Source organism: Pangasianodon hypophthalmus, chromosome 21 (assembly GCF_027358585.1).
Source record: "Pangasianodon hypophthalmus isolate fPanHyp1 chromosome 21, fPanHyp1.pri, whole genome shotgun sequence".
NCBI lineage: Eukaryota > Metazoa > Chordata > Actinopteri > Siluriformes > Pangasiidae > Pangasianodon > Pangasianodon hypophthalmus.
This window is the reverse complement of record NC_069730.1, coordinates 14957763-15028865: the sequence shown is the minus strand read 5'-3', so window position 1 is coordinate 15028865 and position 71103 is coordinate 14957763. Positions and strand designations below refer to the sequence as shown.

General features: G+C 38.0%; 5 protein-coding genes across 11 annotated transcripts in view; 4 read left to right on the top strand and 1 right to left on the bottom strand.

The window, feature by feature from the left end:
- Positions 1-7948, top strand: part of LOC113533545 (activin receptor type-2B) — a 10830-nt gene extending 2882 nt beyond the window's left edge. Inside the window, exons 5-12 of the mRNA XM_053227683.1 lie at positions 783-934; positions 1159-1302; positions 1409-1552; positions 1922-2067; positions 2232-2346; positions 2453-2591; positions 3128-3258; positions 3542-7948. Coding sequence (XP_053083658.1) covers positions 783-934; positions 1159-1302; positions 1409-1552; positions 1922-2067; positions 2232-2346; positions 2453-2591; positions 3128-3258; positions 3542-3745 — 1175 coding nt within the window. The 3' untranslated portion in view covers positions 3746-7948. The remainder of the gene's footprint in view (positions 1-782; positions 935-1158; positions 1303-1408; positions 1553-1921; positions 2068-2231; positions 2347-2452; positions 2592-3127; positions 3259-3541) is intronic.
- Positions 7949-11106: 3158 nt separating this feature from the next.
- scn12aa (sodium channel, voltage gated, type XII, alpha a) lies at positions 11107-37745 on the bottom strand. Of its 2 annotated transcripts, XM_053227689.1 has the most exons (27): positions 37282-37745; positions 37061-37179; positions 35896-35985; positions 33690-33818; positions 32124-32215; positions 31010-31252; positions 30688-30751; positions 26754-26895; positions 26464-26661; positions 26063-26224; positions 25635-25970; positions 25334-25463; positions 24644-24882; positions 23698-23871; positions 23217-23573; positions 22029-22451; positions 21096-21210; positions 20508-20662; positions 19722-19895; positions 18822-18848; positions 16482-16604; positions 16002-16274; positions 15405-15458; positions 15129-15270; positions 14923-15023; positions 14547-14817; positions 11107-13901 (listed from the first exon to the last, which is right to left on the bottom strand). In XM_053227689.1, the coding sequence occupies exons 1-27, from the start codon at positions 37546-37548 to the stop codon at positions 12682-12684; spliced, it is 5820 nt and encodes a 1939-aa protein (XP_053083664.1). In that variant the 5' UTR covers positions 37549-37745; the 3' UTR covers positions 11107-12681. The 2 variants fall into 2 exon arrangements, with proteins under 2 accessions (XP_053083664.1, XP_026781183.3); XM_026925382.3 differs by lacking the exons at positions 30688-30751; positions 31010-31252; positions 32124-32215; ... (2 more) ...; positions 37061-37179; positions 37282-37745 and adding an exon at positions 27452-27809.
- On the top strand, positions 30749-49659 carry yju2 (YJU2 splicing factor homolog). Of its 2 annotated transcripts, XM_053227691.1 has the most exons (9): positions 30749-30758; positions 43907-43943; positions 44903-45003; positions 45133-45277; positions 45442-45576; positions 45922-46103; positions 46225-46381; positions 47200-47356; positions 49072-49659. In XM_053227691.1, exons 2-9 carry the CDS (start codon positions 43920-43922, stop codon positions 49191-49193), a joined length of 1023 nt encoding a protein of 340 aa, XP_053083666.1. In that variant the 5' UTR covers positions 30749-30758; positions 43907-43919; the 3' UTR covers positions 49194-49659. The 2 variants fall into 2 exon arrangements, with proteins under 2 accessions (XP_053083666.1, XP_026781332.1); XM_026925531.3 differs by lacking the exon at positions 30749-30758 and having other exon boundaries at positions 43711-43943.
- Positions 49660-51182: 1523 nt separating this feature from the next.
- On the top strand, positions 51183-67106 carry shda (Src homology 2 domain containing transforming protein D, a). 5 transcript variants are annotated; one of them, XM_026925514.3, is made up of 8 exons: positions 51183-51398; positions 52208-52267; positions 54096-54429; positions 57395-57548; positions 58581-58790; positions 60216-60396; positions 61088-61207; positions 63875-67106. In XM_026925514.3, exons 3-8 carry the CDS (start codon positions 54100-54102, stop codon positions 64059-64061), a joined length of 1182 nt encoding a protein of 393 aa, XP_026781315.2. In that variant the 5' UTR covers positions 51183-51398; positions 52208-52267; positions 54096-54099; the 3' UTR covers positions 64062-67106. The 5 variants fall into 5 exon arrangements, with proteins under 5 accessions (XP_026781315.2, XP_026781316.2, XP_026781314.2 ...); XM_026925515.3 differs by having other exon boundaries at positions 51183-51402; XM_026925513.3 differs by having other exon boundaries at positions 51184-51394.
- Positions 67107-70534: 3428 nt separating this feature from the next.
- Positions 70535-71103, top strand: part of theg (theg spermatid protein) — a 15561-nt gene continuing 14992 nt past the window's right edge. The window contains exon 1 of the mRNA XM_034314868.2: positions 70535-70705. The gene's annotated coding sequence lies outside the window, so the exon portion shown is untranslated. The remainder of the gene's footprint in view (positions 70706-71103) is intronic.

Below are 71103 nucleotides of genomic sequence, written 5' to 3'. Positions count from 1 at the left end.
GAATGTTAAATTCAGTTAAATATTAAAAAACTTAAAATGGCTGCTAAATATACACTATATGGCCAGTTTGTGGGCACCTGATCATCACACCCATATGTGCTTATTGACCATCCAGTTCCAAAACTGTTTCCCCCCCTTATGCTGTTATAATAACCTTCACTCTTCTGGGAAGGCTTTCCACTAGATTTTGGATCGTGGCTGTGGCGATTTGTGCTCATTCCTGCACAAGAGCATTAGTGAAGTCAGACACTGATGTTGCGTGAGAAGGCCTGGGGTTTACCATGTCTTCATGGAGCTCGATTTGTGCACAGGCGCATTGTGATGCTGGAACATGTTTGGGCTAGACACCTTTAATTCTAGTGAAGGGAAATTGTACTGTTACAGCACACAAATCATCCTATACAATTGTGTGCTTCCAACTTTGTGACAACAGTTGGAGGAAGACCCACCTATGGTCTTATGGTACACATATGGTAATGGTCAGGTGTCCACAAACTTTTGGCCATAATGTATATTGTTGCTGGTTTAATTTCATACTTGTGTTTTTTTTTAACACAGTGCAGTCTTAGCCTGCAAAATCTTACACTCCTCATGGTTTGTTTCATTTTTAGGATGTTTCCTGTTGAAAAATCATTATATGGCCTAAATGATGTAGCAACTGAGTCTGTCTTTAAGCTTAAAAGTTTGCAGTCTTGTTGACATGGTCTAGTAATTTTATTTAAACTTTAAGGTACTTAATGAGTGTCTAAGTGTGCACACATTCTTTGTGTTTGGTGTTTCAGTGAAGATCCAGCCTCCTCCAGTGGGACCGTCTCTGCTTGGTGTGTTAGCGTACTCTCTCCTCCCTCTGCTTGTGCTGTCTCTGGCCTTGGTACTTGCATGCTGGACTTACCATCAGCGCAAAGCTCCGTACGGCCACGTGGACATTAACCAGGTGTGACACTATAATAACTATATTTCTTTTTTATTTTAATTACTTGCCTATTATAGTCTGCTTTATGGTTACCTAATACTGAGCATGCATTAGTACACAATGCAAGAACTGTTGCCTTACACTTCTAACAGATTTTTTGTTACTGATGTTTACAAATATGAAAATGTTTTGTGTTCTGAAAAAAGTGTGGCGTTACTAACCTCACCCGCACTTTCTTATGGTAGGGTGTGGGTCCTGCTCCTCCATCTCCTCTAGTGGGTCTGAAGCCACTACAGCTGCTGGAGCTGAAGGCAAGGGGGCGCTTCGGGTGTGTGTGGAAGGCTCAGCTACTAACCGAATATGTTGCAGTCAAGATATTCCCTGTTCAGGTAAGCATCTGAAACCTTTTCTGGATTTTGGCTTGTCCATTTTTCTAGATGTGTACAACCAGATTTGTTCATAACAGGCCTTGATTATTGTTTGTGTTGTGTCCAGGATAAGCAATCATGGCAGAATGAGAGAGACATTTACCTCACTGAGGGACTAAGACATGAGAACCTGCTACGCTACATCTCTGCTGAAAAACGAGGAACCAACCTGCAAATGGAGCTCTGGCTTATCACCGAATTCCATGAAATGGTCAGACATTGATTCTTTTATTCAGTCATCCTTCTCAGCGTGTTCTTCTTTTCTTTGAATTTCTGTCATTCCTGTGCAGTCGATGTCTATAATACATCCTAAGGTGAACTCCTATTTTGAAATTAGGTTTATGCTTTTGTAGAACATAGTTTCAAAGTGATCAAATGCACATATGCACATTTATCATTTTGTCTAAACATGCATTTGAATGTGATTTCCTCAAGAGTTTTTTTTGAAGATAGGAACATTTAAATGTCAGTCATATTGTGTCATATTGTGTAATGCCTTTAGACCTTCTCAATAGGGTCAGAGAATGTTCGGTTTATATAGAGTGCAGTTAATGTCTTTGTCTCTCTGCGTGTGCTGTAGGGTTCTTTAACAGACTATCTAAAGGGGAATGTGGTGAACTGGTCTGAGTTGTGCCACATTGCAGAGAGCATGACCCGAGGCCTGGCCTACCTACATGAGGATCTGTCCTACAGACTGGAGGGGCCTAAACCAGCAATCGCACACAGGTATGCTTTACCTGTGCTGACTTGTCTGGCTGATGGCTGTAGATTTTCAGCCAAAAACAGCAAAACCTGCAATGGAAATTTAACTTGTTTGAATATAAGCACTTGCATGGTGTCCAGTAGACAGCTATAATGTGTGTGTGACCTATTTCACTCTTGCTCCTCAGGGATTTTAAGAGTAAGAATGTGCTGCTCAGGACAGATTTGACTGCTGTGATTGGAGACTTTGGTCTGGCTGTGCGCTTCGAACCAGGGAAGCCACCAGGAGATACTCATGGCCAGGTAAAAGTATATGCTGAAACTAAAAGACTTCACAAAGTATCTTTGAGATCCACCTCTATCTTGAGATCAAACTTAAGTGTCCTGGTGTATCTGTGCCCTGCTTCAGGTTGGTACTAGGCGCTACATGGCCCCAGAGGTGCTGGAGGGTGCCATAAATTTTCACAGGGATGCATTTTTAAGGATTGATATGTACGCTTTGGGCCTGGTGCTCTGGGAGCTCTTGTCCCGCTGCACTGCTGCTGACGGTGAGTCACTAGAAGTGAGAAACTGGGTTTTGGAGTCTGGGTTCTGCACATATAAATACAAGAGCTATCCCAAAAAGAGTTCAGGTTTTAGGTCTATCTCATCTTCCACAAATGTAAGCGATAACTGGACAATATGACTTCAGCTTGCATTGTCATCACTGTGATTAACCTTGTGCCTTTGTCTAAACAACTTGGCAGATAAACAGCTTATATTGGCTAAAAATGTTCAATTTCCTCAATTCTCAACAAAAATACCTTCTTAAATGTTCATTGAAAAATGATACAGTGCTGCTATCCCCACATCTATGTATTGTTACTTTTTCTTGGTGCCAGTCTTGATATACCAAAAACCATGTAACTAAAATTGGAAATTCCAGTTTTCTGTTGCCAAACGTTAGGGTATTTGTGCAGTAGAACAAATGTGATGCGTAATCACCTCTCACAAGAAGATAACCAAGCAAAACCATTGGCTTAGTTAAAAACCTTTTTGGTGTGGCTTGGGTATGGCTTTAACATCGTGTTACTGGCTGTTTCAGGGTCTCTGCATGAGTTCATGCTCCCGTTTGAGGAGGAGGTGGGTCACCACCCATCTCTGGAGGAGCTGCAGGATGTGGTGGTCCATAAGAAGATGAGGCCCATGCTGAAGGACTGCTGGCTCAAACATCCGGTAACAGCATACATTAAAAAATTTGAGTTGCACTTGAGGTTCTTAAAGAGTCTTTGTTAACTCTGTAATGACTTTTACAAGAATAATGTGGTAGACTCTAGATCCAGCTTTCTAAGCTTGTGGGTGGAAGTAAATTCTTATAATAACAGATTGACAGGCTTTTTTTTTTATTATTATTATTTTACCTAAAGTCCAACTTTTATCTCCCCTACTTTTTCATTGGATTTCTCATTAATGTGACATACATTGTTGACAAATGATGATATTTTGTTGTGTGTTTTAGGGATTGGCTCAGTTGTGTGAGACAGTGGAAGAGTGTTGGGACCACGACGCAGAGGCCCGTCTGTCCGCGGGCTGTGTGGAAGAACGCATCATCACCATCGCCAGGGCAAACAGCACCACCAATAGTTCTACCTCAGAGTGCCTGGTCTCCATGGTTATGATAGACAGCGACTCAGCTCTACCACTCAAAGAGGCGAGCATTTGAATGGTGTCAGTCAGTGAAGCAGGAACTAGACACTGCTACACCACTAACATCAAACCTCTCCAGTAATGTGAACTTTGCTGCTCTTAGGAGATTTTCTATGGAGTTAAACAAAAAGATCTGCAAGCAAAATATTAAGTATCAAAAATCAGACTCTGTTCCCAAAAAGTAAGTGTAAACAGCAAATTAGCTAGCTGTGCTCACTCAAGGAATTATGGCATTTCACCCATGAATTTCAGGAGGAAAATGTTTAGGTTTTTTTTTGTTTGTTTTTTTTCCATTTGTTTGTTTTTTTTTTTAAAGTTTGCCTTTAGTTGTTGATCATTTTGCTTGTGGATCTTTAATATCTTTCGCACAAATTTACCTCAGTAATTTTCATTTGGTTGACTTTTACTAAACCTCACACTATATCTTCTCCCTTGCATTCAGAAAGCACAAACACAACACAGAAGCTGAAGCCTCATACAGCAATCAAATGACCATTTCACAGTGCACTCGTTACCTCATGTTTTTGCTGGTTATTAGAATTCGAATGTGAATTTTTAAGTGAGTTTACTTTTCCTAATATCTGCATCCACTCCGCAAATACCTCCATTCAAAGGACTTGGCTCGTGAAATCTACATTCCTCACTTGTCTTTATGCTGGTGATCAGTGACTCGACAAAGTGGAGTGAGAAGCTACAGACTGTTACACAAAACCAACCTCCGTTTGACCGAGTACCTCTCTTACTACTCAGTGATCTTTTTTTTATAGGTGCTAGTATGTTTAGTTTCTTTGTGAAAGTGTTTGACGTGTTTTATGAAGAATGATATGCTTGTTAGAGAGCAGTTGTCTGGAACACTGGAATCAAAAGGCAGCAGGACTGTTTTGGTTTTCTTCAGTATTGGTATATTTTAGCATAGTCTCTGATTATCTGTCCTTTGACAGTTTTATCAGGCAGATTATAACCATGTGTGGTGGTCTGGGAAAACCCGTCAGATGTCGCTGCAACAAATTCTGAAAAACATCCAAAAACATTGAGCCAAACAGCCAGTAATATACAACAAGAAAACCTAAATAGATTTTACTACAACAATGTGAGGATGTTTTATTTAGGCTACTTTCTAACTTTGCTGTCTGCCTGCAAAGATCATGCTGTGTAAGGAGCCAGTTTAACAAACAAAAGAAGTAAAACCAGCCAGTCTGCCTAAAGATGTCTAAAACCCTGCTAGCTGAGTGTGATTTTCTCACAGGCTTTTTTACGATAATTACGTGCTATAGTGAAACAGACATAAGCCTCATCTATTTAGTTTGTAATCAGACACCGGCTGTCATCATCAAAAAGGGGAAGAGTGCTTACACACACTACAGATGACAGTGAAGAAGGTTTTTAAAAAGATAATAGTAAGAAGAAATTTCACTGACAGAACTCACTGAATGATTCAGTAATGATTCCCCATCAATGTTAGTGTGAACAGAGATCAGTCCAGTGAAGCGATTATGATGAGGCCTGTGTTTAAATGCTACGAGTGGCTTTTACCTCAGGTGATGATAATCAAAGTGATTAATGGTAATAAATCATAGTAATGGTTATAAATGTAGAAGTAAGAACGGTGTCTTTCAGAGGAGATGGAATTGAATTTATAAATGCCTTTTTCACTTTCGGTGGTAACCAGAATTTGAAATGCTAGAACTTTACTTCTGTTTGAGATATCTGCACACAAATGTTAGTTCAGGAAAGCCTGTAGTTTTCAGAATGATATATAGTAGAAAATGTCCATCTGACCATGTGAAGGGTTTTCCCAGGCAACCACACACATTTGTACGCATAGTCTTTGATTATTGAACCCCAGTGTAGCGTCTACAGGTTGAGCATTGTTACACGGAATTGCCTTTATGCCCTTCATGCTTTAGTATTACGCCTACATATTTGGGGCAGGGTCTCTGAAAGTGTGTAGGCGAACACATAATGTGTGCTTTACGGACAGGTGCTGCCTATGTAATGAGCAATAGCACTGACGCTTCAGGATTAATGAGGGTGATTTTGTTTGTGATATACTACTCAGGTAAATGTGTGTTTGTATGTGACTGGTAACTGTATGGTGTCTGTGTATTTGTGTGTGTTTGTGTGTGTAGTTTTTAAATCGCACAGCTTTTAGCAATAGAGCTCAGCAGTAGGAACCTCTCAGTGGAGTGATGCTCAGTAGAGTTGGTGCTTTGTGTTCCTATTTACCGCTCCTTCAAAAACCAGGCTTATTGGATCACATCTGCCAGTGTGTGTTGGCTGAGAATTTGAAGTTTAGTAGTAATATAACAATTCTGACTGCATTTAGGTGAGTATTCTATTGTTTTTGTGGTAGAAATGTAATTAAATGTATGGCTACTTTTATATGATTGAGATTTATATATATATATATATATATATATATATATATATATATATATATATATATATATATATATATATATATATATATAGAAAGTGCTGTGATATTTTTATTTTCGTGCTCACAATATACCTTATGTGAAGACAACAGGTCTGTGGCTTTCGTGCACTGGGTATCAATTACATTTTCATTTATTGCGATTTTTTTTTTTTTTTTTTTTTTTTATAAACTCCATAAAATGTGGAACCTACCTCATTTTAACCACTCTGGAATAATGGTTATGTTTCCAAACATTTTACTCCTTCAGCTATATTTGAATTGTATTTATATGTTACAGTCTGTATACAGCATCATCTGTAACCTCTACCTGAGCCAATTCAATAAGCTTGACTGACACTTGTAAACATATACTGAGATCAGGGATTTAAAGGTTAACCTATGAAGTATTACAGCTGTCTGCAGTTTGATTGTGCCAAATTTCTTTTAAATGGATTAAAGCAGCAGTGCTACTAGAGTGTTCATACATGGAAGATTAAAAAAAAAATGTTACAAATCATAAGTGTAGTCTTAACACAAGCTATTTGGCATGCACACCTCTTTGCCAGATTGTTAAGCTTGAAAGCTGCTCTGATTTCTGTAAATCTAATGCTGCATTTGACTCCACTGCTTGACTCCTTGTGTTTCCAAGTAGGTATTCAGAGTTGAGGGGGTGTCGTCTTTGGTTTTTCCTAGTTGGAGGTTGGAAATTCCAAATTATGAGCTCAGTCAAACACAGCGTAACCCTCGCCATATGCCTACACCTAGGTTTCGTACATGCAAAATCATTTTTAAAATGGTTCAAAATCAGGAAGACGGTCTTAACACAAATAATTTGGCCTGCTCACCTTGGGGCATGTTTTTCCAACATCCACAAATCATATAAATTATTAAAAAAAAAAAAAAAAATCATAAAAGGTACCAATCCACAATGCTTTGTGAGTCATTATCTGCTGGAATCGTAAGTTTGGAAGTTGTGGCTTCTCTTTTCCCCATAACCCTAACCCTAGTCCTATGCATACAGGGTTCATAAATGCAACATTTTTTTTTAATGGTAAAGTTAAAAAAAATCATATATTCGTCAATACACAAAGAATCTGCGCTACATCTCTATATGTAGTCTTATTCCAGAATTTAAAGTTTAGAAGCTGTATGCGCTACACCTAGAGTATTCATACATGAAAAAGTTTTTTGTTTTGTTTAAAATCGTAAAAGTAGGGCAAAAAAACCTGTGTGGCATGGTTTTCCAGAATCTTGAGTCTGGAATCTGTGTACACTCTGGTTTCTGTAACTCTAATACTAGTCCTATACTTATCGCTTTAATACAATCAAAATTTCAAGAAATTGTTAATCACGTAAATTGTAGACACACAAAGAATTTAGGCAGCAAATGTCTGTGTGTGGTCTTATTCCAGCAGATATAAGGGCAAATATGTTTAATTTCTTACACTCCAATCTAGAAAGAAGATCTTTTAGACCATCAGCATTTATTTGGAATGGTGCTGAATGACAGTTGTTAAAGCTGCATATACATGCTGTACACACCCCTGTGTGTGTGTGTGTGTGTGTGTGTGTGTGTGGGGCACTCATCCAAGTAGGATCATCAACGATCCTGCGTTTCACAGACAGACTGGAAGATACCAGATGTTAAAGGCTTCTTATTAAATGTAAATTTATTTTATTATTATTATTTTTTTTTTTTAGTTCTTTATTGGTGCTTGTGTGATTCTGTTGTCTCACTGTTTCTCTCACTGCCACATCCAGAATTTCACTTAATTAAAGATGGCTAAGTACAGCAAACAAGTTGTATTTCTTATTTATAAGTAACTCCTAACATTTTATTTATGTGTGTGTGTGTGTGTGTGTGTGTGTGTGTGTGTGTCTTTCCTTTCTCTCCATTAGGTTTAGTTACAGTGAATCAAGTTCAGTACAATATACAGTTTGGTAATGATTAAATGCTTGGCGTCTCTTTGGTTTAGAAATATGCTGAAGCTGTAAGGTGCTACTTTTTGTATAATATTTAGAAGAGAAAAAGCAACTTTGGGTAACTCATATAGTCATGATGCTAAATTTTGCATGTTGTAATTTTATTACATATGTATAACATTGTAATGTAGGAATGTGTAAAATATTTAGCTTTTTTCCTGCTTAAATAGGTGTTTTGGATGACACTCCCAGTGTGAAATAAATGGGAGAAGCATTTCCATAGAAGTCTTGCTCTAAAAATAGAGCTGAATAGAAGAATTGCTGGGTGGCTTTTTTAAGTAATTAAATATGAAATTGTTTTATGACTGTCTCTACTTAACCAGTATTAAAAAATAGCAAATGACAAGAAATCTCTTTCCTCTGTCTTAATCTGAGCCCCTTCTTCCTTTTCTTCCTCTGTTCACTTTCAGTGTCCACTCTGGTCAGATCGAGATGTAAGTGGTTTTGCGTGGGTGAGAAGCTGCATGTGTGTCTTTTTCTTTGGTTTTCCAGCATTACATGAGAGATTGTACAGTTTTATGTGACATCTTTATTTTATTTTACCTTGTTTGTTTTTTAGGGGACTAATTAACTTATTAATTAACTGCACTGTCATGTCTGTGTGCATTTTTATATCTACCACAATTACAAGTTAAGTTTACTACAACGTGATCCTCATGTTGGGTCATATGTGATGCACACCACCTGCTGTTTCTCTCAAGGCTGCTGATGGACCTCATTTTATTACAATTTTGGCTCAAAGCAAACCCATTAGTATAAACATATTTATTCACCCACAGCTTTAATTTAATTCTATTTTTATAGGTATTCATTCACCAAAAATGAAAAAAAAAAGGGATTCAGCAGGCAGAAATCCTGTCTCCCTTCAGTCAAGGTTCCTCAGAGAAAATAATCTGAAACAAACAACCTTATTAATTGTATTTATGTTAAATTAACAATGGATTTTTATCTTTTTAGGATTGTGCTATTCTGTGTGCATTTGTAGTTTAAACAAATAGTTACATTCCTTTGAAAAGTCTTCTTCACTATAAAGACATTTTTTTAATAGAATTTTAGTGATAACAGTAAATTTAGTCTGAAAAATTCCAGTTTAAACATGTTAAATGTTTAAAAGCTAGCATCAGTTGGATTCTCAAAAAGTCAGTAAGATGTGTCCATTTGATGTGCTTTTTTCTGAGATAATGGAAGGACTGCCTACACTCTCTCTTTTTTCCACCTGAAATGAGTCTAATGGCTCTGAAGTGAATATATGTCTTAACCTGACTTTTCTCCATCATAGCGCTCACCACTTATGACTAAATTAATGTACAGCTCATTGTGTCCCTCTGATTCTCCTGCCTCTGCCTCCCACACGTTTTCTTCTTTCTTTTGCTGTCTTTCTAATGCTTCCTCTTCACATTTCTATCCTATTTCATCTTTCTTGTCTTTCCCTCTTTTTTTCTTATCATAGATAGTATTTTTATTTATGTTCTCTCGCATATCAATATTGATTCAGGTAAGAGGTAGGGAATAAATTACTATGGGCATGCTGTTATAGGAAAATAATCAATGGTGTGGTGATGTAATGTGGCCTGAAATGAAGCATCCTGTTACTACCCCAAAGCTGATTATTTTTCTATAACACAAACCACAACAATTTTTGTTTATTAATAAATGACACAATCATCCCCTCACCAGCCCCTATTTTTCTCTCTCTTGAAGTTAATAAGAACGAAATTCAGCTTGTTGTGTTATAAAGAAAGATACAAGTCCCTGTGAATAAGTTATTATATAAACCATCATGTATTAGAACAAGTGCATTAACAGAAACCTGTGATTTGAAATACAGCTGGAATTATTGTTGGAGCTGCTATTACAGAAAATTAATCAACCTTCAATCAGAAACAAGGATTCAGTAGGAATGTGGTATAATGTGGTACTGTATCACCCCCGTGAGAGCTTCTGACCCTTTCACAAAGTCACACGCCATCTGTTAACTGTTCTGGATTATGTAAAATTAAAAATAATAATAAAAAAAAAAAAACACTAAATGTAGCATGTTGTATAGATTTTCTTTCATGCTTTCTTTCTTTCTTTCTTTCTTTCTTTCTTTCTTTCTTTGCTAAATCAGATCTCAGATGTGATGTTTGGAATGCATTCATATAGTAGTACAGGGCTGTAGCATGTGCAAGTGCATTTTTGTAATTAGTAATAGTGCATTTTTAATCCTTTATAATATTTTCTGTCTAGTTAAGCTTAATCCTGGCCACATGTTCACATGCTTTCACATCATATCAATTACCAAAGCACATTCATAAAGAATTCATTTATATTCAGTGCTGATGCTGATATAAACAGGAATGCACCTGTCTGTAGTGTGAAAAGCACACTGATTTTCATAGACATCTCTGTATAATAGAAGCATACAACACTGGTGTGTAACGTGTATTATTGAGAAAGGGAGAGCTGGACACAAACGTGTGTGTTTGCATATGTAATTAAAACAAGTGATTTTTTTTCCCTCTGCACTAGGATAATCCTCAAGGTCCAGCTGGTCACAGAGGGATTTGATCACTCTCTTCATGGCAGGAGAAGGTTAAGCTCTCAGGCAAAGTGCTAAATTGGCCGTCATTTTTAAACCCCAAAAAAGGCAAGTTGATTTCCAAACTCAGAGTACACCACTCTAAATCTGTTACTTTGTAAAATTGCAATTTAGCTTGGAAAGGTGTGAAAAGATGATAATAGTTTAGTGGGTCAATTCATCAGTTTATTTATCTGATCATTTTGTAAGCTTAGAAGTATAAAGTTTTTATCTGGGTTAAGAATGAATGCAGTAATATTAATGACCTTATAATTCTAACGCCACAATTTGGTCCTTATCTTTATTGTAACAGAGAAAGCTTATGAAAGACCAAAGTTTGAGATCTTCTTCCATAATTGACAGCACATTTTGTTTCCCCCAAATGTAAGTCTACTATGTAAAGTATTACAAACACTTGATGTATTTTTTCTTTATTGTCATTTTATATAATGCTTAATGAATGTTTTGATTAAACATAACTTGGAGAATAATCATGGATAATCTATTGCACTGTATTTAAAAAAGAATATCATCTTGAGATATATACAGGTGACATATTAAAGGAAAAACCAACAAAAAGTATGTTAGCAAGGTTTTGACCACCACAAGCTGCCAAAAAAGCTTCAGTGCTCCTCTCCTTAGATTCTACAAGTCTCTGGAACTGTACTGGAGAAATAAACATCATTCTTCCTAAAGACCACTTCCATCAGGATAGAAATGTTGCATTATAGAATAAAGGTGAAGTCAGTCAGAAGAACTTTTTATTAATTTGCAGTGACTCTTCCTTTTAAGTGGACAAATGGACACAAACCATGCTAGCAAAATAAATACATTCCCCCTACAGCATAACAGAGTCACTTGTTTTTCAATTAATTTGTCACCTGTCTGTATTAGAAAAGTTAAATAAATGAATGAATTGATATTTGAGTTCATGCAAAGAAATCACTGCATATTCAACCATTCATTTCACATATACAGTAAGTATTAAAGTGTATGTGAGACTTAAGAGTAACTCTTACAGTGGTATATCAGAGACCATAATATGGCTCCTGAAGCAGTTTTCCTAAGCTGAGTCATGTGTGTAGAGACACGACACCCATCAGCAGGCACATATTGCAGATCTCATTGTGAAAATAGCCCTAAAAATCAACTTAGATATCTTGGGCAGAACATGTTGAGACTCAAAGCCAAGCTACAATGGCAGTGCAATGTGTCAAAATACAAAATAAAATTGTGTTCTATGTACCTTTCAACACCGCATTCTCTCTGGTATTAATTTGATTTACATCAGTTAAGAAATCAGTTTTCTGTTTTCATTTTCACAACACTGTCCCATAGACCTCAAGTAAGAATATAACTAGTTACATTTTTGTAGTGTTGGGACGGATGGTACATAGTATATGTTTAATCCTTGGTAGAAACATTTGAGATCATTGCTGAAAAATATGGGGAAAAAGTCAAAACTTGATCAATATTGTCAATTATTGCAAGGTAAATACTATCTACCAAAAAGCCATTGCAACTCTAATGAATATGTTCTGGACCTTAGCCTTCATCCATTCACTGATACAATGAATGCGTGATCAGTGATCATCAAAACTGTTCCTAACAATCTACCGTTCTACAAAATTTGCTTCCAACAGAGTAGGGATTAGCCAGGAACTCTACCGTCTGCTGCTTGAGGGCCTCCACCTTACTGACTTGCTCAGTCTACACTTGATCAAGCAAACATAATGGTAGATCCTCAGGATCTGGGTTGGTGATCACTGTGCAAGACTGTTATCCATGGATCCTGATATTTCTGGCTGTCAATAGTGAAGTAACAATAACATGCATTATGGCTTGTACATGGTTGAAGTATCATAGGAATATGTACCTGTTTGCTAAGGAGTTCACTGTAGTTCTGTCTATATGCCTTTGCATACTCCAGCATACCATGTGCTTTAAACCTCGATCTTGAAAAGGTTCTTCCTGAAATAATAAGTAGTATTTACAGAAAGGTTTCTTCAGTGTTGCAAGACTCACAAGCTGCAAGGTTCCTGGTGGCAGGTATCAGCACCTGGAACAATCCAGTTGGGGCCTCAGTGACAGCCTCATAGGAAGGAGGGGAGGAGTGCTGAGACCCCTCAACCTGCTCCTCCTCAGGGTGATAATGCTCCTTAATCATATCTGCAGTGAGCCCCTGCTTTTCTTGCACATGCTCCAAGTCCACTGATGCCTCTTGGTTTAGTTGTTGGTACAGATAGGAAGCATTCTTTATCTGCCGCCTCGCTAAGTGCCTCCTGTATGCCCGCTGGATTATGGTGGCTGAGACCTCCTCCTGCTTGCGCCGGAGAGTGGTGGTAATGGGTTCGTAAGAGGTCTTGGAAGGGTTGGATATCATAAACTTCTCCTCCATCTGCTGCTTGAGGGCATCCATCTCACCCGACTCACCCAGTACACGTTTGGTGAAGGCAAACAGGATGTCCAGGCAGTGGATCTTGTCTCCACTCACCATGGGTAGATCCATCGAAATCAGCTTGAGCTTGTTGGGTTTAGCAATTCGCAGGGGCTCTGCAAGTGTATCTGCAAAACTGGAAAGCTTGGAGTACTCAATGAAATGCGTTGCTTCCACATCAAACTTCTCCCATACCTCGTAGAACATCTCAAAATCGTCCTCACTAAGAGGCTCAGTGCTCTCCTCTGTGGCCACACTGAAGTTCTCCAAGATGATGGCAATGTACATGTTAACAACAATGAGGAAAGAGATAATGATGTAGCTAACAAAAAAAGTAATTCCCACTGACGGGTTTCCACAATTGCCCTTTGTATTAGTACCTGTGTTGATGATGTGTGGGTTACATTCCTCTGGCGAGTTGCTTAGAATAGGATCCAGCAAATTGTCCCAGCCAGCAGAGGTGGTGATCTGGAACAGGCATATAATACTGTTTCCAAAGGTTTCAAAGTTAAACATGTCATCGATCCCACCATGCTTCTTCACATAGGCAAAGTTGGCCATCCCAAAAATGGCATAAATAAACATGACAAGGAACAGCAGAAGGCCAATGTTAAAGAGGGCTGGCAGTGACATCATTAAGGCAAAGAGTAACGTCCTTATTCCTTTGGCTGCTCGTATAAGCCTGAGGACCCGTCCTATTCTGGCCAGCCTGATCACCCGAAATAAAGTTGGAGAAACAAAGTATTTCTCGATGATATCAGCCAGAACAATTCCTGTAACAAGAACCAGTATCAAATTTCAGAAATTAAAATGACATGCAATTGTGAGGACCAAGAAAGCGTCCTATTAGGATGAAGACACCAAACTCAACCCCTACACTCTAAAAGAAAAGGTTTTCAAAGGCTTTTGGATGGGTATCAATTTTAACTTTCTAAAGAGGTTCTACTTGGAAGCTTTCTTAAAAGGGAAAGTGTCTGTTGTAGAGTCTGTCACAGAACATTTAAAAGATCCTCCACAAGTACAAACCAAAGAGCACTTTAGGGTGCTAGATGGAATGTACTTAGAAGAACGTAGCTCTGTACAAGTTAGCATTTTTCATGATTTAACACATCTGCACCAAAGATTCCATCATGGTTGTCAAGTTTTGCAAGTTTTCTCTTGGTTGTGTTTTTTTAATCCATTGCAATAGGGTAAAAGACTATGACTAATAGATGTAATTTTGTTTCAGTTTAGTTCAATTATACTTTGCAGTGCCTCGCAGTGGTTGGATCCTATAATTCAACTCACTACAGGGCATCCCAAAGTATAATAATTACTAATAATGAGCATGGGTTTGGAAAACAGAACTATGCAGTGCTGTGCCCTTCCAAGACATAATTTTGATACTTTGCCCAATTTAGCAATTTGTCTATACCCACCAACAATAGACAGGATGACCACTACAAAGTCGAAGATGTTCCAGCTGATGGTGAAGAAGTAGCAGCGGAGAGCAAAGATCTTAACGAGGCATTCAGCGGTGAAGATGACAATGAAAGCCAGGTTGATGTTGTTGAGAATGGACTCCATTCGAGGAGACTGCTCGTCCGTCTCTAGCATCATAGTGATCATGTTCAAGATGATGAGCATCATGATTGTGATGTCAAAGGCTTGTTTGGAGACCAAATCAAAGAAGAAACCTTGCAGAATATTCTTGATTTAAACACCAAACAAATGTGTTAGCAACTACAACATTAGTAATCTATTAATAATATCAATATGTATATTAATATATAGTATGGTTAGACACTTTTTTACCGTTGGCCTTGGTATGGGCTTCTGTGGCTTTTTTGACCCCAGTTTTTTCATCGCATTATAATACTTTTTCTGTTCCTCAGTCATAAAGATGTCCTGTCCACCTTGTAATGGCAAAACAATATCTTTATTAATATCATCTTTAGTATTAACTAAAATTTTTAAGTCACATATTAAATATTTCAGCTAAATCAGCTAGGCATCAGCACCTATCTTTCTCTTCTGCTGATTGAAGTTGTCTATAATTACACCAATAAATAAATTTAGAGTGAAGAATGAGCCAAAGATGATGAAGATGACAAAGTAAAGGTACATGTATAGGTTAACCTCCTTAATGGGCTGCTCTTCTACCTGTGATGAGGAAGAAAATATATGACTAGCACTGTTTTCTTTTCCACATACTTTTCTAGAGTACATTAGAATACATAGATTACATAGAATAAATATAGAATGCATAGATTTTGAGTGGAATGATTAATGGTTACCCCACGTGAATCCACTGCTGCATACATGATTTCCATCCAGCCTTTGAAAGTTGCCTGTAATTCCAGATAAGAGCAACAAGCATACCCATCAACCTCAAAAGAGGAAGAGTATTAATTTTATTAATAAACTATTAAGAGTATTAGTTTCATATCAGTGGCTGATATGTATTTACAATATCATTAGGGATGTGACTGAATATGAATTCATTATTCAGAATGAACTGGTAATGTGTTCTAAATGAATACAAATATAGACATGAATAGGAGGTTCATAATTCTTTTTTTTTTTTTTTTTTTTTTTTTTTTTTTTTTTTTTTTTAGAACACTTGCCAGAAAAGCATCAGGACTACAGTTGTGCTACAGGTATGTTTTCCAGTGTTTCTGGTGGCATAGTTATAAGGTTCTTTTAAAAAAAAAAAAAACCTTCAGGCTTAATCCACACCCACTTCAGGTTCAAATCCAGATACAGATACAAATATTTAAGTACCAAAGAGATACAGATACCCCTAATATATCATTCTTTCTATCATTCTTAATTTCTTTTCAAATGGTAACGAGAAAATGAGTACAGAGAAAGAGCAAAAATTGGTGACTTACGACTTGTAAAAGTGAGAGGTAGCCCAACCCTACATTGTCGAAGTTAACCTTCACCCTGGTCCAGTAGAACTGAGTGTTGTTCATGGCCAGGCAATCTGATTTATTGTTCACGATTGAGGCATTATGGATGTAGCCTGTCCTGTTCACACACTTTCCAAATTTGCCGGCAAAGAGATTGACACCCATGATGCTGAAGATAAGCCAGAAGATCAGACATACCAGCAGCACATTCATGATGGAGGGGATGGCACCTATTAGTGCATTCACCACCACCTCAACAAAAAATAAATACCACCATGTTGGACCATACAGTACTACAACAAGTCATTAGAGACAGGCCTATTGCAAAGGAAACACTATACTGGAAACATGTAGAACAAAAAGGTTACATTTTTCGTGTTACAGCATGGATATAACACAGGTTACTATCCTGTTAGCAGGAATTCGCAGCAAGAATATTAAGAAGAAAAAGTGCCTTACCCGCATTCCTTCAAATCTAGACAGGGCTCTTAGTGGTCTGAGGGCTCTCAGGGTCCGCAGGGATTTAATAGCTCCAAAGTCTGAGTAGCCCAGAGAGTTAGCCACTAAGCTAATTAGCGATACCTGCAGGGTGAGGGGAGAGAAGAACTTGATCACTTGTTTGTTTTTTTTTTAATAATCTATGAGGTATGATTAAATAAAACATTGATCAGAGTTCTAAGCAGTTGTGTGGTTGCTTCTGCAATAGTTGGCCATCATATCTGAGCTGGGAAAACTGTGGCACATCGTTACATATTGTATAAACCTAAGGTTCTGAATACCAGTTCAATTCAGTTGTTACAGAATGTGAGAGAGATAGCATTAAAACATCCACATGTAGTAAATCTGAGTACTTACAATGAGAACTTTAAAAAAAAAACCCTTTTAGGGTGTTAAACATGTACGCAATACGTACAATTAATACATTGTGCATAGATTTCAAGTTAAATATTTATGTACATAGTAACTAATGTAAAAAAATACCAGGGTATTACCAATTACTGTATTACTACAGAAAATTCATGCATATTTACTGACTGAAACAAGTAGGTAAGTACAGGTAACAAATGTGTAAAAATGGCTGTAACATGCACTGTGAACTGCACCAAGGCCTGCATTCTAAAATCAACAAGTTAAAAAGACACGTCAGTATCTTTAAGTACAATACAAAAGCTCGGCTTATGCTAGCACTTAATTTAACGGTTATTCAGATTATTATTGTCACCTGTGCTAGACGTATGACTGTTCTTCACTCAAGTCAATAACTCACAAGAAAAATGGACTTATGTTCAAGGTCAGAATTGCATTTATTCGAAATACACCTCTGTTTTTGGCAAACTTTGCACTCAAATGCACCATGCAACTCAAACATGACTACTGTTAGTGCAAATTACATCTGAGATCTAAATACTGTATTTCTGTATTAACTCCTCACTATGAGTGTGCTCAAAGTGTATGAGAACTACATACAAGCTATTAAGATCTCACTGCATAGTAGCACTTAAGTTACTATATACTTTAATAGCTATGTACCAGACATTACTTGTAGTTATTATGCAGTTACTTGATAGTTAGCTAGTAAGTATAAGAAACAAATATTAATGATCGGAGTAGGGGGTGCAAAACATCTTCAAAGTGTATCAAAACACTGTTAACATGAACAGGTTTTTAACATTCTACAGAAAAAAATGCAGCCAAAGTTGAAAAGATCTAAAGATGAGACTAAACACTGTAAAGCCAATACATGTTTTGGGACATTCTACAGGAACGCATTTATTGGAATAAAATTCGAAGTTGCAATCTAGAATGTAGTTGTTTGCAGAAATGTTTCCACTCTATTCTACATTCAGAGCAGACAGTATGGTATTCGACTGTTGAATGACCCATTATTGATGATGATTGGAAATAACATGAGGTAAATGAAGAGTTAATGAGATGACATGTGGACAAAACCAGGACAAACATGCACATATGTACACTAGTTAGTGTACATACCCACATACTCAACTATATATGCATGTTCACTATGCATATATATTAAATAGAGTGAGGGTTTTATAAAGAATTTTTTTTTTTTCATTTAATGGAAGTCAAATTTAATGTAGAATATGGTTTTACAGATTAGTACAGATTACGTAGAGATAAGGGCCAAAATTGCATCTGAATGTACGTAGATAAGGATAAGGTCTAATCATTTTCATTTATTTTTAAATTTTATTTTGATTTTTTTTTTTTTTTTTTGAATAAATTTTGTTAGTCCCAAAAATGGCTAGTTCTTTATAAAAGAAAGAGGTACTTAATTAGAGGGATTTAGTAATATATCTAGAGAAGATCTAATTTTCTGTGTGTAGCTCAATAAAAAACAATATAACTGAAAATTCAATAATTATTACAGTAAGCATGCTAGGAGACGTATTATTGTCCTCAACTGCTCAAACTTCACAAGCAACAAAACAATATAATGATATATTATTACTTTTTTCCCCCAGCCTTACGATGAACAGTGAAAAATCACCACTTTTAGTATCTTCTGTAGATAACCTTATCAGTTAATGAGTGCTATTTTAATTGGATATAAAGGCCAAGGTCCTATACATATTAACCACATCAGTGGTATGAAATCAAAAAGTGCACTTTGAATGCAAATAAAATGCAAGTTCATCATATTCCTAGGTCACAAAGAAAGACAGTGGCATTTATATCTCAAAATGGATCAGTCGAATCCAAAAAGCAGCTGTGATGCAGAGAAAACAACTTATCCTGAACATCTACTCACCTCTGACCTTTGAACTATGAACTTACCCTATCATTAGAGGTGTGTGTAGAGATCTAAATAGGATTAAACAGGCAGGTGAGACCAGGAGATATGCAGTGACATGCAATAAAAGTTTAGTCACGCAAACAAAATGCAAAAGTGTGTGTGTGTTTGTACTGTATATCACTGTGTTCATGTCTATCTCAAATGAGCAGTGTTTGGATTCTTCGGGCCTGTAAGGTAGCTCAAAGTATTACGAGTGCCCTTACAAATTAGTTCATTTATAAAGTTTAAGCAAAGAAATTTGTAATTCCAGGATTGGGATGCCGTGTGTGTTCTACTCACAAATGTAACATCATCACTTTGAAAGTACAACCCTGTAATCCATTTTACAATTATTTTAAAGTATTATTAATTTTTTTAAAAAATATATATATATATTTTAAGTAGATACTAAAATGTCATTACTGTCCATTTGCCATTAGTATTAATGCTAGATAACCAAATATTGTTTAAAAAAAAAAAAAAAAAAAAAAAACTGTTACTCATTTAAGAGCAAAATGTAGCTATTGTCAGTAAACAAACATGAGATATTGTTAACACATTATTTGTGTTTGTTTGCTTGATTGCTTGATTTTAACTCGTTTAATCATTCATAAACTGGTTTTCTTTTCATTTGCTGTAATACAAAATTAACCTTTGAAGTTTTTCAGGCAACACCTAGCACCACTGCGAGTAGTAAACTTCATAAAGAGAAATCCGATTTTGCCATTTTGCCACACATCTTCACCTCCATGCGCAAACTAACCATCCTGATACTTAGCATATCATGCTTTCACTGATAGCTGAATATCTGAACATTTGCAGAAAGACAAATAGCCTTATAAAAGTATAGTTGAGGGAAAAAAATAACTATCTGAGAAATTAAAACAAGGCTGTACACTCACATCCACTATCAGGAAATCCAGCCAGCACCAGTAGTTTGTGAAGTATTTCTTAAAACCATATGCAATCCATTTCAGAAGCATCTCCAACACAAAGATGTAGGTGAAGACTTTGTCCGCGTATTCTAGCACCACTTTCACCACCTTCCTCTGTTCAATATAAATGTCTTCAAATGCCTGAAAGCAGAGCATTGAGCAAAGGAGGAAATGTAAATAATTACATTAAGTGCTCTGCCAGTCAAAATGTTTTGAGCATCCTATGTTTTAGCACTGTAATAAAATATAAGAAACTCCACACAGCCCATTTCATAATAATATGTGATTTGATTTTACTAATCTGGCTGACAGAACAAATGTGTTTTCTAGTGACTATCTATCTTAAAGCAGGTAACAAATTAGGTACTTAGCACAATTTTGGGCCAAAGTGCATTAAAATATACCACATGCCAGCCAATTCTGAATGTCACACACCTGATTGTGTTGTTCCACCCATACACATGCATATGCACATGCATGATCATTCTCACTACAAAAATAGCAACTAGACAAGGTCACCTACATTCAGCTAAAATAACAATACGTTAGTGTTATACCACTTAGTTATGCTAAAAAAAAAAAAAAATACAACAATAATCTGTTGTGTTGTGGTAGATAGATAGATTACATGATCTGTTCAATGTTTTACAATCAGGTCATTTCATCTAGCATTTTAGTGTTAATTTAACAGTTGGGCTTCAATCAACACTGGTAATTTAACTGTATGTGGAGATTTTGTATGTGGCCTCCTACCAGAGCTCCGCTGCTGAGAAGGATCATGAAGATGATGAAGGTCTCAAACCAGCTGTGCTCCACGATTTGGTAGCAGGTCTTCCTCAGCCTCCACCAGACCAGGCCAAGACCCTGGTTAGTGTTGATGTCACACCACTCACAGCGACGCATACAGACTGAACATAACCAAAATAATTACAGAGAGCGAAGCACGCTATCAGCTAAACACCCATCATGATTGTCTGGAGTACATAAGAACTGTGTTCCTACATACTTGTATAAGAGTGTAGGAGAGTACAAGCCTGACTACTACAGATGGAATTTAACCTTTTGAAGGCTAATATGGTCAAAAAATACATGTGGCCTGCAGGCCAAATACAAGTTGCTTGCTATGGGAGGAAACTGGAGAGTGTAGCCCACAGACAATAGCTCAAGCTCAGGATCAAATCATAATATATTATGATTTTAAAATTATGTTCACAACATATAGTCAGGTCCATAAGTATGTAGGTTAAGCTTAATTGTTTTTATTGTACTGTACTTAATTGAAATAGAAGGAGTACAGTACAGTATTGTACTGTACTTAATTGAAATAGAAGGAGTACTCACACTCAGGGAGACACTCTTCCGGCTCCATGGTGTCACCAGCTAGCTGAGTGTCCTCATCTTCTTCTCCTGGATTCCTCAGATCCACAGTACTTCCTTCTGACAGGCTGAGCACTTCCTAATAAAGCCAAAAGGCTGGTGTTCAATTCCTTTCTCCACATCAACTGAGCCTTGTTTAGTGCCCTAAATATTTTAAAACCAATAACTGTCTGATGCTACCAATATCAGTTAAAGACAAGCGATCTTGGTCCAACGTGGTGCATGGTGCTTCCCTAAATGTTACTCAACTATGGTATTAACTTATGATAATGATTAACATTTGAACTATGGTTTTATTTCAGACTGAAGCTACTGCTGCTAGAGATTTCCTGCAGGAGGAAATGCTTAGAATTTTTCCAGTGATTTACTGGTGCTAGCACAATCTTATGTCAGCTCCAACACTGAGGAGGCACCGAATGTTGACCATTATTGTGTTTAATCTGGCCTTAATGATTATGTTAATAAGAAGCTATGGATGTGTGTCTAAACAGAAACAAATTCAGCAATAATCATAGTAATCACACCCCCTTTGGGTCTAAATCTGAATACAGGTACAGATATTTGGAGCACAAAACAGATTCAGATACAGATAGTGTAGGATAAGAAGCAAAGGGTTGTTGATTTTATGAAAGTTTGTATGTCAGGTTCCCTCAAGGGTCTTCTCTTGTCTTATAAAAGAGGTTTCACTTGGAACCCCCTCTCATTAACAAATTATGTTGTAGGGTTCCCCCCACAGGGACAAACTGAAGAACTCTTTAGGGTTCTAGACTTGATATGTACTTATTCTCCATCAAATTAATTGTTCAGCCTAATTTTTTACAGACCTATAATTTGCTTACATCCATTTTTTCTAATGTTGATGAATTCCCACAAAAAAATCAGTAACAATCAACTTACTGGTTTGTTTACTTCATCTTCTGATGTCTCTGTGCCCTCTTCTTCCTCAGGAAACTCCATATCCGATTCTCCAGGTGCTATTGGAACACATATGTTCAAGCTGGGATTGGTCATGTAGGTGTCCTCCCTTTGTGAAGTGACATGTTTCTCTGCATAACTGCTGATTCTCCCAACAGTCCCATTACATTCAAGATGGTTGGTGCCATGACCCTTCATGGTTGCCCGGGCTTGCTTATTCTTGTGCCAGCGTTTGGCCAGGTTGCCGCTGAAGAGGTCCTTGATGACTCCCTGGATCCAGGTGAGACCAGCATATATGCGTGCGATTGCTATTTGTAGGTTGTTCATCTCGCCATCCTCCTCTGGAGCAGACAGGTTATCAGAGCTGAAGGAGCTCAGCAACAGAGCCAGGAAGAGGTTCAGCACCTAGGGACAGAGAAAGTCAGAGAGAGAAAATGTATCCTATTGCTTTCTTTTCAAAAAAAAAAAAAAGAGCTTTTGTTATTACTACAACATTTGTAACATGGCATTATTATTATTAAATTAGCCTTGGTGGAATTGTGCCATTGGCTATAGGGTGTAGAGTACCCCTCTTAAAGTCTGTACCTGAAGGCCAAAGGTCTCACACCACAACAAGTAAAATGGGCTTTTTTCTTTCCAAGATTTCAGGTAGCTAAATCATACTGGATGATGTTACTTGAATCTTCTTTTGTGGCCACCATCCGTTGGCCCTTGGACCATTGGCCCTTGATCATTAAATAACACAGGCCCTTAGAGATGACCCAGTCATAGCAGATTTCTTCCAACCTCTGCACGTAATTCTCTAGATACTGGTATCTAGCTGCTTGCCACTAAATATTGGTGGGAATCCATGCTCTGTGATATTCAGGACTTTGTCATTTGCCCTCCTTCCAAGGAATGATAACTATTCTAGTGGTTGTGGACCAATGCTTTAATAAAATCCCAAAGACTTATTCCCCTCCTTGCCTTGCTCATGGCCCTTAAAATGTCTGAGCTACACAAACTCCAGCAACTTCCAAAGCACTACAACAAATCTACTCTGATAATACACATGACGTTTGTATTAAAGAAACTGTTTTTAACTAAATAAAACAACATCAATAAAGCATCATGATTGTTGCCTTGCAAACATACTAATAATATACTAATATTGCTAATATTCCAACTCACCACCAGGTTTCCAATGACCATAACTAGCATGAAGACGAGGATGCAGAGTGGCTGGCCAGCCACCTCCATGCAGTCCCACATCGTCTCGATCCATTCACCGCACAGCACACGGAACACAATCAGAAACGAGTGGAAGAAGTCCTTCATGTGCCAACGTGGCAGAGTGCAGTCCGTGCTGATCTTACACACGCAGTCCTGGTAGTTCTTCCCAAACAGCTGCATGCCAACCACAGCAAAGATGAAGACGATGATGGCCAGAACAAGAGTTAAATTCCCCAGGGCACCCACAGAGTTGCCGATGATTTTTATCAGGGTATTGAGAGTGGGCCATGACTTGGCCAGTTTGAAGACTCTCAGCTGAAAAGAGGATGGATGAATGAATGGATGATAGATGGATGGATAGATGAGGTTATGCTGAAGTAGGTTTTGCTAGTGTAATTTCTAATAGATGTGAAAGTTCTCTGCTCTGATGTGACCTTACCAGTCTGAATGAACGGAGCACTGATAATCCCTCAACATTGGACAGACCAAGTTCCATCAAACTCAAGCAAACAATAATCCCATCAAAGATGTTCCAGCCTTGCTGGAAGTAGTAGTATGGGTCCAGAGCAATGACCTTCATTACCATCTCAGCCGTGAAGATCCCAGTGAACACCTGAAGACAACCAATGAAGTATAGAATAATCAGCAACACATTAGCATCCATATCTGTGAATCTGTTTGATTAATTTGGAGGAGTACTGAGGAATAAAATAGTGAGTTAATTGACAGTGCAGCTATGGCCTTTTAAATAAATTGTACTTGTAATAGTGTTTTTTCATCCAGTTTTCCTGCATGCAGAGTACCATTTGGTCCATTATACAAAAATGTACAAAATATATATGGCACAACAGCCTAGAGGAGGCCATCCTCAAGAAATCAGTAACCAGCTAATAATGGCATTAGTCAACGAAGCAACCAAAGGCCAAGAGTAACTTTGAAGAAGCTAGAAAGATCCAAAGCTCAGATGGCAGAAACTGTTCATGGGATTACCATAGCCCAGACAATCCACAAAGCTGGACTTTATGGAACAGTAGCAAGCCATATGAAATCCCATTTGGAGTTTGCCAAAAGACATTTTGAACCCAAGGTTCTCTAGTCTGATACGACCATATTTGAAATTTCTGGCTTTGTCACAAAGCTCTACATTTGGAAGAAACCCAACACTGTTAATCAATTTGACAACACAATCCCCACAGTGAAGCATGGTGGTGGTAGTATCATGTTGAGTGTTACCTTTCAGAGGTGCTTCTCTCAATAATTACATCTTTATCCAGTTATTGTAAATAAATACATTACATGGTCATTATTCAGGGGTCAAGAACTTTACAGTTTACACCACGCCCTGAACTAGATGCTTCATAACATTATGTATGGTGCATTCTTACCTGGTTCCCCACACTCAGCATGCCATTAAATTCTTCAGTCATGGGGTAATGCTCCAATGCCATAAAGAGTGTGTTGAGCACAATGCAGATAGTGATGGCAAGGTCCAGGAAAGGATCCATCACCATGACGTTTACTAACTCCTTCAGACCAAGCCATGCTGGAGAGCACGTCCATATCAGATACTTTTTAGCAAACATGTACCAGCAAGAAGGGCACTTCTGATGGGCCTCTTCAAATTCTGAGATATACAAATAAAGAAACATAGTTGTTAATATTTACTCATCTGGACTGAGTCCCACAAAACCACTGAAACACATACCTTCATTATATGGCTGTGTGTCTACCATATCTTTAAGCTGATTTGTGCTCTTTAAATTATCTGAGAAGCTGCTATAAAATGAGATATATTGGCCACTGTGAGTTACAACTGTGCAATGGGACATGTAAATGATATTCCTACAATAACATAATATTGCCACAGGCCTTTGGTCTATACTCTCAAACTAATAGAAACATCATCCTTCATAAATTGCCCTTCATCCTAGATGAGAAATAACTAAAAATATGAAGGAATAATTTGGCTCAAATATCCAGTTCCCTGCAATTTGCACAATATGGCTACTTGTCAAAGAATAATAAAAATAGACAATGAGGAGACAAAAAGAAAACACAAAAAGGTTGGAGCCCACCATCCATGGCATCACTGAAGAAACTGACTGAGCTGAGTTCTCGCTTCCTGCAGGGAGACAGAGCTTCTACCTGCCCTTGCTGCATGGATTTGCAGACTTCATTAGCATGGTCTTCTAAACATGCCAGCTCCTGTTAGTCACCAGAGACATGGTGTATTCTTAAGATACACATGTTTTGCATTCACAAAAGAATATGACTTGTTTCAATGAGGTTATCTTTATAGCCCAAAATCATATTAACTCTTTTCAAAAAATAGTCCAAATAGTGTGTAGTGCAATTTAATAGTGCTGTCCATCTGACCTCTTTGACCTTTCCCATGCTGTGTGCAGGAAACAAGGTAGGTGTGTGTGGGCTGATGCCACCAATTCTCTTCTGGTCCGGCAAAAGTTCAAGCCGGCCATTGATGGCAAAGCTGGGTTTAACAACTTGAGAGCAGTGGCTCCTAATGCTGCTTGTGCGGCGCTTGTGCCATGGTATCGCTGTGGATCCCGCTCGACTCCGTCCCTCATAGAGGACACTGGTGTGATCATCAGCCTCAGAGTTTTTGCGCAGATGGAAAGTGAACACACTGCTATTGCTGCCCCGCCGTGTGCTCAAAGGATGGGAGGAGAGTGTGGCTAGGAGTGGGTGCACAAACTACAGGAAAAGACGGAGAATGGGGAAGAGCTGAGTGTTGGGACTGCCTTAATAGGACTGGCAGGACTGGCAGAAGTCTTCAGAAATCCTACCTTCTCATCAGGAGGATCATCTTCTGCTTCCTCTGACATGGTTCTATAGGATCTGGATCTGGATCTGGATCGATGCTCTCTGGACTCCTTGCGACTAAATGGTGATGGAGACATCTCTTGGAATGGACTCAGTTCAGCTTCCTTGCTTCGCTTTCCTAATGCCTGGTTGGAAGCATTCAAAAATTACTATTTCACATTTCTTCTATATGCCACTGACATGATTTTTCATAATCAGATTCAAAGACCAAGTGCATCCAGTGTCATCTTTATATGGTGAATAAAATTTTCATTTAAAGACCAAAGCGATGCATGACTGTTAACTAAAATGAGCCTAATCAGACTCATGGTTGCACACTAAATAGTTTACATATAAACATTTATATACAAACTGTGCATAATACCCTCTGCTCTCTGTGAAGTTGCTCCATGGCCAGCTGGAATTCTCTCTCTTTTTGCCAAGCCTCAGCAATGGTGGCCTGGTTCTGCTCCTCATATGCCATGGCCACCACAGCCAGAATCAGGTTTACCAAGTAGAACGAGCCCAGGAAGATTACCAGCACGAAGAAGATCATGTAGGTCTTACCAGCTGAACGTAGTGTCTGCCAGAAGAAGAAACATAAACATGGATGACTTTAATTTTCAACCATAGTGGCTTCATATCTATTCCACTCAGCATAAAAAAACAGGCTACCTGGTGGTAGAGGTTTTCCCAGTAGTCTTGTGTCATTAGTCTAAAGAGCGCAAGGAAGGCCCAGCCAAAACTGTCAAAACTCGTGTAGCCATAGTTTGGGTTTCTCCCCATCTTCAAACACTCGAACCCCTCAGGACACTTTCTGTATGGCAAAAGTGAGGCAGGACACAGTTACACACTCTCAAAATAACCATCATGATAACCAATAACCAGTATCAAAGAAATGATACTGTACTGGATAATCAATCACTAAAGAAAAAAACCAAATGCTCATTAATGTTGTCTATACACATGAAAGACCATTGAGTAATCCAGGATAAAAATTACACCAGCTACTGACTCATTTTGTCATTGGGACCTCACAAGTTTGAATCTTGACAAGGACACAGCCATCCATGGCCAGGAGCCCAGGAGAGTATAATTAGCACTGCTTTCTGAGTGGGAAAAATGCCATTACTCTCACTTACTCTCACTCTGTCAATCAGAAGGTTACTAGCCAATTTCTGTTGTGTGTGAGCTCATGTACAAGCAACAGTTTGATAACTGCTGGCTTTTCATGTCTTGGAGAAAGCACATGCTAACCTTGTCCTCCCAGGCTAGTAGCTGTCATACAATACGGCAGAAATAGCTAGTAGCTGGCAGTTGGTATTGGCTAAAAGTTAGGAGGAATGGTATAGTGTGAAGCATTGCCAACTCACAGCTCCAGGGTTCCTTGTTTGATTCTGGGCTTGGATTATTGTCTGTTTTACACACTTTCCCCTGTGTTTGTGTGAGTTTCCTCCAGGTTTTCCTGTTTCTTCCCACTGTCAAAAACATGCTGAGGTGGATTGACTAAGATAAATTGCCCACAGGTGTGAATGATCATGCTGCCCTGCAATGGACTGGCATCCCATTTGAGGTGAATTCTCCTTATTGTGCCTCGTGTTCCCAGGATAGGTTCCAGATCCATGACCCAGACCCAAAGTGGTTACTGAAATGGTTATATGTTATCATATTATCAGAGAAATCCTTAAACTACGTAGGCCCCACAAGACATCAGCAAGGGTAGGTATTAAGGTTTAAAGGGGATTATGATAAGTTAGATGAGTATCTAGTTGCAGTTTAACATTTTCCCTCAACCCAATGCCCTCATCATCCCATCTCTCTGTTACCATGGCAGCATTAAGTTTAAGTCACAGGTAAGGTTGAGGGTAGAGTGTGAGGAAGGGATCATTTAGTAATGGAACTATAAACAGCTGGAGAGGGCACAGCCTCAGTATACAGATGACGATAAATCTTTTAGCGATACAGATGATACAGATACACAAGGAACTGGTTAGGATGTTACAGTATAAACAAAAATTTGGACAAAAAACAGACATTGCTTCAGTCAGGTCAGTGAAGACAATGAGAAAATTAGGTCTAAAATCTATGCATTAGCAAAGCTCTGCTCTGTCCAGGGTTGCTATGCAGTCGGACATACTCAGAGTCTCTATAGTAACAGTGACCTGGAGGCAGTGGCCAGCAGGCACTGTGGCAAAGTGCCTCTTGGGAGCAGCCTCTCCATAGTAGTGTGTGTATGTATGCGTCAAAGTCAAACGAGAAGTGCTTTTGATTCTCTGATTGCACTGAATAATTTCATGCAATTTACATGTCCACTTCTGAGTGAACACTTTTTGATTCCTGTGTGAGTCAGTGCCAGTGCTGATAGCTGGTTCAAATCTGAAATGAACTGGATTGAATAAACTTGATTTATCCACAAGGGCAATTGGTTGGACATATCAATATATCAAAAATGTGATTAAAATAAAAAATGTATAGAAAAAATGAAGACTATTCATTGGTTATGACTGCTGTTTGAATTCTCAGGACTCATCTACAACTATAGACATTTCCTGCTAGTTTTAGTATATAAACTGAATAATTCATAGACGTTACTGAATAATATTTTTAAAGATAACGATGCACTTATTTGTCAAGATTTAATTTAAAGTCCTGACAAATAACTGAATAACTTGTCAGGACTTCAAATAAAATCTTGACAATGAAGTGCATCATTTTATTTCCAAAATACAAACATTATTTTGTATATGGGCACACATTTTTGGGATGTGTTGTACATCACACACTGTATTCATGAAGATGGTGTATTCATAAAAAGTGGTTTTATTTAATAGCTGAACATGAAAGACAAGAAAGAGAATTTCCTGTTCATCCAGTACTAACTCAGCAACATGTTAATGCACTTTTGAAAGCAAATGTCACATCAGGATGAGTGGACATTGAATTTGTAGACAATTTAAAGAAGAACACATGCTATGCTGTTATGCTGTTGGGGGGTGTGGGGCATTTTGCTCTCATGGTTCAAGTCCACTCATCCCTTTAGAGGTAAACGTCACTGCAAATATATACAAAGTTCTTCTGACTGACACTTTTATCCTATGATGAAACATTTATGGGAATGGTCTCTTCCAGCATGACCTTACCTCCACCAAAAGGGCACAAGAGCTCACTGAATGGTTTGATGAGGAAGAAAATGATGCAAATCATATGCTATTACCTTTATAATTGCCAGATCTCAACCCAAATGAAAACCTATTGGAGATTTTGGAGAGACATTAGACAGCATCTCCACCACCACCATTAAAATGTAGTGAATATCATTTGGAAGAAAAGTAAAGTTCCAGAGACTTGAATTTGTTCTGGTGGCTTGTGGTGGCCCAACCCCTTACTAAGACACTTCAACTTTATATAAGGTCAAGAGGCACAGTGAACAAGAAACACAAAGTGAAAGAGTGAGAAATGTGTTTGTGTATGCATGTGAGAGCGAGAGAGAGAGAGAGAGAAATGAACAGTAACCATAATCCCCAATGTAATGCTAGATGGCAGCCATTAACAAACCTAAGAGCTTAGCAGGACCAGATGTGAGTTTAGAGGGCAAGTGCTCCACACAGCAGTGGCTATGAGCTCTGAGATAATGCTGTCTAGGGTTGAAAAATTTGACCCCAGATTCCAGCCCCACAAGCATGCGTGAGAAGAGAATGATAACACACACAGTTCACATTACTTCTATGTGCAATATGTTATGCACATCCTGGACATGCTTTTCTTTTCCTTATGCTGGTAAGATAATTTGATGTACATCTGTTATTTTCTTTCTTTCTTGCCTTCCTTCCTTCTTTCTTTTTTATCAACAGATATAATGGCTGTTTTCCTTGTAGAGATTAAACCCTTTTATTTTAACTGATCCTAAAATCCGATTTTTTTGTTTTAGAGCATAGATATACATTTTCCAGACCATAAATGACAGCTTTCTGTGTAAACCTCCAAAATGACTTTTCTTCAACATACTTTCTGCTTCTGGTTCTGTTCAAACAGAGTCAGATTTTTAACAGTACATACAGTATTTTAACACAGATGAGTATTGAATTAGCTCTGGCAGCACAGACTTATTTGAGAGGCACTGGGATTTATGGGATTATCCATTTAAAAAAACACCCACTGTTGCTCTCATCACTTGAATGCTGTTTGTTTCATAATTTACGATCTGTTTGATGAATCTGTTTTTTGGCGATGGTCATTAACGTGAATGTGTATATATGTAGGTGAAGGTTTTAAACAGGTGTATCATATGAAATGTGGTGGCTTATGAGTATGTTTGGTATGTCTAATGGAGAGGATTTAACTAAAAACACCACTTACTGTGTTTTAAAGGGAGTATGAACTGTACATGAAGCCAACATTTAAAGATGGATTTTCTATACTATCAACCTAATCTAATGTAAATGATGATGCAAGACACAGCTGACTGAAATAGAAAACGAACAAAAAAATGCTAATACCAATACCCGGGGTAAAATTAAACAGAACAGGGATGATCAGTTAAGTGACATGTTTCACCAAATCTTTGATGCGGACAGTTTCGTTGACTTAAAAAAGTGAAGTTCTCACATACCCAGCATCACTGCTATATCCACATATTAAGGCGTCCTTGGCTCCTTCAATTTTGTAGAAGTTTTCTGAGGAGAAAGTGCATGGCGCATTTAATGCCAAGAAAAAAGATTTTCATGTAATATGTCTTCCGTGACATTATTGTCATGATTATCATGATGAGAAGATTATCTCATTATCACAGATTTCAACCTAAATTACTATATGCAAACATATCGCTTAAAACCATTATATTATCTCTGAATACACATGGCATAACATTTCACTGAAATCAAATAAGCCTGTCCGGTGAAGTCCTATAGCAGAACCTTACAGCTTCACTGTACCTTCACTGCTAATGAAGTCCTTTATGGAGTGCCAGGTCTTGTTGTTACAGAAAAAGCTTCCATTTCCTGGGTAGGTGGAGTTTACACAGTGAGCAGTGCTGCGGACACATTTCTGCCGTAGGAGACCCATGAAAAGCTGGAGACCAATCAGAGCAAAGACACTAAGGCAGAAGACAGTCAGGATCATCACGTCTGCTAGCTTCCTTACTGACTGGATCAGAGCTCCCACAATGGTCTTCAGACCTGGACAGGCACAATGCAACAACATGTATGTGAACTTAACATGGTGATGGATGTACTGCTAACTCAGACCATTTATTTCAATTTTATAGTAAAACAGATAATGTAATTAAATAGTTGACATGTCTGGTGGTCTTGGAAAATGAACTGCACATATCTCAATCACAAGTATCACTCAATCACGACTATGGCACAGGTGCAACGTAGACATTTTGACAACCGGAATCTGACGAAATGAACTGATTACATTTATGTCTGTGATGACTCAAAATAAGGAAATATGAGGTGCTTCCTCCTCAACACCTTTTTTTGTGCATTCTGAGATGCTTTTCTGCTCAGCGCGGTTGTCAAGAGCGGTTATTGGAGTTTCTATAGACTTCCTGTCAGCTCAGACCAGTCTGGTCATTCTCCTCTGATCTCTCTCATCAACAAGGTGTTTCAACCTGCAGACCCTCTGCTCACAGGATGTGTTTTGTTTTTAGCTCATTCTGTGTAAACTCTAGAGACTGCTATGCATGAAAATCCCAGAAGATCAGCAATTTCTGAAACACTTAAATCAGCCTGTCTGTCCAACAACCATACCACATCCAAAGTCACTGAGATCACCATTCTGATGTTTGATGTGAACATTAATTGAAGCTCTTGACCTGTATCTGCCTGATTTTATGCATTGCACTGCTGCCATTGATTGACTGAATGAATAATTGCATGAACAAACAGTTGTTCCTAATACAATGGTTGGTGAATGTGTATTCAGTTTGTATCACCCTAAGATCATATCTAACCTTATCCACATCCACTTTCGGAGCAATGCTTGCTGTGTATAGTATATGTACATTATGTGATTCTCTCAGTGGCATGTAAGGGCTCTTACCTGGAATGACAGATATGGTTTTAAGGGCTCGCAGGACTCTGAATGTTCGTAATGCTGAGACATTGCCAAGATCCACAAACTCTGTCACATATCTACACAGAGTGGGAATCAGATGTGGATCAGAGCTAGCTCCCATCCTCATTGCAATAATAAACAATGGTATGGCCAATCTAAGTGCAAAACAGGCTCAGTGAAACCTACCTCACTAACTCCAGAGCTAATATTTACCTTTCCTTCTTAGCTAAAGTGAGGAAAAATGTGGTAGCTGCACCATTCAAGCATTTCCTCAAGAAAATATTACATCAGTATATCTTTTTCCTCACTCTCAGAAAAAAGAGTACTAAACTGTACCTTTACTTGAAGTTGGGGTGGTACCCTCAAGTGTTTACCTTTACCTTTACCCTAAATACTAAACTAAAGTCCATTTATGCACCTTAAATTATTTGTTAATGGTACACTATATCCACATTTACAGGTGAAAAATATAGATATTAAAGGTACCACCCCAGCAACAAGGAAGGTACAGATTAGTACTATTTTTTTCTGTTCCTCATACTATATTACTGAGTATCTTCTTTTGAAAATGGTGTCCATGCTGGGGCTCTTAACACACATAAGACTGATCTTAGTGCAGCTTTTAATACTATAAAACATGCTTCTTTCCTACCTTTCACCCAAATGATTGGAACAGCGTGACAGTCACACAGATTGTTCACTGCACCAGTAAGAGGTACCTCAGGGGTCAGCTCTTGGACCACCACTCTTTATGACAATGGCATTAGCTTTGACTGCTATGCTGATGACATACATATATGTAGCACCAACTCCACTATCACCACTGCACACCAGGAATTGGCAAAATAAATCGCATATCTAAAGTTCTTAATAAACAATAATTCTCTCAAAATTCCAAAAGCTCAAAAGGTTTTTTATAGTAATAAAGTGGCTGTAATTATTGAAAAGATCTATTATTTTCTAAGACTGTCTCTTTTGTACACTCTTTTTCTGTCATTCAGTGTCTCTCTTCTCTCCTGGCAGCTAATCCACATCTCTAATTTGGTCAAGCTCTAATGCTGCATATGTAGGTCATCTGAAAAATGGCTCACTGGCTACCTGCACTATCTCTCTCTCTCTCTCCCTCTCTTTCTTTCCTCAAATTCTCTCACTCTCATTTTTTCAGTCTCAATTTTCTCTCTCTAACAAAATAACATTATGTCTCTCAGTGTTGCTATTATCTACCTCTCAGTTAACTATCACTCACTCTTTCATTTCAGGCTGTTTTTCTTATTCTTTTCAGTTTTTCTTTTTTGGGAATTATTCTTGCATGCTGCTGCCCCATTTTGTGTAGGTCACATATTTCAGCACCACTGACAGAAATGACTTTTACGACACAGCATCAGACTGTTATTATCACCAGCTTTTCAGATTCGATGCTCTCTTTTATGGCACCACCCTTCCAAATGGTTCAGTTAAACCTGAACCATTCTCGATAGGATACACAATTATTTGGAGATTTATAAGCAAATATGAACTTTATATACAGTATATAACATGAGAAATACTTACGCCATAATAATGACACTGAAGTCCAACCAGTTCCATGGGTCTCTGAGGAACGTGAAGGGTCCAATACAGAATCCTCTCGCCAAGATCTTAATGAGCGACTCAAACGTATAAATGCCAGTGAATGTATATCTGAGCATAAATAAGGCAAGATGGAGGAAGACATAAGGTAGACATTGATACTGAAATTTTATGAGCTGACAAAACGTGGTGAGTAAAGTAAACAGCAGACCAGACTGAAATGACTAGCATATTAACATGTTTCCATTCTAATTTTGCTGACAAATTTATTTATTTATTTATTTTTTAATGAATTCCTTGACAGTTTGTTTCAGGGGACATTTTATTCTATATCTGCCATTCCTGTCATATATTAATTTTGCAATATGACAATTTTCACATAAAAACACTTCTAGTGTATCACTCTGAAGTAGAATATTACATTCTTATTAAGATAAATTCCTTCTTTTTTAAAGGTTCAGAGCCGTTTTTATGATCTAAAGCATGCATTAAACATATCTGTAATTAGATCCTAGTAATTTGGAAGGTGAAAGGAGGGATGTTGGGTTCTGGCATATCAGCATGCTGCATGCCCAGTCACATTCTCTTCCACCTCATCTGCATGCACATATTCATTAATGGTCAATGCATGTTAGACTATATCTATAGGAGTAAGCAGTGAATAGAGCAACCGTATTAATCTGTTGGAAATCTTCAGCACTGGAAATTATTCATATTATTTCATTCTCACCAGCTGAACAGCAAGCACATGCATTTCTTAAGGCAAGACACTACAAGAGAGTGTGATTAAAAATGGATATCACAATCAATCTTTGCCAATTAACTGCTTTTTTTAAAAGATTTATTTATGCAAATGAGTCTGTTTGTCTGATCAATGTTCAGTTTGTTGGAAAATAATTTCTTTATTGTTTAACAAAGAAAACAGCACAGGTTACTTTTTTTCAATATGCAATATTACATAAATCCAATAAATGATAATAATCCAATAATAATCATCATTTTGGAAAATCCCTCTGTAATATACTTCTAAATACGAACAGGAATAGGAATGAACAACATGATTTCATGAATGCAGGTCATCTAGAAAGATATTTTTCATTCTGAGTATAGAAAAATATTAAAATAAGAAAATCATTTTAAGAAAAACAGTTTTAAGAATACAATGGGACTTTGTATGTTTCCACCCTAGTAAGTGTGGTTTATAAGATGTACGAAGGATATTGGCATGTATATCATAAGGGCACATGGGTGGGTGGAGCATAAAGGCTTTTTTAAGTTTCAGACAATGCAGTGGACATGAAACAAACTGTGAAATAATTTTTGTTTGAGTTTTGATACTGTTATTACTACAGTTTAAGAGAAGACATATTACATATTACGTTTCTATTTGTAGAGTCTTGCCTGAAAGTGAATTATTCAAAAAACCCTAACAACCTACATTCACCCATTTGTTGCAAGCACAAAACAAGTTGATACCTTTTTTTGGTCACTAAAATGACTGAGATTAACACTGTTTGAATGCTATGTTGATTCACTTGATTCATTCACTTGATTGATTCATTTTGAATAAATGCATTAATGCATGTAAATTATGTTAGAAGGTCCTTTACTGATTGACTCTTTCAGCTGATAGCGTAATCCTTTAATGAGATATCGTTAATAAGTGAAGGTGGTGACCACAATGTTTAGTGGCATGACAGCAAACGAACAAACAGAGGTTTCATTCTAGGGCAGCATTCCAGTTGTAGCACACAATGCAGTGAAAAAGCATCTTACCGAAACAGGATCATCCATGCAGAGCATCCCATTGATGAAAACTCAGTTTAACATTACAAATAACATTTTAATCAAAATATAACATTTTTACTTACTCTAATTACCCACTGCATTACTTGTGCTCTTAATCTTACTGATATATCTGACATTGTCAGGATTATGTTGTTGAAAACCATAAATCTGTAACATACCGCAAATGTTTGCAATCTATCTTACTAAAAACTAAAAAGTTTTTATTACTGCAAAAACACACAGCTGACTATTTATTATGAAGTACATACTCAGATATTCATGGATGCATCCTTTCCCAGCCATGTGACTTTTTTTTTTTTTTTTTTTTTTTTTTGTAATTTATCTTACCATTGAATTAAGTCCCAATCTCAAATATGAAACAGAAAATATAAATACTCACTCCAGATACTTGGTCCATTGCGCAGGGTCCGACATGGCCATAAAGAAACAGTTGGTCAAAATTGTACACATAATGAACAGACTAAACAATGTAGAGAAAAGTTAAGGAAGAAGAAAACTGTAACTTGTTAAGTTGTTTATCATACAATTATAATAGCAGCAGGAAGTGATATAATTTCATTTGACCCAGCTCTTCATTTTGGGGTATTTGACCTTGTGTCAGACCTTTGGCGTGATCAAATTACAGGTTTAAGCAGCAATAAATTTCCTGTCTTGACCTAAACTCAGGAGAAATCTTTGAGCCAGTGGGATTTGAGGACTCATTTGACCTGTCTGGTGTCCTGTCCTCACAGAAGTACAAAGCTGCAAAGCCTCCATCTGTGCAGAGAGATGAGAATGTGTATTAGCACAGGATGGGTCGAAAAAATAGATTTTGAAAGTTCAGGATGTGCATGTTCAGGAAAAAATGAAGAGGCTTATAAACTGGCTTTATATGAATAAACCAGATAATATTTTTCACAATAAAGTCCTCACTTTGTCTGACCTATAGTATGAAAAACTGCTATTTTCATGGTTTAGACTATGATTTCAAGCTTCCTATACTACCTAATTAAGCTTAACTCAGTTTCATCAATTCCCCTCCTTCTGTTATTGCTAAACAATAAAAAAAAAAAAATGTGTAGACCTACTGTTGTGCATCCTCAGTCTTATGTCACAAAATTATGAATGAACCTTTGACCTTTGCTCCATTCTATTGTACAAAAAATGAGGAACGCTAATAAAGAGGTCATATAGGAATAATATAGTAATATAATACACTATAGAACATGCTTTCACTTCCTTAGATTTATATTTCTTTACTCATTTTAATTTTTGGTTTATAATGCCAGCAGTTAGTTACATAATTTTTTTTACTCTGAATGTAGGGAGTTCAGTTTTGTTACCTTAGGTGGTTTGTAAAGTAAAAACAAGCTTTGTGAGTTCTGTGTTGAAACATAATGACTTTGTTGTTTTAAATTTTCAAAAAAAAATCTAATCATAATATTTCTGAAATGCACATATACCTGTATGTGCAAATGCATAAAGTCAAGTCCATTTTTACATTCTGTTACCCATTAACAATTTAATATTCATATTAATAAACATAAATTGCAGGAAAAGGATATGAATGGACTAGTATCCTTATGGCGATTCTTCTGATGATGTGAAATGGGCTAAATATGTACAGGGCCGATGTGGCATTGAAGCGGAAGATGGCCTTCCCCTTATTTAGCACTATAAAGGTCTACCAAAAAAGACACAAAAACAGTTTAGCTAGCAAAGTTTCATTAAAAATGTGAAACCAATAACAGTAATGGAGAATTTTATGATTGCTAATTTAACTCACCTTTTGATTGTTGAAGTAAAAAGGGTCAATGTCTTCCAGTGGGACCCCTACCAGTCCTGCAGGAATGTCACCGAAGATTCGAGGAAGCACCTTCCCTGCTTCCAGGTCTGCTTGGGCTTTGGGATGATCTGCTTTCGCAGAAGACTCTGGGGAATCCTTGGAGTTCTTGGCCTGCTCTTCTGCAATCCTGTGCTCAATGCCCAAAAGGGACTCGAGAGTGAAAGGGCACAAGCCATCAGAACCCGCTGGTAGCAGTATGGTCGCCATCTTTTCATCCTGATTGTCCTGTGGAATTTACTCCCGTCTGAGAATGTGTCAGAAAGAAGAAAGAGAGATGTTGCTTTACAGATTGCTTGATAGAGGATTGTTTAAGTTACATTTAGACTCTTTAAATGGGGAGTTTGTTTGCTTCATATAACAATGATGTAATCAGTGAATATCTGAAACTGAAGTAGATCATTCTGCATCTGCATCTCCCAAATTTGCAGACTACAACTCCCATGGTCCTCAGTCCATGACATCATCATATCTATTCCCATCCACAGTCACCCACTCAAATGGTCCATTTAATTAAAGGAGCCAAAAAAACCTAACAAAAGTATCTGTTAAAAATTATTTGTAACAAACCAATCATTTCAGTTCACCTAAGAGCAAACATAACACATCAAAATATAGCTGCAAGCAGCAATTAAGGGGCCAAGCACTTTCTGACCCCACCTCTTAATGATGGAGGAAGACCAGAAGCCATTGAGACTATAAGCATGTGTTCCCATGATGTAGTAAATTTGACAGCAATATATCAATCCATTGCTGAAATATTGCCTCACTTCTTGTTTTCTGTAGCAAGTTGCAATGAAGGCAACGCTTGTTCAGATCATGTTGCTAAACAAAAACATATTTGCCAAATTTGGTGTAAATACGTAAAATCATTGCAGACAAATGCCCTCACTTTTTTGGTGACTTCAAATTTGTTTGCACACTATGGACGAACTGTCCATAGTCTTGAACTGTCCAAAAAATCAAAATGGCTGAAATTTCAATACAGCAGAAATTAACCTCACTGAATTATTCACTGAACTTGGTGCTAGAGTGCTGCTTGAAAGGCATACACCAAAACTTCAGTGTAGCTAGCTGAGTCTGAAAATATACAAACTGTAATATTCTGCCGTAGTCTTCCATGTCAAATAATAATAAGAAGAAGAAGACAATATACAATAAGAATACTGTGCCTACTGGGTGCTTTGCCCCTAAATGCACAATAAAAAACTTGCTAAAATGAACAATCAATTTAGACAATAAGAAAATGCTAAAATGAAAGATAACATAATAAGACACTGCTAAAATAAGCAATAAGTGACAGTCACGGCAGTGACAGAATCAATATGTCACAGTCCTGAATACCACAGAACAAAAATCAAGAAGAAAGTGAGTTATATGTGTTATCTGTTTAATATCAGACTAGCTAGCCAACATTAGATACCTAGCTAAGCTAACATTACCTCACATTGCCTAAGAAAACAACATAGCCAGCCAAGGTTCTGTTGCTAAATGCTTTTCACATATAGTTATTACTGTAGTGTTATATAGTCACAGTAGTGTAACTGTAGCTATATAGTAAGGCGCTTTGTAGATATTTTCCCAGAATGCCAGGTGGTCTAAAGTATTTACCTTTATTTTTCTACAGAGTGGCTTTGCTTTGCCGTTAACACTGTCCTTCTCAGAGGGTTAATTATACAGTTCAAAATGACTCATTACTTCACTTGAATGGGTTCCTTATAGAAAGTGGTTCATTTCTTATTAATCTTAAGCTTAATAAACCAAATCTTTTCTCTCAAACATGCTGACCTAATTCCTACCATACAGATGTTCCCCAACAATGGGTTCCTGGAAGCTTTTTTCCCCTTTTATTGAAAATGGTTTATAGAGTGCATTAGTGCATTACGTACAAATAGGTAGAGCAGGTAAGAGTAAGAGTATGAGTAAGAGCCACATCACTGAGAGTGAAAAGAACTACACTGACCTTTCTGTTCCTCTGCCTACTCGCCATTTTCCTACTAGTCCTCCAAACTCCATCAGATTTCAACTCATTTTCTTTTTAAAGTGATTAATTCCTAATACTATTATATAAGCCTGGTCAGTTTAGTGGGCAGTAGGCGCACCAGTGTTGTATCTGACATTATGGATATTACATACTTGATTTTACTTAACTAGGCATGAATGTGTTATATTTAACATTGGGAGATTCATTCTGCAATTAACACAATGGAAATAATGGAAACTATTATAGACTTCACCCAGAGACCAGCATAAACAACCAACATCCAAACGTCTCCCAGAAAGTAGGACAGATGAGCACCTTGGTTAAGAGATTAAGAACAGCAGCCATCTCTGCATTACACTTCACAACCAAGCAGATTTTTAATGCACAGGCTACAAAACCTGTGGATAAAGTGCTTTTTGTCTTTACAGCTTGTAATGATCCCCTAGAGTCCAAATATTCTACATTTGAATTTTAGATATGATTATACTTGTGGTTTATAAACCGTTGTGATATACAGTATAATAAAGCTTTAACCAAATAAGCCAGTAAATTTATAACAGAATTTCAGTCAGTATACAACATATACTGAATAACTGATTGTATGAGAAGAAAAAAGTTTCAGCTCTGGGTGTGCGTGTACTTGAGTGGACCTGCTGCGGCAATGCTATGACTGTTAAACATTTTAAAATCTCCAAATCCTTCTATTTTGAGAAAATCGGTGCCTGCTTAGTTAGGGGATTTTCGTGCATTAGTTACTGATCCCTCTCTGATTTTGCGAATGCCGTGTGTGAAGTTTGCCCCACTTCCCTTAATCTGTTTGACTTGATCTTCATCTGTACTATCTTTCTCTCTATGTTTCCTTCATGAAGCATATTAGTTGTGCGACAGCTGCACTATAGTTTTGCTATGAAAATGTCAACCAGATGCCTGAACTTAATATTCAGTATTGAGGTCTGTCAGGTCTGTGACTTGTTGTTCTTGACACTTTGTTGTTCTTGAGTCTGAGCTACACTAAATGAAAGAATGTCCCTAAAATAGTAAGGGAGCTAATCTCACCAGTAAAAGGTTTTCTATAGAGGTCAGATTCTGGTAAAAAAAAAAGCACACTAGGCAGTGGCAGCTCATCCATAGGGGCAGGTGGAGAAGAGCTCCACCATTTATATCAGCTGTTCAGCAAATGAATCTTCAAAATCTTCAAAATGTTCTCCATACACATTAAATTCAGTTGAAATACTAATTACGTCTTTTGAATGATCAGTGATTTTTTTTTTGTTTTGTTTTTTTTTTTGCTATTTTACATACATACTATAAAATCAGATATACTAGTGTTCCATTGATTTAGGTGTCTTTCTAGATGTTGTGTTCTCACTGCCAAATTTAGTTCCACTAAGTTATTAATGCAAAGATGGGAACTGCGACAAGCGCTAATAGTCGCCCATTGGGGCAGGAATCACGCTGCCCCTTACTCACGGGAGGAGCAGAGCCAGGACAGGGCTGAGTTTCCCAAAAGCATTGCTTTGACCCAAAGATCGTCTGAACTAGGGGACAGAGTGTTCAATATGATGCTCACTCTATGATTCAGTAATCTTTGTGGTCATTGATTTTGGGGAAACTCAGCCCAGGACAGTTAATGTAGTTGTCAGATTGGGCTAGTTTAAAAAAAATACTATGCCGCCACCAAGATCATGTTTTATAGCAAATACTAAGTTTTAGATGTAAAAATGTGCAGACAGTGTGTCTATGATGTACAGAACTATTTCTATTGTAAGATAAAGCACAGGGTGTCCCAAAAGTCTCCATACATAGGGGAAATTAACACTTTTTAGCAAAATGTCTTCCAAAATTTTTCATACTTCGTTGAACCAATCCAAGACGTGGATCCACGAACCACGAACATCCACTGTCCGAACATCCACTGTCATCCACTGTCCGAACATCCACTGTCCGAAGGCACAACTGACGTGCTGCTGGTATATGTAGCCTACATAGTCTCCTTATGTATGGAGACTTTTGGGACACCCTGTACATTGCAAAGATTTGGAGATGGAAAAAGTGGATTATGGAGCGGATAATTTTCGTATATCAAAAATGCGTGCGCACAACGGTGACTGTTTTTCCCACGAAAAAACTGAAAAAAAGAAGTAAAACGTGTCTCTCTTTTCCAGTGCCTAACATTTTGGGGCTAGTTAATGCTCCATTTTATTCTTTTTTATATCTTTTTTAGCTGCATTTGTTAATATTAATGTAGTTTTCCTCTTTGTGGGTTAAAGCCATAATAGAGGAAGAAAAGTTTCACATAAAAAACTTGCACATTTTCATGCACAAAGTTCACACCAAATAACTAAATAAACTTTTAATTAAAAAAATCAGTTACAGTGATTTTTCACCCAGTACCTTGAAAGACAAACCTTGTAGCACATAGCACATTTAGACATCCTAGACTTGTGTAATTGAGTCTGAACTTAATTTGGATAAAGCAAATGAGTGCAAGTTTAACTCACCTGTAAACTCTGACCATCACAGCTGTCCTCATGTCCCCGTCCTTCAGCTTTTACATGATCCGGCTGCCACTCCAAAGCCCAAACCACATTCATTTATCTTGGATAATGATTGATTTGAAATGTTTTGATCCCGGCCGAGTTGCGCAGCTCTGGTTTTGACTAAATCCACGCCGAGGTCTCCAGATGGACGCAGCAAAGTGGAGTGCGTAATTTTACGCATGAACTTTTTTTTTTTTGGTCCTTATCCGTGCTTTAAAATGCACCGGCACCCATTTGTGGCAGGCAAGAACAGATGCATACTTTTGTCGAGGATGTTATTTCGCAGAAACAGAGGTGTGTGTGTGTGTGTGTGCGCGTGTGTGTGGTAGGAGGGAAAGGCGCGCGGATGTGGAGCTGCGCGCTGAGACATTGAGGCACTGAGCTATAATGTAGAGGATTTAAACACATCATACACAGAGAGCAGCCTCTCCCATCTATCCCCCAGCTCTTTTCAATACTGCTAGAGGTATAGCCCACATGATCCTGCCAGTGCTATACCCCTTATCCTATTCTGTAGGTGATGATCTCAAATATTTATGCAATAAATAAATAAATAAATCCTCACATTTTAGTACAGGTAGACTATGAATGAATAAAGAGGTTTTGAAAAGAGTTTATTCCATGCATTGCATTTATTACACTGCACATTATTACACTGCTGATATAATACTCTGAATATAATATTCAGAGAGCTGAAATATTATCAAAACACTGAAAAATTAATGAATATATATTTACATTTTTTTTAAAATATATATTTAAAATATTTTTTTTAAAATATATATTCATGAATATTTATTGCTCTCTTCATGCAATATGGACATAACACATCCAGACTTCATTTTTCAGTGTTTTGATAATATTTCAGCTTTTAACAAGAGGACGCATCAAAGATGGTCATGAGTGACTGACATTAACTTTTTTTTTTTTTTCAAAATCTCAACATTATTATAGAGTCCATAAATATATTGGTCATGAAACATTACACGTTACTTATAGACTGGCATTTGTTTGTTATTAACATATAAATATAGTACAAAAATATAAAAAATACAGTACACACACTTCATCTAATTTCATCTAATTATAATACTTAAATCCTGGAAAATTAAATCTCTTATTTTTTATTTTTATTTTTTTATTTTTATTTTTATTACAATTGGTCATTTTCAATAGACTTTCCTTCCATTCTATCTAAGATTATAAATTCTAAATTTAAAGGGAGGTTGATAACTGATAACTGATGCGACTGATAAATGAATCCTAATCATACGCTATATGGCCAGAAGTATGTGGACACCTCATAAGATTTCCATTCACTGGAACTAAGAGGCCCAAACCTGTTCCAGCATGACAATGCCCCTGTGCATAAAACAAGCTCCATGAAGACATGGTTTTCTAAGGATGAAGTGGAAGAACTCAAGTGTCCTGCACAGAGCCCTGACCTCAACCCCACTGAACACCTTTGGGATGAACTGGAACACCGACTGCACCTCAGACCTCCTCACCCAACATCAGTGTCTGACCTCATTAATGCTCTTGTGACTGTATGAGCACAAATCCCCAAAGCCACATTACAAAATCTAGTTGAAAGCCTTCACAGAAGAGTGGAGGTTATTATAACAGCAAAGATGGAACCAAGTCCATATTAATGTCCATGGATTTGGAATGGGATTTTCAAGAACAGATTGGGGTGTGATGGTCAGGTGTCCGAAAACTTTTGGCCACATAGTGTAGGAATAATAGAGAATTACTTATAGAGTGTAAAAGAACATGCATAAGCATACATCTTGCTATTCTCTTGTCCGCCTACAGGCGGCAGTAATGACCAAATTGTAGTCGTTACAAATAACATCTGCAGACGAGTAAGAATGAGACGGAAGTGAGGCTGAATCCCAAATCTCCTTATTGCAGATTTTAGTACACTTCATAGAACGTAGAAGCTATTATATCATACTCTGAGATATATACACCTATGTAGGGAGTAGACAGCGATTTGAGACTGTCCAAGTCAGAAGCTTTATTATTGCTTGTGTTCGTGTTTCTGCTAGCTAAACATGTCGGAAAGAAAAGTCTTAAACGTAAGTAACTTTATATTTTTATATTTTAATTATATTTTCCTTGTTTTGTTGAAAATCTCCATTTTTGGCTGCTAAACCTAGAACAAGCTTTTATTATTTAAATATATTTTTTTAACTTGTTAGCTTGACATTAAGTTAGCCAATTAGCTACCGAAGTCGTGTAGCTAGCTAGCAAGGTAAAACTCCACCCTGAAACACATTAAATATGTTTATAATGAATTATTTGTGAATGTTTAGTGATTCTGCTGCTAAGTTGGTAGTTGGTGCTGTATTCGAGATATTCCTGTGAGAAGTCAGAGGTTGTGCCCCGTGGTGACGTCACAGGGAGACATGGCTAGTGCAGTTAGAGTGATGTTTAATAGCAGAAAAAATATTAAATGATCTCAAACGTAATTGATAATGGGCAGGTTTCATTGTAAAAAAAAAAAAAAAAAAGAGCATAGTATTAGTAAAAATAGTGGAGACAGCACATGTTGGGCTCAAAATCCCAGAATGCAATGCAGCTATGGTGAAGAGAGATACAGCAAAGAATCTGCTTGGCTAGTTAGTAATCTTTAAGATGCAAACACAGTGGAGGTGTTAGCATTAAAGTTGAAGATTTGGAAGCTGATCTGTTTGAGCAGACTGAAGGACTAAAGTGCTGCTGCATCGCACTTTTTAAGTTAAAGTAAAGGCATTATGGGTAATGTAGGAAAATGTGAACCAAAGTGAAAATAGACCAACATATCGATGAAAGAAGACTGAACCTAAAAAATATCAACTGAAAATATTTTTTACTAAATAGATTTTGGACGCCATTGAAGATTAAGTGTTAATTACAAAAATTAATATGCACGTCGTTCCTTTAACTAATTGGTCTTGGTTAGAAAAAAGTGAAAACTGTACTTAACATATTGTTTACATTTCTGAACAGTTTAACTGCCACATCATCATCACTATTATTTTCCTTTTTTTTGTAGAAATACTATCCCCCGGATTTTGATCCATCCAAAATCCCTAAACTGAAACTCCCTAAAGATCGTCAGTATGTGGTTAGATTGATGGCCCCGTTTAACATGAGGTAGGTGTCTTGCTATACGTTCATGCTACTGCATCTGTCTGTATTAATATACTGCACTGACACTAGTGTTTTTTATGTTGTTGTTGTGTGTAGAGATGATTATACTCTTAAATGACATGTTTCTTTCAGGTGTAAGACATGTGGAGAGTACATATACAAAGGGAAGAAGTTTAATGCTCGCAAAGAGACGGTACAGAATGAGCTGTATCTGGGGCTGCCCATCTTTCGTTTTTATATTAAATGCACAAGATGTCTGGCAGAAATCACATTTAAGGTAACTTATTTATTATTCTGATCTGTATATCTTGCCTGTCACTACTGTAGTCTTTGTTATTTGTGCAGCTAATATATCATTAGACTGATGAATGCTTTTGGTCCACTTGAGAGATTATGCAATGTCTTTATGCTTTTATTCTCTTCTCTTCTCTTCTAAAACAGACCGACCCGGAAAACACTGATTACGCTATGGAACATGGTGCGACACGAAACTTTCAAGCTGAGAAGCTGATCGAAGAGGAGGAGAAGAAAATCCAGAGGGAGAGAGAGGAGGAGGAGTTAAATAATCCTATGAAGGTAATGTTGAATAATGCACCTGGCAGTGTGTCTCATCATTTCTATTAAAAAATTTTGCAAGTAGTCCTTCAAATCCAGTATTTCCTACAGTGCTCCAGATTCTATTATAATAGATATGAGTGGCACTTCTGCTAACAATTCCACTCAAGTCCTGGACTTAGAACTGATCCAGAATACTTCAATCAAAGATGTGTCTCAAATAAATAAGTATTCACTCTAATATATATTTTTATGCCTCTGCCACTAGGTGCTCCTGCCAGTAGTTCCTTCTGGTTTTCAGATTTTTCCAAAATTTATATTTAAAGATTTTTCAGCTGCCTGAATGCTCTGGTGTCTCCCCCTCAGGTTTTGGAGAACCGCACCCGGGACTCGAAGCTGGAGATGGAAGTTTTGGAGAACCTGCAGGAGCTGAAGGAGCTGAATCAGCGGCAGGCTCAGGTGGACTTCGAATCCATGCTTCAGCAGTACAGGGAGCTGGAGAAGAGACAGAAGGAGAAAGAGCAGGAGGAGGATGAGAGAGAAACCAAGTATGTAGATTAGATATACATATAGATAAACTCTATAGATATACTTGTTCTTGTGATATCTACTATCAATATATCAACCATAAATGATCTCTCTCTGTCTCTCTCACATTCTCCCCTTTAGAGAAATGCTGGAGAGGGCGCTGGTGAAAAGGCTGAGGGACTCTGACTCTGACTCTGACTCTGATCAGGAGCAAGAAAACGGAAAAGGGCAGCAGAAAAGACACGCTGCTGAGAACCCCACAGACATCCTGACTACACACCAAGAAACGGATGCAAAGGTACAGAGGCCAGGCTAATTCCTAAACTCTAATTCCTAACGCACTTGTAGTTATTTTCACTTCACAATAGCTTCAGTGAATAACGTGGTTTTAACCACTACAATAACATAAGCCATTAAAATAACCTTCAAAATAATAACACTAAAGTGGCCTAGAAACATTTGTACTTATTTACTGTCTCACAAATGATTGGATTTTCTTTACCACATTTATCCAACATAAGGGACCTTAGATGATAGCTGTCCTTTTGCTGCCTTCTGTTTGGCAGAGTCTTTATCTCAAACGCTACTCAATAGTGCTGTATAAACTGATTCAGAGGGATTTGTATGGTGGATGCTCCACATAACCAAAGCCTAATAATAAACAGGCTGCAAATTTAACAAAGAAAATTTTGTTGTAGCAAAGCTTTCTGTAATGACATTTATGGAAGGAGTCTCGTCAGTGCTTTGTAACAGTCAATAAGTTATTTTTTTCTCTCAGTTTGAAGAAAAAGGCTTTTGTGGGAATGACTGTTAATAGATGCTGACTGTTAATAAGTGCTAACATTAATTAACTAACTAACTAATACTTCTGGATGTGCTGTTATATAATGTTGGGCCGTGTCACACCACTGCATTGTTGATTATTTTCCTGTAACAGCATGCCTGGTCATGTTTTATTTCATCTACATTATATTTCAAATTACTGGCCTCCTGCTGACTTAACCTTTCACTTCGGTACCAATATGTTATCATTTGAGTGGAAAATGTGTTTTTGAGCCAGCATTCAATTTCTCTCTTTGAGTCATGTCATTACGCACCTTTCTTCTGTCTCCTCAGGGTGCCACTTCGTCTGGAGTAAAGCGTCAGAAAGTGGAGAGCTGGGAAAAGAGCGTGGGCGGGTTGGGAGGAAGAAGTGCACTGGGGTCACTAGTAGTGAGGAAGAAGCCTGCAGCAACAGTTACAGCACAGCAGCCTGCAGCTGGAACTCAGACTGGTATAGTCTTAAAAACCTTTTTTTTTTTCACTTTAGCAGATAAATTGTTTGTCAAATACATGAAATTTTGAGGAAAACTATGGTAGACGTAAAACTGTAGTTCCACGTAAAGTTAATGTCTTGTGGTTTCTTCTTCTTCTTCTTCTTCTTATTATTATTATAATTATTACCACCAAAGCAGGAGGACCTAACAACTGTTCTCTCTAATAACTATTTTGTACAGGGAAAATGTGCTGTCTTGATACATTATATGGTCAAAAGTATGCGGACACCTGACCATCAGACCCATATGTGTTGTTGAGCATCCCATTTCAGCTTTAGTCCCCCTTTACTGTTATAATAACCTCCGCTCTTCTGAGAAGGCTTTCCACTAGATTTTGGAGCGTGGCTGTGGGAATTTGTGCTTATTCAGTCACAAGAGCATTATAGATCAGGCACTGATGTTGGGCGAGGAGGTCTGGGGTGCAGTCCGCGTTCCAGTTCATCCTAAAGGTGTTCAGTGGGGTCGAGGTCAGGGCTCTGTGCAGGACACTCGAGTTCCCACACTCCTTGGCAAACCGTGTCTTCATGGAGCTCGGTACACAGGGGCACTGTCCTCCTGGAACAGGTTTGAGCCTCTTAGCTCCAATGAAGAGAAATCTTAAAGCTACAGTATACAAAGACATTCTGTTCAATTGTGTGCTTCCAACTTTGTGGCAACAGTTTGGGGAAGAACCACATGTTTGTGTGACGGTCAGGTGTCCACAAAATTTTGGCCATATAAGAGTTAAAATATATATATGAAGAAGGATTTTATTCTTAAAATGTATTTTCTGGGTTGAACCTTTCCTGTTTAAACTATAATATGGCACATGGAGAGAGGAGTCGTACACACATTCCACTTTAAACACTTTACCCTGGTCAAAATGGCTCAGTCTGTAGATATCTATGTAGATTCTGTCAGGGTCGTTTATTAAAAGTCTGGATTGAAAAGTGTTTGCAGCTTTTTTTTATGTATTTTTGGAGGACGTGAGATCATTAGGTACAGAATTTGTATCTCAAAGCACCTATTTAAGAGAGAAAATTTTGCAAGTAGTTTTTTTTTTTAAATATATTTTGTGTTTAATTTCTGAAATTCTGCCACTAATGATATCAATTTTAAGTGAATTAAACTAGGGTCTTTTAAAAATGGATCCCATTGGCACAGATTTTTTTTTTTTTTTTTTTATTTAACCTAATCCGACTATTCAATTATTTAAATTTGTATAGTAATATTCTGGCTATGCACTGTAACCATAGAGCATGTTTATTCTTGAACTTTCCACTGACAGAACACATTAGGTCTAAATTGACATTATTTCTAGGTCTACTTATTTTTGAATTACTGAGGTTTGGATTAAACCCATTCAATTCAAGTGACCAGTCAAACAGGATAATAACTATAAGAACTCACTAATATAAATTACAGCTTTTATAATGATGGGTTGTGATTTCCACCAGCGTAGCCAAAAATAAACTCAACAGCCCACAGGGTATGTTTCACAAATCCATGGCTGTCACCATTCCACACTTTGAAAACCACTGCTTTAAATATATACCTCACTGTTGTGAGGCATTTGAAAATGACTCTTAATTTATGCCACTGTCTTTTTTTTTTTTCTTTTTTTTTTTTCTTTTTCCCCCTCCCTTTCCCTTTTCTTCCCTTTTCTTCTCCCCCTTTTCCCCACTCCATTCAGATGCAAATCCTGCCAAAGCAGCTGCCACTGCAAGCAGCAGCCAAACACCTACAGTTCGGAATGGTTCCTCTCTCAGCCTGCTGGGGGCGTACTCGGACAGCGACGAGAGCAACTCCGACTAGTCCTGTCATGGTGATGGAAACAATGTCTGCTGTTAACTATACAACACGTGCAGGAACAGTCTCAAGAAATCCACTCACAGACTGCTGGTTTTTAGATTGACTTCCAGTGGTGTCTGCTGGAAAAGTAATTCTGTATGATAATATTTGAGAAAAATATATCACTCTGATTGTTTGTATATTTTTCATGTGTTTTGATTGATTGATTAATATTAAAGTATAGATAGTCTTTCCGACATGTTTAGCCCATGTTTCAGCTCCTGAGCAGTAACTATAAAAGGGTTGCACAGTGGGTGTTTAGGAAATAACCTTCCTGATGTGTTGATTGGAAGGTTCTGAGTTCAAATCCCAGAGATGCCATGGGGCTTTGAGCAAGGTCCTTAACCCTGGCCAGCACAGCTGTATGCTTGAACTGTAAGTCACATTGGATAAAAGCATCTGCCCTGTGAATAAATGTTCATGTCAATAATTCATGACGAAAGACTCTAGTATCCCCCCATAAAATGTCACCGCTCTCATCTAATATTTTTCACTCATGACACAGTGCCTTCTTTTGTGGAATATCCCATGTCTCAAAGGTTAATATTAGATCAGTATATCCACTTTGTTGCATAACACATTTTATTTGATGTGTGTTGCTTTATTGCACAACAAGATTATGCTTCCATTGTGCTGTATAAATCTCAAAATCCATTATGGTTTTATGTGACCCTATTTAACGTGTTCTCCTTGTATCCGTGTGGGTTTTCTCTGGGTTCTGTGGTTTACTCTCACCTCCCAAAAACATGCCCAGGGGCTTATTGGCTATGCTGTGTTGCCTGTAGGTGTAAATGGTGTGTATCTAGGGTGTACTCTCACCTCGAGCCCAGTGTTTCTGGGATAGGCTCCGGATCCACCACGACCAAGACCCAGGATAAAGTGAATGTAGATGGATGGATGGATGAATTAATGAATGAATGAATGAAATCATTTTAAAGATAGACTATATCAACATTTCCAGATGAAAGCACATATTAAAGGTACAAATGCTGTTCCTTTGATGGAAGTAACCCAGGGACAAAGGAAAGGTACAATTTGGCACTATTTTTTTCTGATAGTGTAGGTGGTTTAGTCAACTGAATATGAATTCCAATAATAATTAAAATTCTATTTTGTGTGTGTATGTATATATATATATATATATATATATATATATATATATATATATATAGATAGATAGATAGATAGATAGATAGATAGATAGATAGATATCCATGATAGACTAGTGCTAGGACTTAGACTGAATATGAATTTCACAAAAAAAATATCTATTAATATTTATTAATAACACTAGTCTATGTTAATAATACTAGACTATATTAATAATTCTAGACTAGATTAATAACCTTAGACTAGACTAATAGCCATAGACTATGATAACACTAGACTATATTAATAATACTAGACTAGTTTAATAACACAAGACTATATCAATAATACTAGACTATGATAACACTAGACTGTATTAATAACTCTAGACTATATTAATACCTCTAGAATAGGTTACTAATACTAGACTATGATAACACTAGAGTATATTAATAACACTGGACTGCATTAATAGCATTAGACTATGTTAATAACTCTAGACTATATTAATAACCCTAGACTAGGTTAATAATACTAGACTATGATAATACTAGACTGTATGAATAACACTAGACTAGATTAATTACCCTAGACTATGATAATACTAGACTGTATTAATAACACTAGACTATGATAATACTAGACTATGATAATACTAGACTGTATGAATAACACTAGACTATGATAGATTATACAGCCATTAAAAGTGTGTGGTATGTTTAGGGAATTATAAATGTCCTCTCCACCGCATACCATACTTTCTTGGTCACAAAGGGAAAGGGCAACTCTTATAACTGATAAATTGGGAAGGGGTGATGAGTATGATGAGTATGATGAGTATGATGATGAATATGATGATGACTATCAGATCAGATGGCACACAGTGCAGAACAAAGCGAGCCTGTGGGCTTCCTCCAGGTCGCTGCCTGTTGGATTTAAGCAGCTGCCTGCCATAACGCGTTACTCATTAAACCAGAGGCACACGCTCATCCTCTCCGGAAAGATGGAGCCCAGAGTTCAGTCGGAAATGTTTTATTTATAGTTTCTTTTTTTTTTCATTCATCGCTGAGGCATTGGTAAGTAAGTAAGTGAAGTGGAAGTGTCTTTATCACTAATCTAACGGTAGTGTAATTGTAGGCTGGGGAGGTCTAATGCTGCAGCTCTCCACAATAGCGGATTCAGGCTACAAACTGGAAGCGAGCTTGCTAATGGGAACTGTTTAAGAAATGAAATATTAGCTGTAAAATATACATTCTGTATTTGCCCTTAATTTTTTAAAACCGCATTTTGCCTTTTTTGTCGCTTTTCTTCTTTGTATTTCTTTGGAGAAGAAGCAGAGCCCTGTGCTAGCTTGTTGCTGGCTAGTATAGAGGGTCCTGTGAGAATAATGTAACGTTATAGCTAACAAGCTTGCACAGATAAATAGATACGGGTGGAGACATTAGGAGTGTTTTTATTTATAATTTCTGACAATTAAATCTCTAGAAATGGTTCAAAACTTGAATGAAAAGGTTAGTCATTCTGGGCAGGATTGTTATTACGGGTCAAGGTACATTTGAGTTGTTTTGGTTAGCTTAGCAGACTAGCAGCGTTAATAACACTCAGAGAGAAACTTTCTGCAAGCTGGCTCATGAATGCTTTCTCTCTCTCTTTCTCTCTCTCTCTCTCTCGCTTTTTTTTTTTTTTTTTTTACTGTTCAGGAAAATTAAAGCCAAATTTACAAAGCAAGGAAGGAATACACAGTAAACGCCAAAGGCAAAAAGCGTGCAGCACACAGTGATAAGGAAAGAATGCACAGGGTTGGGCTGAGCTCTGGAGGCGTAGTCCTTGATGGATTTAAGTCAATATACTGTGTTAAGTTTTTCCTTCTTCCTTCTTTTATTTTATAGACGAGCACAAACTGACGGAGTCTGATGTTCTGAGCCATCGATGAATCGGACACATTAAAGGTATCAAACCTTGATGCACAATGCATTCACTATTTTTCATGCAAACTATCAGCAAAACATATAGAGGTTTCTGTGTAATGTCAGTGTTTATGAATTGCTTTGGGAGGTTAGGGTTAGTCAGGGTTAAATCAGTCTTTATATACAGTATCTGGTTTATTTTGGATTAATTTATGTAGTTTTTATGTAAAAGTGAAAGGGGGGGTGGTTATGGCGGCTTGGGGGTTGGAGGGTTGGGGGTTCGAATCCCGCCTCCACCATGTGTGCATGGAGCTTGCATGTTCTCCCTGTGCTTCAGGAGTTTGCTCCGGGGACTCCGGTTTCCTCCCCCAGTCCAAAAACGTGTTGTAGACATTTCCAAATTGTCTGTAGTGTGTGAATGGGTGTGAGAGAGTGTATGTGTGTGTGATTGTGCCCTGCGTTGGATTGGCACCCCATCCATGGTGTCCCCCACCTTGTACCCTGAGTCCCCTGGGAGAGGGTCCAGGTTTCCCCGCGAACCTGTGTAGGATAAGCGGTATAGAAAATGAATGAATGGGTGGGTGGATGGAAAAAGTAAATGATTCGTGGTTTACAGTTCAGCAGAGAATTACAAAACAAAATGCGTTGGTGCTCTCTGTTTCGACCTGTGCATAAAATTTGCAAGATGTGTTCTATGTAAATTGATACCACAGTGCTGTTGAATGCTCGATTCTGATTGGTCAGAAGATGTTTTCATTTTCTATAACAGCAGCAGACATTCCATAACATTAAATGTAACTATAAACTGTTAAAAATATGATGCATCATTCTTTAATAAATTAAAAACCCTAATCATTGACAAATTGTTGTTGTGATATAAGAGGAATAAAACACTTATTCGCAGATGAAACTAGTCAGGGCTGCTGTTATATAAGGAATAAAACATGATGGAGCTGTTATTGGGTTATTGGAAAATAATCCATTTCACACAACCCTGGCAATGATTAATTTCCTGTAACAGCGCCACCATGTTTTCTTCTTTGTATAACAGCAGCTTTGACAATAGTTTCAAACTGCAACATTTATATTAATGCCTTCATTTTAATGTTATTGTTTCTATATTAAATACGTACGCAGGGTTCTTGTATGGTCAACACTCCACATTTAAAAAGGAAAAAAAATCTATGTTGATATGATAAGTTTCCTGTAAGGAGACATTTATTTATTTTGGAAGGAGTCTCCAGTGTTGGTGTTTAGTAACCCTGTGAGGTAAAGCTGTAACATGACAAGCTGCATTTTGTTTGTTTGTATGTTTGTTTAATTAATGTGGAGAGAAATAAAGAGAGGCTGTTGAGGGAAAGACTTTGTAGCTGCTCTGACATAAGTGATAACAGGAACTAACTTGTTTAGCAGTCATACCACAGCATCTAATCTAAATGGAATCTAAATAGACAAAAAGTATGACGTGTCATTCTTTAATTATTAAAAAACAAATTGTTAACATTGATAATTTGCTGTGGTATAAGAGGAATAAGACACTTCAAGACTTACTAGTATTGGAAAATAATCATTTTCAGAGTGGTAACAGCCCTCTGCTTCACATCACACCATCTCAGCTTTGATTTATTTTCCTATAACAGCACGCCCGGTCGTGTTTTATTCCTTCATTCTGCCACAAAAGATTTTAAAAAGACTTTATCTGGACATATACCAGCAGTTTCAACACAAGTATGCACAGTCACATAAACTAGAAAGTATGTGCAAAATACACAGTGACCAACCTGTAAGAACAATGACAACTGTCTGGAAAAAATCTCCCTCTCCTTCTCCCTCTTTCTCTCTCTCTCTCTCTCTCTCCCTCCCTGCACAGACCCATGGCAAAGTGGCTGAAAGATTACTTGAATTTTGGCAGCAGGAAAGGACCTCCGCAGCCGCCCAAGCCCGATTACACAGAGAGCGAGATACTTCGTGCGTACCGTGCCCAGAAGGAGCTGGACTTTGAAGACCCGTATGAACCCTCAAATCGAGCAAATAATGGCTCGGGGACCACTGACCCATTTCCTGCATTCGGAACGGTTCTGCCCAACGGCATGGAGGTCAAGATCGTCTCTCCTAAGCACAGACTGATAAAAGTGGAATCTCAGGAATTCAACCGCTGTAAGGTCCCACTAGGCATCGTCTCATTCGAGGAGCCTCATGTCCCTGTACGTCCTCATTTTCTTATTTGACACATTGCTTGGACTGACCTTGTGCAGCCTGTCAGGCAGCACAGAGGTGCTTTGAAAGTTTCGTAAATGAAAAATAGCCTGGGCAAAGTATACATCAGCCTAATGGTAGTGCACTAGAGCTATTAAGCTTGAAGCATGGCCTTAATGTAGCTTATAAATTACATTTGTAATGCACTTAAACAGGTGCTTAGTAACAGACGCGATGTAAAAGCCTGCAGCAGTACACTCTCATTGATCGTGGTAGCTCAGTCTGTGTTGTGTCTGGTCTTCTGGCTATAAGTCTGAAGATTATTGTTTAGTAAGAAGTTTTATTATTTTCCTCACTGGGCTGCTTGACTGAGATTGCTATGAAACGAGATTTCTGGTTGAGACAGAATTAAGGTTTGTCTTTTCACTGTAAATCTCATCATAAAGCAGTATAGAGAGCTATATCCACTGTGCCCAAATACTAGCAAAAGTATACTCCCTGAAGTTACCTAAAACATGTTTTACGTACCAGGCATGTGGTGCACATTCACTGTTGCATGTTTATGCTTGTGAGTGTAAAGAGAAAGTGTTTTATGATCCACAGGAGAATATTGAGGCACACTTCGAAGAAACTTCCTGAACCTTTAGAACAATTAATGGGTTCTTTAACTAAACAAGGACTACACGATTCCTGGACGAGTTCCTGCTTTTCACTTCCACAATACAGCCATGGCTGTCCCCATTCATGTCCACATTTTTGTTCTCCCCTAGCTCCAAACACACACAAAGCAAGCTCATTCTTTGAGCCTTTTTACCTCTTGCTGCGAGTGACAAAGCACTAAAAACTTTTTTTTGCCTATGAAAATGTTTGACTTTGCCGTCATGCTGTGCCACCTCTGGTTTAGTAATCATTTTGTTAGCTAAGCTTAGGGGTTTTTCCTCCAAATTTCTGGATGAAAGTCATTCTGTAAAGCTTGTGGTGACCAGTATGGCAAGCTCTACCCTAGTAATTCTTGATCTGCAGATAGAAACCTACACTGAAGGAGTAATTTAAATGAAATTACTTTCCAGTGTTCTTGAAAAGGTTCCTGTGGTGGAAATGTGGTATCAAATCTGTATTTGGCTCCGTCCATCTAGCCCTCAACCCTGACCAGTTTCCCAGTCCCTGTTAATGAAATGCATCCCCACGACATGATGCTACCACCACCATGGTCTTCTCAGGGTGATGGGAGGAAAAAAAGCTGAGTTCAGTGTTCCTTTTATTTATTCTGTAAATTGCACAAAATTGCCTGAAATTCAACCACATATAGTTGAACTGACTTTGCAGTTTGGATTTATGAACATCCAGCTGGAAGTGATGCCTGTGTGAATATAAGGGCTCTGTTAGATCAGAGAGGAAACAGTATGCATGCTAGGCTTGTTTATTTCAAAATCTGGAGATCTAGGCTGAATCGGACCGGATTGAATGTGTGACCTATGGCCAGTATACAGCCATAACAAATTTGCTCTCTTTGAAGATTTGAAGATTATGCATACATGCACATTCTCCCCCCCCCAGGACAAGGCACAATGACGGTTTAGCAATATGCAGGGGTACTTAGTGATTATCCTTTTGGTGGCAATGATATATTGAGGCTGAGAGGCTGATTTGTTTTTAATTTCACAAGCTGTATTTAATCTTTATGCCTCCAGAACAGTTTCACTCTCGTGCTTTTGCCTACATTAGATCAGAATATGCTGTTTTCCCCTCGTCAGCCCAAAGGCCCTGTAATTCACCATCATTAGACTTGGTTAGAAAAGTGGACTTTAATTCAGGTCAACATTATATTAGTCATGTGAGTGCTTAAGATTACTCAACTCAAGCACTCACATGACTAATTTTTAAGATCAGCATACCTAAGACAAGTTGATGCTAATGCTGTGTTTGATTAAAGCATAAAACTTGGAACTCCAACTAAGGAAAACCAAAGAAAACACACTCCCACCCCCAATAATGGAATTTCTACTCGAGGGGTCAAGTGGAAGAGGTTCTCAACCCCAGCTATGCTTAGGGTCGTTGTCCTGTTGGAAAGTGAACCTCTGGTCCAGTCTCAAGTCTCTCAGACTGGAGCAGGTTTTCTTCTAGGATTGCTTTTTATTTGGCTTCATCTCCATATTTCCCTCAACCCTAATCTCCATATTTCCCTCAAAAGCATCCCCACAACAGGATGCTATCACCACCATGGTCTTCTCAGGGTGATGAAAAATTGAAAAAAAGAAAAAAGAAAAGCTGAGTTCAGTGTTTCTTTAATTTAATGTCTGCAAAAAATACATTACTTAACACTGAAAAAGGGTGCTCGTAGTCTGAGCACACAGGTTAAAAATGATGTCATTCCAAGTTCTGTCTTCTGATTTGAGGCGAATGCAGCATTGTTACAGGCTGTTGTGAAGTTGGCCTTGCACTGACCTTCTCTCTAAGGCTGTTTACTCAGAAATCAGAAATAAGGCAAGACTAAATTGTTAGAACAGAAGCCCAAGTTGGATAAAAACCGGCCCTGAACGCTCATGAGCTGCATGGAACATCGCCCAAATTGGACCAGATTGCTGTGGATATGATGGTAAAAACAAGGCTCAGGCACGCAAAGAGCTCCTAAAGCCCTAGTAGCCTTAATCAGGCAAAAGTCAACACTGGAGCACATCATCAGCATCAAGCACCGACACTAATCCATCTCTCTCATATCTTTTCTTTTGTTAGTAAGCTGTACTTAACAGTGCCATGCTCTTATAGTACACCTAGTCATTGTGGCTTTTTAAAGCCAGTAATAAGCAGTATAGGTACCAAGACTGCGAACGCCATTATTCTTTTTACCTTTTGTGTTGATCAGCTACCCTCAGGCAGCGCTTAACCCCCACCCCCACAGTCTTCTCTTCTCCCATCAATCTTTTGTCCACAGACAGTGCTTAATCTCTCCCTCTGCCTCTCTCATCCCCCTAGGTTGTTCCATCCGCTCCAGCAGTGGGAGACACCGATTATTCAGACCCCTTCGATGCTCGTCCTGACCCACGAGCCCATCTCAGCTGGGAGTCTGGTTCTGTAGAAAACAGCAGCAGCTACATGGAACCATTCGAGGCCCAGAGAGTCATCACGGGTGAGCTGCTTTCATTATTCCGCAGGTCCTAATATTTATATACCATACAGAGAGCATGGAGCAGTACGTAGGGAGCCATTTAAAGCACAAAAATGCATTACCGGAAATAGCATTTACTCAGGAGAGTCTAGGCAGAGCTGTGGGAGGACACGAGTTACGAGAACGCTGGCTATTTCAATTGGCTATACAGGGTTGAATAGTGTGAAGGAGCATTTTGCAGCATTAGTGTCAAGTTGGCAGTTTAATTCTGAGAAGAAATTTCTGGAAAATTGGCATTAAAGGATTGGTGAGCATGTTAAGGTTATGAGAAGTATTTGTGACCGTTCTTTTGCTGGTTTATATGTCGCTAGAGCTTAATTTTTCTTATTGTTGTTGTCCAAATGAAAAGCATTATTCCTGTGCAACTGAAAAACAATAACAGCAAGTATAATATTCATTATAAGTGTACTGTTCTCACGATGGATTTCAATCCCTCACACACATCTTTCACATATTTACTTTTTTAAACCTAGATCTAAATCCAGAAAATTCTACAACAAAATAACTTATTTGGATAGAGGATCTGCTTGTAAGATCTCTCTAAGACTTTTTTTTTGGAAATTGGAATCTAATTGGAATCTAATACACTTTGGAAAAGTGAAATCTAACTGAAGGGAAGTTGTTTTGAGCAAGTGGAAAACCAATTGTAAATTCCAATGAAATAATTTTTTTGTTTGTCGGAGTGTAGTTTCTGTTAAAGCCCTGTTTCTCCACAAAATCTGTAGAGGAAGGATTTGGTAGTGTTTTGTTTTGCTGTAGTTCTTGTAGACTTTAGGCAACAAAGAAACTGTTTAGTAACAATCATACAATGGTTGTGCATAAAATATGCACTTTTTAAAATGCATAGTAGCCTCAAATCAGCAGAGATAAAACGTCAAATTATACCATCAGTCACTTATACTTTCTATTACACAATTCTTGACTCCTGTAAATAAGATAATCCCACTTCCTAGAGGCATTCTTAAAGCCAACGAGCTGATTGTTTCCCTGCAGAGCTGCAGCACGGCTCGGAGCACGGCCGCACTGTCTCTCGGGGAAGCCCACAGCTCTACGACAGTCCATATGAAGAACACAGACACTACAAGACCGGTTTCCCAGATGACGAGAGGGAGAGCCGTTTGCCCCAGGACGACGAGAGGCCTGCAGATGAGTATGACCAGCCCTGGGAGTGGAAGAAGGAAAACATCTCCAAGGCATTAGCTGGTGAGCACTGCCATATGCTGTAGCTGTGAATCAAAACCCTAAATGATTTGCAGCACTTCTCCACCAAACACCGTGGCTGTTTGGCAAATCCAAACTGTATCCTATATTTTGGACGAGTGCATCTCTCCTTTTCCCGTCACATAACGCTACTCTTGAACTTTCTTTGGAGGTTATCGGATGGTACATTGACAGGCACATGTAGCTTGAAATTCAAAGCAACAAATTTGTAATGAAATCTCCCATTCTACTAGTAAGCACGAGACACAGCAACAGCAAGTGTGCCAATATTGTCAAAACATTACCAGACTTTCTCTTTTTAAGAGACAGTTTCAATATTTAACCAAGCTTTGAGTTTTGCACTAGCTTAGCAAACTAACAGTATTTAAGTCATCTCTATTTGATCTCTTTGCAGTGTTAACTCTAGCTTCTTCCTGGCTTCATATGTTACTCGTATTGTATCTGTGCTAGTTTCATAATTTAAGAGCTGTTAAGCACCATCTGGCACGTGATCAGATACCAGTACAATGCAGGCTCTTCTGCCCTCAGCTCAGTGAGCAGGCACTGTGTGCCTGTCAGGTCAGGAGTGTTAAATCAGTCTGACAGTCCTCCAGGGCCATGAGTCACAAAAGGATCAGGAAGGGACTTGTCCAAGGACTTTGCAATACGCGTGCTCTGTTGATGGACTGCGAGTTAAAGACTGTTTACTGCACCATTTTTGGATTCGATCACATCAGTTGCTTATTTAACAACTCGTGATTTATAAAACTAAATAGAATTGGTAGGCTAGCCTGTGTGTTTCAGCTACATTGTTTCAGCGGCCTAGAAATAAGTAGAGGAAGAATAGGAGATAAAACATGCCATACTTCTCAAATAAACTATTCACTAATATAAAAACAAAGACAGACTGAAACTGTAAAGCCTGTGTCTGTGTGTGTCTGTGTGTGTCTGTGTGTGTCTGTGTGTGTCTGTGTGTGTCTGTGTGTGTCTGTGTGTGTCTGTGTGTGTCTGTGTGTGTGAGAGAGAGGGAGAGAGAGAGAGAGAGAGAGATAAATGAGGTACAGAGGGGTAAGAGGGGTTTCAAAAGTAAAACACAGATAGAATTTGACTGATAGTCTGTCGGTCATTATAGATGAGCATCCCAGTTAGCCCTGAGGAAGAACAACAGGCATAATGAGAGAGAGAGAGAAAGATGATGTGATCATCCATCAAAAATAATAGGGTTAATTAGTCTTGATTGCTGCTATTATAAAATACAGTGTAGTCTTCATTCTTACTTTCATCAGACCTTCACTTGGTCATGTTTTTACAGTAGAAATTGTTGCTTAACTTTTTTTTTTTTTCATGAAATTTTTCATTGAAGTTCTGACATGTCTGTTTTTCTGACTTGGCTGAATGTGGTGGTTGTTGTTGTCTGTGTGATTTTAGTACAGTTTGATGGTGGTGATTGGGAGCGCTCCACACTGCCCCACACGGACCAGCACAGGAGAACTGGAGCGTCCAGAACCAGTCCTCCATCCAGCAAGGTCACCAGTCTACACAAACCCAGTGACCTCCACACTGTCCTGGGGGAGAGGGTGGACCCTGTATTACCTCTGGAACAACAAGTGTATGTATTACAACTGTTTTTTTTGTTTTTTTGTTTTTTTTTTCTCCCTCCCAACGTGTCTGAATGCGTGTCTTAAGTCGTCATGACAGTACATTCCTGCATTGCAATCATGCACATGTAATTATTCATTTATTCATTCGTCTGTAGTAGGCTACAGCTCCACCACACTTCTAAATTATGCTAATAAAATGTTTTAACTCATCACAGCAATAAGTGCACAACATTGTTAAGTTTAACATGGAAGAAGTGCTTGGATTGATGTTGCTCCTTTGTCCAATTTGCCATTTAGTAAACCACCTTATATTAATGAAATTACTGTTAAAAAGTGATTTTTTTTTTGTTGTTGTTGTTGTTGACAATAGACAAAAATGTTGCACTATAGCAATAGTAGATATGTTGCCATTGATTTGTTTCTAAAATTAAAAAGAGAAAATAACAGTAAGAACTAGAGATTAGCATTTTTTGCATTTTCACTACAATACTGTTATAAAATTTTGCATTGATCAGAAAAATACATTAAATTATTTCTGTTTGTATTACATTTCCATGAAAAAAAAACACTGCTGGTACAATTTGTTGAGGAAACCAGCATGCTTTTTATTTTGTATTCAACACGACAATGTTTTTGCAGCAGAATTATACAGTAAGGTATAGAAACAAAGGCTGCAACGTGCATGTCTGTGTGTTGTAGGTGGTACCATGGTGCACTGACGCGCTCTGATGCTGAGAGTCTGCTGACGCTGTGTAAAGAATGCAGTTACCTGGTGAGGAACAGTCAGACAAGCAGAAACGACTACTCTCTCTCCCTCAGGTACTACACAGTTGTTTTTTTTTTTCTCTCTTCACATACCTTAGATATCACACCTCCTAATGACTAACCATCTCATACTACAGCAACACTAGCTCAGTGCTCATACATCTCCTAATATACAGCCTTTTATATGCTAGAGTTACATGCTCGTATTCCCACTCAGTGAGTTAATGTGCTCATGGTAATAGCGTACAATGCCTCTCTTTCTCGCTCTCTTTGTTTCTCTGTTGATTCACTCATGAAGTCTTAGACTCCTGCTGTTATTCCTTGTTAATCAACACATATCCACTAAATCACCAGTTAATCCTGCCCAGACGTTCACAAAGCAGTAAGCAGCAAAGGCATCTGGAGCTTTTTCATCTAGAGCCTTGCTTTGTTCCTTATTGTGTACTGTGTCAATGTGGCATCTTAGCATGTCTTCAAAGCTGCTCAGGTTCCTCAGATGTTATGCGGACTCGATTGAGGCTAATTTGGTGGGATCATAAGGTTTTATGTAGAAGCTGTGAAATTTGGTGGGAGAGGTCTGTGGTTCAAATTGAGAAATCAGTGATTCCTGCTGGATATTTTTGAGGATACAGACTGGCTGGGTTGTGAAGGATGTCGAAGCCAGCGACTGCACAGTCACAGAGTAGCATCACTAATGGGGGTGAGAAAAATGTCATTCTTCACACCTAGAATGCAGTTATTCTTTGTTAACCCCTGGCTGTGGCATCGTTAGTAGTCTTTGACAGGCGACTATTCTGTACTAGTCTTAAAAATGTACATTTCTCTTAAAGAAATGTAGTTTATTAGCAGTTTTATTTAAATTCAGAGAAACTATCAACCATGTGTCAGTCCAGTGACTGACTTGTCATGGCTAGAGCACAACCATATTAGAAGGTGCACAATCTTCTAATACAGTTCAGTATTTTTATGCTCAGATTGACACTCGATAATTATGATTTTTAATGGTGTTGCTCAACTGATCACAAGTATGATAGTGCTATCATTAATTATATCCACAGATTATAACGATCACTTATAACCAGTGTTGTTTTTGTTTTTGTTTTTTCTGACAACCAAGGGTTCCCACATGGTGCTTTAAAGTATTTTTTAAAGCTATAGAATGTAAGAGTTTGGAATTTTGTCTTCTCTAGAAAAATACTATTGCAAGCTACACGCAGAAGAACATTTCATAATGTGGGTTGTGCTGCATTCTTTACACAGGGCTGTGTGCCAAATCGCACAATGCACAGTAATTAGTATGCCTAAGTAGCAATCACACCAGTGGGGTAGTGCAGTAATATTTAGTATGGTAGTACATAGTTTGGAACACAGCCCAGAGGAACCCAACCTCAAACTCTAAACAAGAGGTTAAAAAGATACAGATCATGTCAGCAGAGGGCTTGAATCACTCTGCTTGCCTGATATAACCAAGTTTGATATAGAAATACTCCATACACCAGCTCAGATACGTCAAACGTCATCATACATCAACCTTAGACACAAAAGAAGTCCAACATCATGGTGACTGGCAGGAGCCACAGCCAGTAAGGACAGAGAGAAAGAGAATATGAGACTGTAAGTTGTTAGCAAGTTTCTTATTCGTTCGCGCTCTCTCTCTCTCTCTGTCCTTATTGGCTGTGGTTCCTGCCAGTCACCATGATGTTGGACTTCTTTTGTGTCTAAGGTTGATGTCTGATCAACACCCCCCGAGACACAGAACTGACTGAGAATTATTACCAGATTGCCAAGGTGACTCGCAGCAGCTCGTAAACATAGTATACAGTGTTTCTCTCCTCTGTCTTAATAATTATGGTTGGTTATTGTTTTTTTTGTTTTTTTTAAAACAAAAGAATCCAAGGTACTGTAACTTAAGCTTTTTAATTTGAATTACTGGAAAACCTTCAGTGTAGCTCGTTTTACTGATAACTGGTTAAATTTTTTCTAAGGAAATATATTTAAAATATAAAATTCAATACCCATATAAATTTAAAGCTCACATTCAGTGTTGACTGCCTTAGTTTATTTAATCTGGCACAGTGATAAAATTATTCTCAGTGCCTGGCTGCCCTACAAAGACCAATCTAGTCCTTGAAAATGAAAAGCATCTATATGACTCCTGGATAACCCAGCACGATTAAGTGTATAAAATCATTAGTGTTGGGCTTTTTTTTTTCCATCCATCGCTGTCTTCTTCTACCCACCCTCCTTTTTCCTCCGTTTGACCTTGCTTTCTTCTTCTCCTCCCCCATCTTCTGCTCTCCCTCTCCCCATGCTGTCAACGCACTGTGAGAAGGATAATCCTGTAAAGCAACTCCTCGGGAGTGTCAGCATTCAAACGCGCAATACCTCTTTCTGCCTGCTATTTGCTTAAACATTAGTCATCTCTTTCTTTCTTTGCATAGCATCTACATTAATTTCTTCAAAGTGAGTTTTAACATGTTTGCGTTTTTTTTTGTCAGCACTTTATACCTGCTTAATACCTGAGCCAATTGCTTATAACTGCAGGCAAATTCCATTCAAATTATTTTTAGTGGTGAGCCTATGGGGCGAGGTCTTGTCAGCCATGCGTCTGTTTCTCATTGTTTTTTAATTTTTCCTCTCACTCTCACTTCCATCTGTTTTTGCTTTTGCTGTTTAATTATTCACCAGTGGGTGTTGTATTTTTTACTGCTGTCTTTTCAGGAGCTGTCATGGCTTCATGCATATGAAGTTCTCTCAGTCACGCGACGGGAAATACATCCTCGGCGAGAACAGCCCCCCCTTCGACACAATTCCAGAGGTCATCCACTACTACACCACCCACAAGCTACCCATCCGGGGTGCAGAACACCTCTCTCTGCTCTTTCCTGTGGTGGTCCAGACACTCTGAGAACATGCACAGCTGCACACTGGCCCACACACACACACACAGACACAGGCCTGGACTTCTTTTTGCTTAGGGCGCGCACACACACACACGTTCATACATATATATATACACTCAGGGTCTAATCTTGGTCAGCTTGCAGTAGCGCTTTGTATTTGATGAAATGTGTAGTTTTATGTGTGGATTTTAATAATGGCTACCAATGATCTTTCATGAATTGGGTTGAAAATGCTCTGAATCACAGTTTGGAGTGTCGCTGATCTGAAGGCTGGAATTTAAATGAATATTATTGTGAGGGCTGAAATGATGCTGTAGGTTATTTGAAGATGTTTGACACTACACACTTCCCCATGCTTCTCATACCCTTTACACTATGTGACTTGCACAAAACTGTGGTATAGAATGGCTTTCATGTAGTGCATTGCTTGCCTTTATAACTAGTACTCTATTAGGCGGTTTTTGGAAGGGCCTCAACACTATAACAGAGTTTCCATAAACAATAGAAGTATGGAATCCATTTCTGCTGTGCTCTATAAGAAATGCCTTTGCTAAACTGACACACTGATATCAATATGTCCTATTCTCCATCAAGCTGTAGATCCTCGTACTGTACCTTCCATATCTCTGCTGTAGGCAACAACAGGACCTGATCCTGATACCTGATGAATATTAAGATATCAGTAATTAGGGATGCATCAATTCTGATACTCGTACTCATAAGTGCTCCGATACCACGTGAAACTATGTAACGTAAGCTTAGTGTACAAAATGACAGCAGTCTGGAGGTATTTCACAAACAAAACATGAAAAACTGTGTTCTGTGAAAACATCAAGAGAAGGTACTACAACAGCTTCCTACAATACAAGTAATACGATAAAGCATCTTATTACATTTAAACAGTATCTTTAATGGAAAGTGTAAGGATGGCGTAGCAGTTTCAGTGAGCAGTGAGCTCAAGGTACTGTAAGTTGCAGACACACAAGCAGGTGAGCGTGCAGAGAAATTTTCAGCACTTCAGTTCAGCGAGCACTGAGACACACACGTTTCCTTTCCACTCGCTCCCCTTACGAGTTAAGGTGCACAGCATTTTTAATGAGTACCCTCGCTGATACTGCTCTGTACATCAGATACTGTTTAAACACCGTATATAAAACTCATCACTAGGAGCTAACTGTTAGCTAACTGTTAGGAACAGCAACCAACATGATGTTTCATGATGCCCCTGATGGCAAAGTACTAAGTAGGTTACTCATTTCAGTATAGTATTGGTATAGATGAGTACAGAAAACATGTACTCCTAATCTGGAAAAGTGGTATTGATGCATCCCTATCAATAATTATAGAAGACATAGGTATTTAAATAACAAGCTTGGCCAAATCAAGTTGCATATATAGTAATATATGAATGCCAATATTCCATTTGTCTTTTGGAGTTTTTGCAGCCTCTGTGGATTTCTGATAATGGGCGAATGAGACATACTGTTAAAGGAAACCAGGCAACAGCTGTGGAACGTATGGAATGTCTTTCCCTGGCACGGCTGAGCAGCTAAACACATTGCTGCTTGTTCCGGAGGCAGTGACTCAGGCGTGAGTTTAGAGAGAGGTGAAAATTGGAAGAAAAATCTTCACCTCTCCAGAGCTGAGAACCACTCGGTTGCGCATGCCCTCTGTACGCCAACAGTTTCTATTCTTTTTGGCAGGAGAAAGGAAGCCACCATTTCCGCAGGGCGGCACTTCATCAGCGGTTGCCGTTCACAGCTAGAAAGGTCACACTTACACTGTTAGAAACTACTGAACCCATGAGCACCATTAACACTTCCTTTGTTGTGATTGTACGGTTTACATTTTAGTTGAATCTCTTTGTAAATAGAAGCAATAGAAACAATTTTGAAGTGATGAGGGCATGTGTACAAATACACCATTATGAGATTCACCTTGAGTATTATTCATTCCTCCTTATCTGACGCTGTTTCCCATTGGGTGAGACTAAGCTTTATTTTAGTTGTGTTTAAACGTAGGTTACATCTGAATATTTTTCACAGAGAAGATTGATATGTTTTTGGTGAGGTGTTTTGTGTTAAAGTCAGTTCAGGCTTCAGACTGAAAAAAGTAAAAAGCTGACATGAAATCTGTTGTAGAAATTCAGTATTTATACCTATAACACGTTTCATTGATTGAGATGATTTTCCATTTGTCAATCACATCACACAAGTCCTCACAGCTGTGTAGTTAAAGGGATAGATCAATGTTTTTAAACCTAATCTCCGTCTACTGCATGTGTAGTGTGTCTGCCATTAATTATAGGCAAGAATTTCGACACGCATCCCTGCATCGAGAGAAGAACAGAAAACTTGTTTACTCAGAACTTCTATATAATAGAAGTCAAAGGGCAGCCGTTGAACTCAATTGATAAACTGTATAAAGCAAATTCTGAACTACAACCATTACACACTAACAGTAAAGGTCCTGTGATGCCAAAATTCTTCTTATGACCTTTTATCCACCATGTATACAGTAAAGAGTCATTTCTGTTTACTTAACACTTTCCCAAAATGCATTGCATTAGATAGTCTTATGAAAGAACGAATATGAACTTGGCATTATTTAAAGCAATACTGCAAAAGCAAGTGTACGGTTATACCAAATATCATCACGGCTGTCATTTGCCGCAGACACAAGCCCACAGGGCGGAGTGGGATAACAAACAGTTATCAATTCCCCCAACAACTGCCCTTAGACATCCATTACAAGTTAGCTTTGACTAAACTTTTCCGTTCTGTCGTGTGTCAAAAATTATCGTCTGGTGTATGGCAATTGCACATAGTCTACAGATGCAATAAAAGAAGATTACGTTGAAAAACACTGGAGTATACCTTTAAGCTGTTAGACCTATGGCACACGCTAGCATTATCACAAGATTTACTCTGTTGCAGAGTGTAATATTAGAGAACTACACTGTAGTTGTGCTTGATTATGATGACTGACTACTTTTACTGACTTTCTGTACTTTGTTTCTTTGGAATAAAATAAGCTTTTTTAAAGATAAAGGCTGCATTATCTTTTTGCATTATCACACCCTGGACTGAATGTAATGCAGGGCTTGGATTTTTAAATATATTCACAACTGTACTTCTTTCTAAGCACAATTAATGTCTGCTCCTCTAAAGCTTCAGACAGTGCATACAGAAAAATAGGTCATGACTCCCATGTGTGCCTGATTCCATGTGCTGCATTGTTGGTGTTCTGAGCTAATGGGGTGTGTAGGAGCGTAGGAGAGAAGTGCGTGGATTTAGTGCACTGAAGAGAGTGCCTGCTTTCCCTCCTTTCTCCCAGACTACCTAAACATTGTTGTTAATTGTTTATACAGTTCACATCCTAGTATTGTTCAACCATCATTGTGTCCATGATTGTGTCCTGATTGTGACTCAAAATGGCAACTGAGACAGAATAGATTCAAGATCCCCATACAAGATCATGGAAGCTAGTTTTTACGGAGGTATGCTAAAGCATGGGTGTGGTTGTATAATTGTGTGTGTGTGTGTGTGTGTGTGTTGGCTGCCTGCTGCGGGATAGCAGGTGTGAAATGTAGAGAGCACTGGAGCAGAAAGAGCAGGAACATTTCATCAGTGACGGGTCACAGAAAACTCCAAAATAGCCATGGAAGCGCTATGGTTACTATGGCAACAGTAGCATCTGGGACTGGATCCAGTCCAGTCCTACATGTTTTATAGGAAAACTGAATTAAAATAAATTATGTATTATAATGTACAACATTACATGTGATATTGACTTTTATGTTGCTACCATTCAAGCCCTCTTAAGTCTCAATGTTAAAATAATTGGATTAATTGGATCCAAAAGCTGTGCTTCTGATTCCTTCCCACACAGTGCATCTGTGTCAAGTTTAACAGTGCTCGCGTTTTCTCAGAGGATATGTACAGTGTTTCAGCTCATATAAAGATAGCTGTGCTAATGTAGTCCTTCCAGGGGAAGAAATAAAAGCATTTATGATAGAAAGCAACCATAAGAAATCAAAGATCACTGATAGATGTACACTCACTGTACCCTTTAATAGGAATGCCTATACTCCTGTTCATTCATGCAATAATCCAATCAGCCATGTAGCATCAGCACAATGTATAAAATCATACAGATACAGGTCACGAGCTTCAGTTAATGTTCACATCAAACATCAGAATGAGGAACCAATGGCCTGGTCCTGAGATGCTGTCCTGAGATGCTTTTCTGCTTACCATGGTTGTAAAGAGTGGTTATTTGAACGACTGTAGCCTTCTTGTCAGCAAGAACCAGTCTGGCCATTCTCCTTTGACCTCTCACATCAACAAGGCCTTTCCGCCCACGGGATGTTTTTTGTTTTCACACGAATCTATGTAAACTCTAGAGCCTGTTGTGCGTGAAAATCCCAGGAAATCAGCAATTTCTGAAATACTCAAAAACTAGTCTATGTTACACCAACAACCATGCCACAGTCAAAGTCACTGAAATCACATTTTTACCCAATTCTGATGGTTAATCTGGGGAATAACTTTTGGAAGAATGGTGTTTATCATTCCAGTCCAGTTCCAGAGACCAATCAGAGTCTGTCCCAAGGTGCACTGAAGCTGTTCTGGCAGCTTGTGGTGGCCCAATACCTTATTAACACATTTTGTATGTTGTTTTTCCCCTTTAATTTGTGACCTATCTGTATATTAATTAAAACAAAAGGTTACATTAATGGATTTACATTAATGGAGTGTTGGATTCAACTGACTCCATTGTAGTTTGTAGATGAAAGTGTTCCACTCATAAAAAACTTTGTGTGAAAGGCTGCTGAGCTGCTTTCCGTATATGAAACTACCACTTTAAATTTGAGAATAAAAGTTTGCTTAATCAAATATATATATATTACAAAAAAGATGTATGGTGTGTTCAGGAGAATGAATTAGATTCATTCAATGAGATAGATTGTGGCAAATTGACCAAGTAAGCTGGAGTATTTAGAAAACTGATCATATCTTGAGGTAGATGCTTTGAGAGGAAATTGATATACATAGAGTATTGCAGTATGGTATAAAAAGAAGGAACAGAATACATTCTTCAGCTGCTTGCAATGAACAACAGCCTCCAAGACCTTGTCCAGATCTTTCCTTTAGACCTTTGACCTGGTGGCTTTAGGTGAAGCTTCAAATTTCATCTGGCACTTTATCAAGGTCGGGGCTGTTTCTGAAGCTTTTAGGGAAACCCCCATCCCCTTTTCCCCAACCATCACCCCTACCCCACCTACCCCAATCATAACTCTCAAGTTGCAGACTACAAGAGAGCCCCTGTGAACGCCTGAACTATAGTAACATGGGTTTACCATTTCTTACTGCCCATACATACCCTTGCAACATATACTGTATACATAATACTGACTGAAATTAGATAAAAATTACTGTAGCCTGTTGTTTGAATACTTAATACTGATGATTCCGATTATTAGATGATTATTCAGATTGTTGATACAATAAGAAAACATAAAGTACAAAGGCAACCTTAATACAAAATAGTTTATTGAGCAAGGGTTGAATAAGATTTATTATTCTTATTTTTATATTCTTATATAACAGTGTAGTTATATTGCAGATGACTGTCAACAATTCCTGCTAGTTATTATCCAGTTGACAAGTCACTTGAATTAGGTTTAAAATGATGCCAGTCACACACTGTCTACTTGAATTTAGTTTATTGAATCTAACTGCAATAAATACACTGTAACAGGTTTATAGGAATAAAAATCTCCAATATAAGCTCCAAAAAATAACATGATGGTGTACCTTTGCCTGTCACTGTGTCCTGCAATGTGCGCTGCAATATGTGTGTGGCAAAAAAAGGCAAATATTAAGCATTTAATGGTCTTAACAACAAATCATTGGTCAGAAAACGAGCAAGAATTAAGCAAATGCTCTCCTAAGAGCTTCTGTGCCACCATTTGCTGGTTTACTTTTGCTGCAGTGAACTGTTTGTTTGATTTGCACAAAATTTTCCAAAAATATCTTCTGGGATGTTTTTTTTTTTTTCTTGAAAGACTAGTCATTATTTGGTTATCTGCCACACCTGATGCAGCTCATCAAGAGCCAGAAGGCTTAACCATTTAAAGAAATCAAAGGGAAAAGCTCCCATACTAACTTCCTTTATTTATATGTTTAATTCTTGCTAATTTCCTGACCAATGATTTGTTGTTAAGACCATTAAAAGATTAAAAAGATTAATATTTTTGCCATTTTGGGCTTATATATATATATATATATATATATATATATATATATATATATATATATAAACATGTTGCAGCTCTGGACCTCTTTCAGGGATATATATATATATATATATATATATATATATATATATATATATATATATATACACATACACACACACACACACACACACACACTTTTTTTTTTTTTCCTTCACTTTTTTCCCCCCTGAAAGAGGTCCAGAGCTGCAGCATGTTTGGATATCTTTGGCTTAAATCATCACAGGTCGCTTTATGGTCGTTAATCAACCTGAAGCGGAAGCTTCACCTCCACGCGTCACTTCGTTACCATAGTAACCTGGAGACCCACCGTTAGTTTTGTCAATAACCAAAACTATCAGCTATCAGGTAGGTCTTACAGAAACTTCTGCTTTACAGTCTGAAAAGAAAAGAGCGGTAACAGAAAGAGGGAATTAAACTTTACATTTCTTTGTAAACAACAGCAGAACTTCACAGGTTTAATTCGAGCTAACGTTCCACTTGGTTTTAGACTATTTATTTACCTCCATTTTGTTTATGCTAGCCCAGGGCTAGGCCTGCTGTAATTTATGTGCTACTAATGACATATTTCATGAGTGAACTTAACATATATATTTAAAAAAAAAAAAAAAAAAAAAAAACAGTTAAAGTATAGGTTTTCACCTCATCGTGTATGTGAAAAGCCATTGTGACAGGAAACCTGAGCAAAGCTTAGAGGCAGGTTGCGTTTTACTGCCACCTGCTGGTCATAAGTGGTATCGCATTAC

Bases quoted from the DNA above. Each gene is read 5' to 3' on its own strand.
- yju2 (XM_053227691.1), top strand. From the start codon at position 43,920: ATGTCGGAAAGAAAAGTCTTAAAC. The intron at 45,278-45,441 runs GTAACTTATTTA...CTTCTAAAACAG, and splicing joins TGGCAGAAATCACATTTAAG to ACCGACCCGGAAAACACTGA. The intron at 46,104-46,224 runs GTATGTAGATTA...TCTCCCCTTTAG, and splicing joins GAGGATGAGAGAGAAACCAA to AGAAATGCTGGAGAGGGCGC.
- shda (XM_026925514.3), top strand. From the start codon at position 54,100: ATGGCAAAGTGGCTGAAAGATTACTTGAATTTTGGCAGCAGGAAAGGA. The intron at 54,430-57,394 runs GTACGTCCTCAT...TCATCCCCCTAG, and splicing joins TCGAGGAGCCTCATGTCCCT to GTTGTTCCATCCGCTCCAGC. The intron at 61,208-63,874 runs GTACTACACAGT...CTGTCTTTTCAG, and splicing joins GACTACTCTCTCTCCCTCAG to GAGCTGTCATGGCTTCATGC.
- scn12aa (XM_053227689.1), bottom strand. From the start codon at position 37,548: ATGGCGACCATACTGCTACCAGCGGGTTCTGATGGCTTGTGCCCTTTC. The intron at 24,883-25,333 runs GTGGGCTCCAAC...TGTATATCTCAG, and splicing joins CTTCAGTGATGCCATGGATG to AATTTGAAGAGGCCCATCAG. The intron at 20,663-21,095 runs GTGAGTACTCCT...GGTTATGTTCAG, and splicing joins GGAAGAGTGTCTCCCTGAGT to TCTGTATGCGTCGCTGTGAG.